The sequence below is a fragment of the Fringilla coelebs genome (assembly GCF_963513975.1).
Source record: "Fringilla coelebs genome assembly, chromosome: 3".
NCBI lineage: Eukaryota > Metazoa > Chordata > Aves > Passeriformes > Fringillidae > Fringilla > Fringilla coelebs.
Genome location: NC_140030.1, coordinates 72,105,827 through 72,176,671, shown reverse-complemented (window position 1 = coordinate 72,176,671; position 70,845 = coordinate 72,105,827). Strand labels below are relative to the sequence as shown.

General features: G+C 46.8%; 3 protein-coding genes across 3 annotated transcripts; 1 reads left to right on the top strand and 2 right to left on the bottom strand.

Moving 5' to 3' along the window:
• Positions 1–24,181: 24,181 nt before the first annotated feature.
• Positions 24,182–31,373, bottom strand: RHOU (ras homolog family member U; the record flags this gene model as incomplete). Its single annotated transcript, XM_084201961.1, has 3 exons — positions 24,182–27,136; positions 30,208–30,266; positions 31,049–31,373. 3 exons carry the CDS (start codon positions 31,371–31,373, stop codon positions 26,681–26,683), a joined length of 840 nt encoding a protein of 279 aa, XP_084058087.1. The 3' UTR covers positions 24,182–26,680.
• A 22,640-nt stretch (positions 31,374–54,013) lies between these two features.
• Positions 54,014–59,871, bottom strand: EXOC8 (exocyst complex component 8). Its single transcript, XM_084202843.1, has 2 exons — positions 58,240–59,871; positions 54,014–57,556 (listed from the first exon to the last, which is right to left on the bottom strand). Exons 1-2 carry the CDS (start codon positions 59,764–59,766, stop codon positions 56,948–56,950), a joined length of 2,136 nt encoding a protein of 711 aa, XP_084058969.1. The 5' UTR covers positions 59,767–59,871; the 3' UTR covers positions 54,014–56,947.
• A 116-nt stretch (positions 59,872–59,987) lies between these two features.
• On the top strand, positions 59,988–65,384 carry SPRTN (SprT-like N-terminal domain). The gene is made up of 5 exons (XM_084202479.1): positions 59,988–60,340; positions 61,536–61,635; positions 62,429–62,557; positions 63,376–63,643; positions 63,942–65,384. Exons 1-5 carry the CDS (start codon positions 60,072–60,074, stop codon positions 64,658–64,660), a joined length of 1,485 nt encoding a protein of 494 aa, XP_084058605.1. The 5' UTR covers positions 59,988–60,071; the 3' UTR covers positions 64,661–65,384.
• Positions 65,385–70,845: the final 5,461 nt, after the last annotated feature.

Genomic DNA, 70,845 nt, shown 5'->3' with positions numbered 1-70,845 from the left:
GGTAGGACTGTCAGCATGAGTGGCTCAGCCCGGCGTACCCCAGCCCCACACACACAGACACGCTTCTCATTCATTCCTGCAAGGAGAAAGAGCAGTGAGGGGGCTGCCAACAGGCCATGGGATGGCTCCCATCTCTTTGCAGTTCCAGTGACCCCATCCCAGCAAGGTTCCCACATGCTCACTTCACATCTCCACCCCGTGCAAGTCCCTCTCTAATGGCTGTGCCCTGGTGCCTCACTTCCCTGGAGCTGTACGCTGAACTGTGTCAGCATTTGGGTCCAGTGACCCAGGGCTGTAAGGAGGCAGAGGTCTGCCTCTAACAGCTCGTCCCCTGGCATAGCTCTCCTTGTCACAATGTGATGGTGAGAGGGCTCCTTCCCCTGGCACAATCCCCAATAGCTCAGCCCACCTCTGCTTTAAATCACAGCAGAGTAACCATCACACCAGTGGCGGCTGCAGGAAGTAGGACTCCTTAATCCTCCTGGGTTTTGGTTTGCTCATCCATGCAACAGGGACAGTCCCTGCCAGGAGCATCCTCCTGGAGCCCTTCCCCTGGGCAAGCTCACAGGGTGCTGAGGGCCAGCACAGGCTCAGGGTTGGGGGAGCCCATCTGCAGAGATTTAAGTGTCACCGAGGTCTTCTGATGACTAAATGCCTTTCATTGTAACATCAGCATCCAGAGATGCTTTAACCACAGCTGAAGTGGCTTACAACCTGCTGGGCAGAGAAATGGGAAAATATAATGTATAATGGGAAAATGCAGGGTTTGCTGCGGTAGGGCTGTGCTAGCACTGTAATTAAAAATAGTTTGGTACAGCTACATCAGCTATGGAAGTAAATGAAAACCCTTTTATCTCCCTAACCCATGCTCTTCCTAGAGTTAGTGTAGCTACACACACTGTAGCTACAGTGGGGCTGCTGATACAATTTTTCTCCATCAAGAAACAGGTTTGGACTATACTAGGACAATCTGGATTTTATTTGCTTAGAACAGAGCTGCATATTCATTGAGATAGACCAGCCAGTCCTTTTCACCACAGACAAGCTCTAAAACTCCTGGCTCTCACATTGTTAAAGTGAATAACATATACCCTCTCCCTTCTCATGTGCAAGGCCCTGCTGCAAGGAGGAGGATGAGGAAAAAAGGGGTTGTGAACCATTTCCAGCACCAAGCACTCAGTTTGAGGTTAAAGACTTTCCCTTCTACAGTGAGCACACAGTTAGTTTGTTCACCTTTTTACCGTGTCCTGGCAAGTACTTAATGCTCTGTTCTTCAAGCAGTGCCCTTCAGGGAGACATAGAGATCATCCAGCTTTTGTTGCCAGCCTGACCTGCTGCAGCCCTGCCAGCTGTGCCCACCCAGGCTATAGCTCCCTTCCCAGGAGGGCTTGGAGACCCAAACAGTGAGTGCCCCATTGCTCCTCACCTCCTTCTGGGGGAGAGGAGCCAACCCAGGAGCTGCTGCCCCCATGCCCTGGGCCAGGGCGGGCACAGTGCTTAAGGGAAACTCATGTGCCATGCTGGAGGTGCCAAAAGTGGGTCTGTACTCCTGTGGACAGCATCCCCCTGTGCCATCTCCCACCGGTCCACATGCCTTTGCCATCCCCCATCAGTCCCACCCTGCTGTGGTCTCGAGCAGAAGGTGAAGCCCTTTCAGCCACTGTCTCCTTTCTCCCCCCTGGGGTGACCTCAGGGTGGCCTGGTGCTGTGGGGGTGCAGCCCTGCCAGTGCTCAGCCCCGCTCAGAGGCAGGGAGGCAGCCCCCACAGTGGCCCTGCTCCCACAAGGAAGCAGCGTCTAGACACAGATTAGGCAAACAGCTAAAGCACAAGACCAGACACTGAAAAAATCAAAAGGGAAAAAGAGCTCCCCAGCTCTGTCCACCACTGATTCCTGTGAGATTTGGGGCAAGGAACTTCTTTAGGTCTTTGTCTTCCTCACCTGTCTAGTATGGGATAATATTTCCTTTTCTGGCAAGGTTATGGTCAGAGCTCATTAGCATTTGAAAAGTGCTTTGAAATGGAAGATGCATTGGAAAACTGAAGTATTATTACTGTGATTGAGTGAGTGGCTCTCAGTATAGGAAAGCATTTCACTTCTTTTTCCCTGTGGGTGGAATAGCCTGGATAATACTGGGATTCCTTCAGATTTACTAATTATCCAAGCATGTAGTATGTATCAGGTATCTAAAACAGAGCTCGGTTTGGATACTTATTCCATTAAATATTGGATTGCAAATTCATGAAATCCAAGCTACGTTGCTCAAACAAATAAATCACGTGACGCTAGGGCTCTTCCCCTACTGGCACCAGATCTCCTGGCACAGTTGCCTAAGGACGGGCATTTAAAATCTGTTTTCCATGACTCCTCACACAGGATTTTAAAATGTACTTCAGGTTTCCCAGTAAAACCTCTTGCAAGAGTCTCTAGCAAGCAAAGTGCAGGTCCTGAAACATGTACATGTAAAAAAAAAAATCAAATTAATAAGCTTTGTTTGCTCAGGCCATGATTCTGCAGGATATTTTAAAGTATTTGTTTGTAGTCTCATGATTAATCCCAGTGAAGAGTGGAATTCTTTCTGGTCAGAATCAGTCAGATGCTTAAATACTGTGATAAATAGAGCTTCCAATTATTATTTCATCAGCTCCCATGCTCTCGTCCTGTATTTTGAAGACTTCCTGTGTATTGTCTTCCCCTGGGTGCTAAAGTGAATTGAGTCTAGGCTGGAAAAAGACCACCTCTACTATCCATGAAGCACATATTAGTCTATAAAAAATGTGTCACCATTCCAAGAAACCTCCAGTAACTTAAAAAAAAAAAAAAAAGAGAGAGAGAAAAAAAGAAAATAAAATTGTAAGGGACACATTTTCAAAACCTTAGTGTTCTGAGTTCTGGGGTTGGCAGTTCTTAGTTTCATGTCTCTCTCATTAACTTCTGCTGAAATGATCTGTCCACCTATCCAGCTGTGGCATCACCTTCTGAAAATGCTCTCCAAAAGAGAATGGATTTTGCTTTCTTTCAGAAGCAGAGTCCAGTTCCTGTGTAGACAGTCTCGAGGGTGCAAATTGCTGTGACCCCGAGATAGGTGAAAAGTCTCTGTTTCGGCTCGTGCACTTGAAGAATGACTCTGAGTTCTTCAGTTCTCGGCCTCAAAGTTGTTTATTGTGTCTTATCTATAAAAATTCTCCTTCTGCCCAGCCGAGGTCCACTCAGCAGGACAGTTCCAGGCACTCTGCCTGTCCCCAGGGCGGTGTTACCTCTTTATACTAAAAACTACATATTACATGTTTACAATTACTTCCCAATACCTATCACCTATGTTAGACAGTGAGCTTCTACCCTACACCAATCCAAAAGTGCCAACATCACAGCAGAATATGGAGGCAGAGAAGAAGAAGAAAGGCTGGACACACCCAAATCCCTCCATCTTGCCCCTGAAACCCCCATTCTAGAAACCCCAAAAATCTATATTTTTCACCCAGTGATAATTTCATTATTATACTACTTAAACTGCTGTGGCTTGCAGGTCTTCATACAAAGCTGGTAATTTGCTCCATGGGTCATAATCAAACCCACAGGTGTTCTGGGCTGTGTGCCAGGGTCTCTGAGGCCCCTGGCAGGGGTCCTGGCAGTTCTGGACACCCAGAGGGATGTCCTGAGTTCCGACATATGGGACTGGGATTGATACAAAGCTCACTCAAGTGACTCCTGCATGTATGCTAGGCAAATTGTGCATATTTTATGTGAATAAGGGTGTGATGCCAGTATCTACCAGTTCTCACTTGGAGAGAAGAGTCCAGATTAAATAAATATACTAATCCAGACCCAGGAGTTTCTTTTCTTTGACTGAGCCATAGAAAATCAGTCACCAGGCAGTCTTTATGGTATCAGCCTGCTCCACCTCATTTAAGAGAGGCATTGAACATGCGATCATCAGGAGATATTCAGACAGGTTACCTAACTGCAGTTGGCCTCCCTGGCTGGGTGTGTGTCTTTTTGAGCCTTGGGACAAGGTCCCCACCATAACCAACATGGGTGAAGCCCCATGATTTGCAGCCACCAGCCCTCAGCCCCAGTCTGTACAACCCGCGCTTGTGCAGAGCCGCAATGCAGAAGCCAGCAGGAGGATTTGGTGAGGGTTAGTGTGGTGGTCTGCAGGGTCACTACCCCAGATTCCCTTCTCTGAGATGATTGCAAAGGGACCTTCAAAGGCAAGGCCAGAGGTACGGCTGTGCAGCCAAGGGAAGGTGAAAGCCATGGGCACAGTGCCATGGCTACCTGCAGTAGCTGCTGCTCTCATGGGTTAGGTCATGGCTCAGGTGATGGGAGGCTCCTTGCCCTAAAAGCAAGTGGTTGCCCATGGGCATTCACCACAGAACAATGCACAAGATGGCAAGTTCAACTTGGGATGCTCATTCTCAGCCCCTAAGCTTTTGTCTGTCTTCATCTCCTTTTCCCACTAATTCTCTTCTAAGGATTTGCAGGGAGTTAGCACAGCTGTCTGCTGAACTGTATCTAGACTGGGGGCAGGAGAGACACTCTTGGTCTTGTATGAGTAGGAGCAAATGCCATCACTCTCTGCAGCAGAGCAATGAGGTCTACAGGGCAAAAATCAATGTTACCTGCTGTGAACTGTAGCCTGGAAGGTGTCCAGGCTAGCAGTGGCCAGCTCTTGTGTTGGCCCTGCCATGGGAAGGCATCTGCACCATCCCAAATCTGCTTGGAGCAGCTAGCGCAGCACAGGGACACCAGAAGGTTCCCACCTCAAATATCATCGATGAAACCCCTCTTTTTAATTTTTCTTTCTGTTGTCTGATGTTGGATCTGAGCCCCTGTGAAATGTCCTCTCTGCCTAACCCCGCTGCAGTGCTGAGCTGGATGGAAAGTGATGTGAACACCAAAGCAATTTGAATGGCTGCCTGGGACAGCTCCATCCCTGCTTAACCCAGCCTCTCATCTTAGGGACACATGCCTCCCACTTCATCCTCAAAGGCAAAGATAGGCAGTGCCAGTGTAAAACCGTTGCTCTTCCGTTCCTCTGACTCATGGTTTGGGCTGTGCGTGCCAGGGTGTGCTTTCTTCCCTCTCCTTACAAAGCTTACTTCCATTAGCAGTGTCAGGAGCACAAGTCTGTGCAGCCCATGGAAGGCCCAGCTGCTCACTGTTAATGTTTAATGACAGCACTGCAAGCTGGGGATATTCTCAGACTCCATTTCAGCTGGTCAGGCTTCATACAAACTCCTTTCAGCAAACACTGTAAATCTACAGAACAAGTTACTGAGGAATACTGGTCCAGATTTAGGGAACACTTACAGAAAACTTGGTGTGCTTTAGGGCTTTCAAAGGCTTTTCTGCATCCAGACTCATCATTTTTCACATGTGCCAAACTCACTGTCTCTTGCTGTGGAGGCTGTGCAGGAATAAATGTTCATGCGAAGTCCACACCAAAGGGTCGGTGCCGAACAGGACACAGACGCCTTCCCTGTCTGTCCCAGAGAGGCTGCTACTCTGTCAACACAGTCCTGCACAAGGAGTAGTGTCAGATGGTTTCCTAGAGTAAATTAATGCGGCTTCATTATGTTAGGCCAACTGATATCAGCAGAGAATTCACACAGCTAATTTTTAACCTTCTCCAATTTCTCTTTGGCTCATGAAGCCATTTCCTGCCCTGGTCCCTCTGACAGTCCCCTGGTTCTCTTTTGAGCATCTATCCAGTGCTTGAACAAAGTTAGACATGAAGTATGATCTTAAATGCTACTACTTATTTGCTCAGCCAGGAGGGACAGTGGGTCAAAATGGCTCAGCCAGAAATTCGGACCCTTAGACCAAATTCTGCTTTCATTCTTTGTGTTAGTCTAGAGGTATTACAGCTCATGAAGAACATGATGCCTTCACTCTCTACTCCCACCCTAACCAAGGACTGATCCAAGATGCACATATTTTCTGTGGTTATTATTGCAACTCACATCCAAGAAAGACTATTGTAATTGAGAGCCACTGTGTGGAAATTTTGAAGTACATTGGCAAGTACATATACAAATATTCAGCTATAATTGCCTTGCTGTTCAATGAGGACCTTGAAAGACTTTGAAAAGGTCATTGCTTTGACTCCACAAAGAAGGAGAGCTTTAGGAAAGCCTGTGTGCCTCAGGGAATAACTAGGTGGATATGGATGTGCATACTGTGAAGGGGCCAGACCAGTGCCTACCAGGTGCAAAGACAAAATGGAAAAAAGGCTGTCTGAGCCAAAAAGACAAGTTTGAAGCCTTTCCTCCTTTCTACCTTCCCTCCTCAAAACCCTGAAGACTATTAAATGTCTGCTGAGGTCTATTCCATCCCCATCTGGGGATGGGGCTGAACAATGACAATCTAAATATGACAGGAAAATCTCAGGGCAATGAAAAACCCCACCCTGGCAGGCTGTCTGCAACTGCAAGTGCTCCTGGCTCCATGTTGCTCAGAAGGCCAGAACCTTTGTTGTGCTCCTCATCATCACTAACAGGGACAGGATGGTCCTCCCCACATCCCTACCAAGCTACTTTGAGTGATGGCAAAAGAGTTCCTCTCTGTTCCCATCACTGGAAGCATCACTGGAAGCTGCACATGTCCAAAACCATGCTGCACTCTTACAGAATCAAGCTGTGACTGGAGATTGCTTGCTCTGCTGGCCCTGGGACATGCTGGGAGCATGCAAGATAGCCTCATCCTGGCTTTCTATGGAGAGCAGGCAGCAAGCTGCAAAGGTGGATTTCTGTCTTCCTGGAGACCAACGCTGCAAAAGCCTGATGTTCTTTGGACAGAGCTCATAGGATCAAATCTGTACCTAGTGACAATTTTAGGTCACAGCCAGGGAGAGGTGAGAAATCATAGTGGAGAAGGCAGGAACTGGCAGGGGCTGGGCAGTGGGAGGCTGGCACTCTGGGGCAGCTCCTGTGGATGATGGTCTTAAGGCTCATTTTGGCCCCAAATGAAGGTGTTGGTCTCTGCCAAAGATACAGAAGATGTACCCAAATGTGCTGCTACTCCTAGTCTTCTTTTTCCTTCCCTCAATGCTGTCTGAAAGCATCCCTTTTGCAGGAATGACACACTGTTAAAGTAGGAGTGTTGTCAGAGGCCACTGTAAGTAACCATAATAATCTGTAAGGCAATATGCAGCTCTGATGTGCAAATGGGATTTAGGGAAGTCTCGGTAACGGGATAACACAGGCAGTGCTTAAGCTGAGTTTCAAACTGAACATAACGTTTCATTTGACAAATGTCTGGGTTTGAACTTTTTTAAGCCTTCAGGGCTTTAGGAAGAGAATGTCAGTCTCCTGCAGAATAAATCCTTAATATTTTGGGCTTTCATTTAGGGAGAGGAAAAAAGGTCTAAGTAGAGGAGAAGCCAAAAGGAATATCTGATTTCATTGCTTTCATCATATACTACTACATATCATTTATTTTCTATCAGAAGGCAGGGATATATCTTCTCTAAATATTTACCTACTTTCTTTCTAAAAACATGTCTGCATGTCACCATGCTGATTTGTGCAGTAGAAATACCAGCCTTACTTTTGATCTAATACATTTAACACACCCAGACTTTAATAGTAGGTGACTAAAACCAAAATCTAATAGTGTGAGATCAGGATAGCCTGCATCATCTACTGGCAATACATTCCAGCCACTGCTCTGCACCGAGACAGTCACACCAGTGCCACACTGTGCCATGGGCCTTGCAGCGAAACTAGGAACAGGCAGGCTTGGAAGCAGGCATGGAGTTTTGACTGCAGGAAATCCTTCAGCCTTATGGCTCATTAATATCTTCCTGAAATGGAACCACATCTGGCAGCTCTGTCTCTCTTGCCTCCGTGTTCACCCACCAGTCAATTCAGATAAGCAAAGGCTGTGCTGTCTCCATCCCTGGGGGCCTTCAAGTCCCAGCTGGATCAAGCCCTGAGCAACCTGGCCTGACCTCAAAGCTGGCCTGGCTTTGAGCAGTCCACAGGTGACCCTTCCAACCAGAATTATTCTGTGATCCCAGGATCCTGGCCCAGAGATGCCCTTCTTTACTTCTTGAAGGGCTCAATTCAGCTCCACACCAGCAAAAACCACTAGGCTTTGTATTCCAGGCATTTTCTACCTCAGTATCAGAAACTAAAAGGGCAACTATGTCAGAGACATTTTTTTCCTCCCCTCACTTTCCCAGGCAGGAAGTACTGATGTCTCCATCCTAGAATGGAAAATGAGGCACACTCAGGTGTCATAAGATGGCTTTCATTGAGGAAGTAAAAAAAGTTAAAGTTATTGGATCATTGCAAGGCTCAGGATGATCCTGTCTAGTCTGATCAGTACTGTGGGTGGCCCTTGCCCTATCTTATTTGAAATTGATCAGGGATCCTTGTTCAAAAGGATAGTTTCAGATTGTGACCACAAATCCTGGGGCACACCCCACTTGTCTTCATAATTACAGATCACCTTAGCAAACTTCCTGTTGCCATAGGCAAGCAAAGTTTTAAAATATTTCTTTCAATTTTCTGACCCTTTTCTGTTCCTCAAGTAGCACCTATCTTACTGTGCATGATGCTGCACAGGTTGTCTGAGAGCCTCAGTCTTTCAGCATATGTGGCACCACCTGCCAGTGAAGTAGAGGATGAGGGCTTGGAAGCTATAGCCCTCTTCCCAGTGTTGCCATTGCCTGGCTTTGTACAGCAGTCCTTCTCTCTGCTTCCCCCTGTTACAGGTGGAAGCAAGTAGCAACCCCACAGTGACATGAGGATGTGAACATCTCATGCCCTTAGCTGGGAAGTGCAAGAGACAAGCAAAGCACTCTTTTTTGTATACCTCCCTATCTCCTCTGAGAGTACAAATGCAGGATTGCTAAACTGCCTGCCTTTCCTGCATCCCCTGCAGCATACCCTGGCTATGTTCTGTTGGAGTTTTTCTACTTCACCTGGCTCCTTTCTGTAGCAGTCAGAGCTGCACACCTACTCCAAAAGCAGCCCCCCCAAGCCAGGTGCTGCACCTTGCCAACCTGTACTTTTCTGCACTAGGCCCTCTTTCAGAAACTTTGGCAAATCCTTAGCATTTAACTAACTGCCTACATGTATGTTCTGGCCTTTCTGCCTTTGGGCACCCAGAGAGGGGCTGGGCTCTGGAACAGGCTCCCCAGGAAAGTGGTCACAGCACCAAGCCTGGCAGAGCTCAAGAAGCGTTGGACGACGCTCTCAGGCACAGGCTGTGACTCCTGGGGGCTGTTCTCTGCAGGGCTGGAAAATGGACTTGATTCTCCTGTGGGTCCTCTTCAACTCACGTGTTCTGTGATTCTGTGTGAAATAGCCAGTGCAGCTCCAGAGCAGATGCCACACAGACAGGCTGGGGCTGTGCTACTGAAGTGCCCGTGCTGCCAGCGCTGCCCTTTGAGCTCAGCTACCAACACTTCATTTCTGAAGGGAAGATGGAACAAAGACTTCCACAACCATGTAGGTAACCTAGAAGAAACATTTCAGGAGCACTAGGAGCCATGTTTTCAGTTGTTTCCTTGGGATCTAAGAACCTGTTCATTTAGCTCCTTGTTAAATGGGGCTGGAGTTCTCTTGGGAAATTTGCCTGCGGACTCTTCCCAGACTTTGCAGTAGAATTGTCTGAAATGTCTTTGCGCGTGAATGACATCTACACGTGAGCCAGACACCTTGGGCTCAGTTCAAAGAGATAAACAGGCATTTACAGGAAACAATTCATCTTCTCCTGTGGTAGATACCTAAAATAGCCCACAGCAATCACAAAATGATTGCTTCCCTCCACAAACTATAAATTTATTCTGGAAAAGCAGCCCAGCTCTTGACTTGTGTTGGAGGATTTGGTTGCCTGGTGCTTTTTGAGCAGTTCCACCTTAGTTTAGACATTTACACAGGCAGGCAAATATATATATATATATATATATATATATATATATATATATATATATATATATATATATATACATATATATATATATATATATATATATATACACATATATATATATATATATATATATATATGCAGGAGCCTGTAGGAGACAAATGCCCTTCCAGCATGTCTCCTGAACACCAAGGAAAAGATTTGCTGTCCTGTTACCAATGAAGGTCACTACTTTTGGAGTACTGGATTAATTTCTCTCCATTGCACCCCCTTGTTTATATCTTAAATGTCGACATAATTGGTCCATGCTGGAGTAGCTGAAATGCAAGAATTAGCTGAAATGCACAGTTCTACACAACAAACGATTAATGAAATAATAATTTATTTTATTAAAAAGAAAAATTGACTTTATTATAAAGAAAATAAATCATCTGAGTTTCATGGCATCATGGCAACTGCCAGAGCAATGTGTAGGGGTATCATTCCTGTTCTGCAGATAACCACCCCAACCAGGAAAGGTGTGCAAGATGTCACGTTCCAACTGTTACATCACCAGGAAAAAATCTCAATGGCTGATCATTGCCTGAGGGAGATGTCAGTCTTCCCAGCTCCCATGCTAGGAGAAGCTCATAAAGGAATTAACTCTTTCCTAGGTGATGAGCACTGCTAGATTTTCCCAGTATTAGTTCCACCTTGTTTGCCCAAAATGAATCGTTGTTCTCTTACTTTCCATTTTTGTCTTTCACTCAAGTCATAAACAGTGCAACTCTGCAGTGGCAGCTGTCTATCACATCTGCTGTGTGACTGAGGACACTTTTTCTTCCACCTCACTATCATATTTCTGCTGGACACTGGTTGTTCACCACACCACCATTCCCATAGAAGATGACAACTGTTGCTTGCTGAGCACAACCCAGGCAGCCTCCCTGTTTCCTGGAGAGCGAGCAGCCCATTGTCCAGCATGAAGAAATACTCCCTGCACATCAACAAAATGACTCATCTTGCCGTGATACCCAAGGCAGCAGGAAATACCTAAGGCTTTCCCTGAAATACATTCTGGGAATGCAATGATAAAATAGGTTTTTACCCACCCAGAAATCATACTCCCTGCCTCGTTACTGCTGATGTTAAGGGGCCAGTGCTGTGGGAATAAATTCCCTCTGCAGCCCCATGCCTGGGGAGGGCAGACCCTTCCCAGTGACAAATTCCCCCCTTGTCCAGAGGAGATGAAAGTGATAATGTCTTTCCCCAAGTTTCTACAGACTCCAGTCAATGTCCAGTTCCATAAAAATACCATTCCTATGTCAAAAAACCAATGGATATTTCCTTTTCCTCCTTGATGTTTTGTCATAGGGATGCTCTTCTCAGTCCTCAGCAGGTGGCATGCAGGCTGCTCTTCCCACTGGACTGCTGTGGTTTGTGCCTGGACACTGGAGTCCAAACAGTCCCTGCTATTAATACAGGCTCTATCCTGTTAAATGTTCACCCTAATGCCCCAGGCCAGGCTCACACTGAGCAGGAGGAGCATCCTGTATGACAGGAGTGCCTTGAATCTCCTCTCTCCCACCTGCATTTGTCCTTGATTGTTTTGCATCCCTCTTGCTCTCTCAGTCAGGTAGGACACAAATTTCTAAGTGCCGTCCTTCATTTTACTACTTTTTTTCCTGATGCAGTACTTTGCTGCTACATCTCTTGGTCTCTCCAGACCCTCCAAGCTACCTCATGGGCAATATAGTCTACCTCCCCATTCACATACACTACTGAGTTTCTTTTTAAGTTTTATTAGACTGTGGTATATAGCCAGAAACCCATCAGTTCCCAGTTACCAAGTTTAACACTGGCATGTTTTTTGCTCTTGTTTACACTGAGAGGCCTAGAAAACATGTGCTTACTTCCTCTAGAGGTCTTCCTCTCTTTTGTCCTCTTAATCACATCCCTTCCTCTGCACAAGTTCTTGAAGAAACCTCCCCTATATCACCTTGATTTTCCTTTTTGTGCATTCACATACTAATTCTCTTCTCAGCACTCTCATGCCTGCCTTCTCCCAAGTACTCAGCTGCTATCTCCTTCCAAGCTGCAGTCGCTGAGCAGAGTTTGGAGAGGCAGATTTCCTTTCCATGGGAACATGGACCAGAGCTCACACTTTGTTTTTTCTTCCCTTCCCTTCCCTTCCCTTCCCTTCCCTTCCCTTCCCTTCCCTTCCCTTCCCTTCCCTTCCCTTCCCTTCCCTTCCCTTCCCTTCCCTTCCCTTCCCTTCCCTTCCCTTCCCTTCCCTTCCCTTCCCTTCCCTTCCCTTCCCTTCCCTTCCCTTCCCTTCCCTTCCCTTCCCTTCCCTTCCCTTCCCTTCCCTTCCCTTCCCTTCCCTTCCCTTCCCTTCCCTTCCCTTCCCTTCCCTTCCCTTCCCTTCCCTTCCCTTCCCTTCCCTTCCCTTCTCTCAAATGCTATCATTTTATTCTCTTTGATGCTGTGTGCTCCAAACAAGTGGCTTCCTTTCCTCCAGAGGCACCACGGCCCTGCCCCAGCACAAAGTACACACTGTGCTGCCCCTGAATGTCTCAATTCAAGAAGCTTTGAGCTCCCATTGTTTGCAGTTCACAGAGTTCACCTGCATTTTGTTCTGCTCATCTGTTAAAGAAAACCAAGTGGAGATGCGGGAGAAGGAGAAGTAGGGCTGTAAAAGCAGCGACCGCGGTGCCAGTTGTGGGCCAATCAATCAGTCTCAAACAGCTCACTGGAGGATAACTGCCCAACTTCCCCAAATTTATTTTCTTTAATAACAGGATCCTCCTGTGACCCTGCAGTTATTGCTGGCACAAAGCGAGGCCTGCTTGAGCCTGGTATCTGCTCCCGTGCTCCCTGCTGTGTGCGGAGCAATGGAACCATCATCCCCTTGTTTTCTGCCGACAGCAGCTTTAAATCACTGACAGCCACCTCTGTCTGCGGGGTCTGGGAGAGGCTTTCCTGCACAGGTCACTCACTTGTGACTCTGTGTGCTCACCCCTGTGTGCTCAGGCTGGGTGAAATTAAGCTCACAATGCCTGGGGATGGATGTCTGCCTGATGTTTGCATGCTCAGCTCTCTGAGCACTGAGCAGGTGATGGAGGGGATGGGTGGTCACAGACACTCAGCTGCAAAGAAAGAATTGCTGTAACATCTCCGAGCTCGTGGCTTGGCCAAGTGGCACTGCTAGCCAGGAAACTGGTGTGCCTGCTTTGAGATTACAAAGGGAAATGGAAACTTTGGGATTACAGGCCAGGTCTGCATCGTGGGCAGAGTTTCAGGGCACGATATCCTATACAGTGCATTTATTGGAGCCTGTGATGCTTCTTTGGGGGTGTTCAAAATCCTTGTGAGAAACATGGAAGAATGTTTTTTGGAACTCTGAGAGAGGAATCCTGCTCAGCCCTCCTGGTTCAACTATAGGGCAGGTTTCTAGAAGGTAAATGAAAGTTCTTTAAAGGGTAAATGAAGGTTTCTTAGAGCTGACATAAACCCACATTGGCCTTTGTGTTTAAAACTAAAAACTTATCAAATGAAACCAGCCTTTTTCAAAGAAAAGCTGTATTTTTTTTTAATCTCAAGGACTAGTTACAAGAGGAAATTTCTTCACTGTGCTTGTACTGGAGAGCAGATTCTTGGAAAGGAAAACCCACTCCAAAACTGTAGGAATGGCCCCACAAGGCAAAGTTTCAATCCAAACCCTTGCACGGTCCAAGAGAGGACGTGCATTCCCAGGAGGAAAGGACAGGGTGAACCCTTGCCCTGCCAAGGTTAGGCAGGAGCAGGAGTGAGGAGGCAGAGAGGAAAAGCTGGAGTATAGGGAAGGAAGATCCTTGGGGGTGCTGGGTAAGCCTGTAGAGAGGGAGCACCTGTGGTCTACAGGAATTTCAGGTATTTCCAGGCGAGGCAATGCCCTCCTTTTCTCCTGGCCTGGGTGGGCAGGGTGTGTGCAGCACACCCTGGGGATTCCTGGACCACTTAGTGCTGCAGGGACTGGGTGTAGCTGGGGCAGCACCCAGAGCAGGGAGCTTAGAACAGGTAAGTGTCCTCTGTGCAGCTGTAAGCCAGGGATCCAGGCAATTTTGGGCTTGGCACACGCTGCTGATAGCCTGTCCTGAACAGGATGGAGCAGGATGGGGGTCTTTTGCAGGACACATGAACAAGCAGGGCTGCAGGAATCTCACTCACCCAGAGGGACTGCTGCTGTTCACCCAGCACTCCGTGAGCAGGGACCTACAGGTCCGTCCATGGGGTTGTCCTATCAGCCTGTCACATATGGAACAGTTCATGGACTTCAAGCTAAAAGTTGGCACAGGCTGTGGACAAATGTGGTTTTTTTCCAGCCATTATCATGTTTGTGTTTGGATGCAAGCCAAAATGCATAAACCTTCCTGAGGACATTAATTGTCCTCTGATTGCCTGTCCCTTGTTATGGGGGCTGTGGGGCTCAGTCCCCTAATCTTACACAAAAATTACTTGGCATGAATTCTGCAAGTCAGAATGGCAAAAGTATAATTAATTCCCTGTGTGAGGTGAAAAATAGCCAATGTTCCACAGCACCGGCTTGAATATCAACAAGTCATGGAAACAATATGCAAAAGAAGCAGACAAAATTTACACACATGCACAAGATACACAGATTTTTTAATGGGGCAGCAGCGCTTTATATGGATAAAAATGTCAAGACACACCTGAAGAGCTCTTCATTCCTGGTATGCATTCAGCTGAAGGAGTGGAACAGCTTTTAAAGACAGCCTCCTTTTCTCATCAATACAAGGAATTTGTTGAAAATGCATGCTCATGTCATTTTTTTTCCTAGACACTATAATTTTGCAGGCAGGTCCCTCACAGAAAGTGGTAATGAGTTTTCTCTAACCAGGGATAGGGATTTAAAAATAAAACACTTCTGAAGCCCAAGCCCACTCCTTTCACTGCCTGAGGCTTTCTCTCCCTATAGTAAATGCTGTGCTTATGTGCTGTTTTTCCTTCCCACCTCATGTTTGCTCCCACCTTGCTGAGCCCTTGGACCATTACAATATTATTTGCACAATCTGCACCTGACTTTAATAGAGTTAGAGAATGACATCCTAACAGAGGTTTTCATTGCTCTTTGATGCCCCAAAACACATAGTGGCCATCACAGGCTGCCTGGCCTGGAGACTTGCTGGATAATGGAAATACCTGGAAGCCTGTTAAAACAGTCCCCAAGGGTTAATCTTGACCCTCTGACCACTGGTTGCTCTGCAGGGCTGATAACTTGATTTGAAGAGGATCCAAAGGAAAACCTGAGCTGCTGGCACGCTGGGGAAGCCACGCTGCACAGCTTCTCAAAAGGTGTTGAAAGGCACCTCCCAAGTCTCCATTCGTTGTTTTGCTACAGGTGAGTTGCAAAGCAAAGAAGAAAAGCAAGTTATGCTCAGGTAGCGTCAAATACAACTTATTAGCTGGGGCCTGGTGAATATCCGGGACAGATGTTGCAGGTATGTGTATCACCTCTCTGTAACCCTCTTGACACTTCCTGTTACATTCTGAGACAGTGAGGAAATTAAATATTACCACTGATGTCGCAAAAGTTAGCATGCAAAAACAGTAAACTGAAATATCTTCCCCCCTCCACTGTACTTAGAATAATGACTGCATATTGCAGGTGTAGGGTATATGCTGGCAAAAGTGAATTCTTGGGTGCAACCACCCCACTATATATCACAGTGACAGTTTTGATGTTCACAGTGTCATTTTCTGTGTCGCAGACCAACAATTTAAAATGAAAAGATTTTAAAAAGAGGCTGTATATACTCACTAACCATTTTTCTTTACCTGCATATAGCCTTATTAGTGGGAATAACAGCAGGAGAAATCCATCTTCTTCTTTCACCCATTTCTACTTTACACTTCACTCCCTCCAGAACTTCCTCATGACCACAGGGACTACTTCACATCTCTCCCTGTTGAACAATTCTTAGCAAAAGGCCATGATAGCTCCTTGTGTATGTAAAACATAGCAGAAATATTAAACCAAAGATCAAAGGCAATTCTGTTCCTCAGATATTTTCCCTGACCCTTTAAACTGGCTGGGTGCAGAATGAATAATAAGGACCAGACTCTGCCATCAATTACACCAAGCTAAATCCAGAGCAGGCTGTTGTAAATCAAGTTATTTTAGAGTTACACAATGTGTAACCGGGAGCAGATTTGGGACCTGAGTCTGCAGGCCAAAGCACCAGACTGCAAAGGGCAAATCCCACCTCTGTCCCTCTTCATTTCACCTCAACTCTCTTTCTCTTCACATAAGCAGCCCCATCTGCCTGCTTAGAAAAACACACAAAGCTAAGGCCTTTCTAAGCTATCCAGAAAGAGCTTAGAAATCCCACCTCTAAGCACTGCCAAATGGATCACAGATAAATCAGGTCTTTATTTGTGTCAAAATGCAGCCCAAAAGGACCAAACAACATCTAATTTTTATTAGCAGCTACAAAAAAGTGGAGGCATGAATTGCCTGGGTGCAAAGCTTGCTGGAGAAGTAAAACCAAAAGACTTCAAGTGTTGAGTAAAAAGTGTCTGGAAGCATATTTATTCAATAAATTCTGTTTCTTCTTTTTCTCTTCACATTACATGATGCTTCTCCCCCTCACACAAGCCTAAAGCTTTAATCCTGCTAAATATTTGCAAACTGGCACCACATCGGATGAAGACAATAGAGGGGGAAAAGCAAAGCGATGCAGGTCATGATATATGTCCTATTACAGAGATAGCATTTCACAAGATTAAAGAGGATTTTCTAGGCAATGGAGACAAATCCAGCACCAGCTTTATTGAGCAAACGTCGCAGATGCTTCACCCGTTAACATGTGGCAGTGCAAACAAAGGAGATTATCTCCTTTTCCAAATGAGCACCATCAATGCTACCATTCCATTTATTACACGTTTTCCCTCTCAAGTGTTCACTTTTGAGAGGCCACGTGTTTCAGCTGTGGAGACCCGCGGGAGGCAATGAAACAGTCTTTGAAACAGAAGCTCCAGCCTGGTTGCAGCATCCAGGGAAATTATCAATCTGGAATATTGCTCTTGGGAATAAAACCACCGTCCAGAATAGGACAGGAGAAACGGGGAGGAAAAGAGCAATGCCAAGCCCTTCCACTAAGGGATTTTATGGACAATATGTCCTGAGGACCTCCACTCTGGTCAACCCAGGGAGACAAAGCTGTTTGTAAACACCAGAATGTGCTATATTTCTGTCACCTGTATTCCTAATCATCAGAAACAGAAGTGCCTGGGTGAGAAATACAGTGTTAGAGGAAAATGAATAGGAACCTGTGCAGCAACTGCTGCTCTCCAGCGGAAACATGCCTCTGACACCGATAGGTTACAGAGCAAATGGGGGCTTGTGTTAAACCAGGAGCCTAGGATCTAGTGCTTCCTAGCCTCAAACACCTTTTTATCCTGTTCGTTACAGAAATGACAATTCAGGACTGTGAAGAGCCCCAGCAGTCCCAGGGCACTGCTTGGTTGCAGCCCTGACCCTGCCCAGTGCCACTTCCATTTCTTCCACCACTCTCTCCTCTGTGGTGCTCTGCATCCAAAGCACAGGTCAATATTTCAAGCCTCATAAATGTTGAGACCGCAGCTGTACAGAAAAGTGACACAAAGGACCCATAAGAAAGCTGCTGGGACAAGTGGGTTCACTTTGAACTGTGGCAGATCAATGAGGACCTGGGGCTGCTTCCTGGTCAGCCAGTCCTGGCTCACGCCACAAAACTTTACTGGCAAATGCAGCCTTCAGTCAGAACCACCTGGTTTCAATTAGGATGGATTTGTGGCACTTTAAAGGGGTTTAGTGACTGCTGTAGCTGACCCTTCAGATGAAGAACTCCAAAAATCTGGCCTGGATCCCTAACAATAATGGCGCTTATCAAGGCATCCTTCCATCATCAGGCTTTCCAACTGCCTCCTGTCTGCTATTTCTCATCAGGATTTTGATGGTTTTGCTCCCAAAAGCATTGAATGTAACAGTTGCTTCTCTGGATTCAGAAAGGTAAAATGCTTGATCACATCTCTAGGCTGCTGTCTGCATCCTGACAGTAAGCTCCCAGTGCAAAAAGGGGAAGTTTCACCTCTTTAAAAATCAGGTTAGAATCCAACTTGCTGCTTTTGCATTTTCCTGCTAAAGGCGGCAGCTATAATAATATCATTCTCCATTGTTTCCTGGCCTAGAGCAACAGTATATCAAGTGTCCCCACTGCCTGAAGTCAAGCAACAGCAGTTGTGTATTGCTGAAAATCTGGGATCACAATCTCCCACAAAATTAGGAATATTTTGAAATTTCTAGGCCAAATCTGCTCTCTGGGTTGCCAGCATAATTGTCGTATTTGCACAAGTGCCAAATTTATGATGGGAACATTTTCAATGTAATTTTTACAAAATGTAATGCGTATTCATTCTAACTGGGCAAATGACATGTCCTGCACAAAATATTTGTCCAATGAGTGGAATTAATTTTAAGTTATACTTTGAAGAAGGACATGAAGACCTTTCTCAAAGAAATTCAGCAGGAGAACATTATTTTTTACTGCTGCTCAGCCTCCCACCTCAGGAACCACAAAAAATTGTGGCCTCTTAAAGGCAAAATGCAACTGGAGATTAATGCAATCAGACTTGGAATGATGATAAAGGGACTTGGTTTCCACAGGGTCAGTGATCACTGAAATGATGGAACAATCCCTGGTGAGCTACCCACCAAAGTGGCAATGACTTTTGTCACACTTGCAAGTTTTAGCCGAGGGTACTGGAGCCTCAAAGTACTGTGGTACAGTAGGAAATTTTCACTCTGTTCTCCTGATGGAGGGGATGATGCAGAAAGCAGTCATTTGACTTTCATATTTGTCAAGATAAAATTAAAATTTTGGATCAGAAGCATCCCTGGGCAGTTTCTCCTTGCTGGTATCACTCTCACAACACTCTCACACCGAGGGTAGATACTACAATGAAGAGTAACATAATGGACCACATGGACAATATGGTCTGCTGGGAAAGTGCCAGTCTGTCTTCTCTGAAGGGAAATGCTTCTGGAAAGCTGCTGCTGTTCTATGGGGTAAAGACATTTTTGGGGATAAGGGAGGTCTTAGGGACAGGATGGCTGGATTTCCAGAAAATTTTGGATAAGGATCAGCAGCAAAACTTGTCAAAACACCACCAGTAAAATATTGGGCAGTACCAGGAAGAGTGCTGAAGAATAAAACGAGATTACAGACTTTGCCTGCAGCTCTGCTCTCTGCCCTTCAGGAGCAGGATGGTGGGCTAGGGTAGACCCAAAGGGACAGCAGACAAAATCACTGAGAGGATGGAGAAACCCTTCTATGAGGGGATGTTATATAAAAGCTGTGACTCTTCAGCTGAGGAGGAAAAAAGCAAACACAATGGTGGTTTACAAAACAGAGAAGGCAGTCAGTCGAGTCACTGTGACATTTTCCTGGTCATCTGGCCACCTGCTTACCTGTAAACTGCTCTTCACCACCTTCTACAATGCTGGAGCTAGAGATGATGTGATGGAATGAATGGGGGCTCTGTTTAAAACAAATAAAAGTGAATGTGTTTTTCCGTAATACTTCTTTACACCCAGAGGTGTGGGAGCTCTGGGCCTGGCTGTCCCGGGCAACCACACCAGCAGCAACAGCCTCATCTGCGAGGGAGATGGCAAATCCAAGAGTAACAGCTCCATACGGATACTGAAAGGATGAGGGAGGGATGTACCCACAACTACCCAGTTCACTTGCAGGCTTGAGTCAGATGCTAGAAAATTGATTGATTTAAACTTTGGAGCCCCAGGTTTGGCATCACTTTGCATTTTCTGCTTAAATCCCTGCATATCTTCTCAGGTGTCTGCAGCCCGGGTTTTGGCCTCCTTCTGGGTTACCCAGCCCAGATAAACATACATGCTGTTAAAGCTGTTTCCAGGAACGCCTTCCTCTCCCTGCAATCTCTTATCTCCCAGAGGAGATTGTCAGAGGGTACTTCAAAGCCCTTTGAAAATGGCCAGGGCTCTGCCTGCAGCCCAGCAGATACAGGCGCCCTCACCCCGAGAAGTCAACAGCTGCCCCTGCATTCAGAGCAGCCTTATCACCACCAGGACAGCCAGCAGCAGGAGAGACTTTACCCCTCACTATCACCACCCAATCTTCTTCAGTCTTTGCTCTGCAACACGCTGCCAGTCATCTCCCCAGATTCACCCGGGTGGGTTGTGGAAGATTACGCGAAAACGAGCAGAAAATAAAAAGAGTGGTTTTTCTCAGCCCTGAGGAACAGGGAAGCCTGAAGCCTGCTGAGCTTGTAATTAAAATGTGGAAAGGCCATGACAGAGCTCAAAAGATGGAAGAATGGGACACAGGCAGCAGAAAAATGCTGAGCGCTAGGCTTTGGGCAACATGACGTTTTGAATTAAAAATAAGAAAATTGCCTAGGGGAATGCAGGGGAGGGGCGGCTGTGGAAGGAGAGCGTGATGGAGCAGGGACTATAGTCCAAGCACTGCCCTCAGATAAATCTTGTTCAGCATTCCTCTAGTGTAAGAGTATGAAGTGTAGCGAGGCAGAGGAAAATGGTACAGCCGTTTTATGGCACTATTATCCCTGCTGAACCACGGAGGACCAAGTGCCTGCCAGGACAAATAGCAGGACACCATGCATGCAGTTCTCACTCCATCAGCAACTTGGAAATGCCAAATATATAAAGTCACATTTTCGCTTTGAACTTGCTTTTTGCTACTGTTAACAAGCATCTCAGGGGCTGGCATCAGTGGAACAGGCTGCCCAGGGAAGTAGCGGAGTCACCATTGATGGAGTGATGTAAAAGATGTGCAGATGTGGCACTTAGGGACATGGTTTAGTGATAGATGTGGCAGTGCTGGGTTAATGGTTAAACTCGATCTTAAAGGTCTTTTCCAGTCTAAGTGATTCTGTGACCAGGCACACAGGCCGGGTGGCCACAGAGAGCCCAGGGCACACACATGGCCAGGGATGCTCCATCATGATAGGAAAAGTAGCAGCTGTCTGGACAAGGATCATGCTTTATCCCATCTATATTAACCCAAATTGGCTACTGCTGCTAAAATTACCCTCCCAGAGAGAAGGGCTTTAGAAAATTGGAGTTAACTGAATGAAGTTGTGGATCAGGAGCGAGAAACATCAGATAGGTATGTGGGAGATTCATCCCAGGGGGCCACAGAGACCAGCAAAAGTCTGAGCAGCGGGAGAAGATCAGTATTCCTCCCTCCCAGTGAAGCCAGGGGGAAAGTGCCACAGAGAGGCAATGTCGTTGTAAGTGTACCTGCAATGCCAGAAGCTCAACAGGGATCCCTGCCTGAGTCTTTTTCAGGCTGCATAAAGTTTTACAGGTCTGCCACTCTGCTGACCTGGGTGAAATGATTCCTCCTTTGCCTCCAAATAATATCAGGATCCAACCAAAATGCACAGACCTAGGGAACAAGGGATACCTGGGACACTCTCCAGCACTAGAGTCTGGATCAGTGTCTAATGCAGGTCTCCTTCAGCCAGGAGAGCTCCTCAGATTGGAACAGTCCCTTGCAGATCAGCAGGGCTGCTCCTCACGCTTCCTCCTCTAGACACATTTCCCTTGCTGCTCCAAGCTGAGGTTTTATGCCTTTTTTCATCCACTTCACTGATCTATTCATCCTGTTAAAACTGTGGAGAAATAAATCAGCAGTGCTGAAGAATACTCTGCCTCAGATGGGAAAATTCATTGGATTACACAACTGCTTATTCCCCAGGTTATACACAGAGGACTGCACTAACTGGGTAATGAACAAGCCTCAACCATTATATTTTCCTGCTGGCTGCCAGCAATGTGGGAAGCTAAGGCTTCAGAAAGTCTCATTGGATCTTGGGGCCCTGCTGCTGGCCTGAAACCCATCCTGCTCTTTCAAAAACATTAAATAGACTGGGACAGTCAGACTGATTGATGCCAGAGGTCCACCTCATCCCACATCCTGTCTCTAGTCAGCACAGATGCTTAAGGAGAGAATGTAAGCACCAAGCAAACGCTGAGTGATTTTTCCCTATTGTGTACAGTGATTTTTCCTCCCAGCTTCCAGCTATCCACAGCTTTGAGACTTCCCAAAGAAAAGGCTGTATTTTAACACCTAACAGCCCTCCTTGGGGCTGTTCATTTCCTCATGCATTACTCTAATTGCACTTTTAATCTGCTTACGACTAAAGTAGGTAAAAGTAGTGTCTATCACTCCCCCTTGCCCTGGAGTCCCTTTGCCAGCTCTCCTGAGGTTTATAATGTCTCACTCTTTCCTGAGCAGTTGTTTTTCCTCTCTCCTCACCTTGCAGCATGCCAGGGCAACACTAAAGGCAGAAGTTGAGATCTCTTCTGTACAAACCCCTGAGCACATAAATTACTAGAGCTCAGAAAGGTTGCTCAGTTGTAGGGGCACTCACATGCTTCAGCAAGGTTCAGTGTTGAAGCATGATACATATGACAACTTTAGGTCAGCTCCATGAGGTCATACAAAAACCCTGTCTCCTGTAGCAGTGCCCCTCTCTCTGTGGTCAGTAGCTGGTGTCTAGAAAGAAAATGAAAAGCAAAGTAAGAGTGTGGTGAAGTGTCCTTACAGACGCCTTGTAAGGACAAACTGTCACATTTGTCAATGTCTCAGCTCTAGTCAACCTTCAATCCTACCCTAGAAGTATCTCCAACTCACTAAACACAGTGGGGGGGGGGGGGGGGAATTGTATAAGTGCCTTTTTTTCTCCATTAACAAAAAAAAAAACCAAACCAAATTTGTATTTTCCCTAGCAGTTTAATTTAATATGAAGGTTTCCCTTGGGAACTCCCATCCATCACAAATCATCAGCCATTTCAGCATTTCTGGGAAATCTTAAGTACAGTGGGCTTACTTCAGTAAGCCTCATTATCAGCCTCAGCTGCCAGCCCATCCAGGATCTGAAGCAGGGCAGCTGAGGGAGCCTTTTGATCACAGCAGCACACCCAGGCACAAAGTTACCCTGGGGTAAAGGATGACCTGAACTGCCGTAGCCTTGTCCAGATACTGGGATGCACAAGACAGCAGCCTGCCTCAGCAGAAATTCAGTGCCCCACAGGTAGCAGAGGGATCTTTGTGCCAGGATTTGGCAAGAGCAGGTTCTGGACTCTAAGCTAGCAAAGTCAGCACACAAAGGTGGGGTGGGTGCCTTGGTCTCCAGCCAGCAGACCCCGACTCCGCTCCCTGCAGCACAGGAACCCCAAAGGCACCAAAAAGGGCACTGGTGACTCAACACCAGTATCCCCAGAAAGGAGCCTGCTGGCAGGCTGGGCTCTCAGGCAGGGCCACTGTGCTGCAGGCATGACCAGGTGAACCAGCCTCCCAGCAGTGCCCAGCCTGGCACTTAACAAAGAGGAGAAGAAGCCAAGGCTTTGTTCCAGTGAGGAATCAACACCTCCAGTGAGAAAGAGGATCTGTGCATTGATCTCTACTTTGTGCAGGTTGTGTGCATTCCCATGGTTGAAGGTGCCTTGGCCTTATAACCCAAGGGACAGGTGGCACGGGAGGGCAACCTGGTATGCCACCCCCAGCATGCCTGCTCCTCTCTGCTCCCAGAAAAACAAACACAACGGGGACAGCTTACAAACCTTGGCTGGTCCAGAGCAAAGCTCCCTCTCCGGAGCAGTTTTGGAGCAGGACACTGGATCTGTGGGAATGCCTGGAGGTCTGGATGCTGCTCCCCACTCAGCTAACAATGGCACTGAAGGGTGGAAGGCTTCTGTGCCACAGCCATCCAGCTCCTGGGCACAAACAATCTCAAACCTCACTCGCTTTGGCCCTGGCATGAGGGACAGGACCCAGAAAGCAGTGGCAAGATCTGTGGTGTCAAAATGGAGAAGGCTCTGCTTTTCCAAAAATGCCCTCTGGCTCCCCCAGCACACATATGGCACAACATGCAGCAGGCAGAACACCCCAGTTATGCTGTGCTCCCTGCCACTCACCCCACTTTCGGGGCCAGGCACAATGAGCTTGTCCACGCCTCACAGGGCCACGGCAAGTTGCTGTGTTGGCAGGAAGACAAAAAGCTGGCCATTGTACCCTTCCCACCCAGCCCCCTGGGGATAGGACAGCGCAGAAAAAGGCCGTATTTTCTGGGCAGAGGCCTTTTGCTGGGGCACTGGGAGCACAGACCCAGCATTTTGCTGGGTATTAGTGCAGTGCATGGCCAAGGGACTGCCCTCCAGCCTCCTCGAGCAGGCAGCAGAGGCACACACATACACAGGTCAGAATTTATTTCCAAATAACTCATTTATATCATTCTCACATGAAATATTTCTTTTGGAATATAGCCTACACTTAGAAAACAGAAGAGAGTTTTTTTTATAAGGCACATCAGATTATAGACTACATAGAGGCATCTCCCCCTCATTTATGCTTGTAAAATACTGGTAATTTTAAAAGTAAGATTTCTAAAACCTAGACCCTGTGTAGCCCCACGTAGAGCAGTATCCATAGAGTTATTAGACCTCAGTTTACACACACCTAGTAAAGGGCTATAACAAGTTGTATATAAATCACATCTTCAGAAACAGTCACAGCTGGCTACATTCAAAAGTAATGCTACTCTAGACTATGAAACAGGCTGCTTGTAAAGTATAACCTACTGCTTCCATTCAGCGTGACACCAAGCAGTATGATCTTGCAGAGGAAATTTTGTTATTTTTGTAAATGGAAGCTGCTCAGATTCAAGCCTGTCTCCTCCTCAATCCCACATTTTTGAGCGACCGAGACTGTTTTTTACAGGGAAGCAAAACACCCAGGAGAAATCTAGCTGTGTTTTTCTCCAAGATGTTGGCATGACTGCATATCTGAAATCCCATCAAAGCATTTGAGTAAGAAATATAAAGGCTCAGATGTTAACTTCAGGACTACTAAATATTAAACCATTACCAACCAGATGCAACCAAGTCAAATGCATCCAGTTTCTGTGCTATGGAAACTGTTTTTCCAGGCTCTTCCAGTGCAGAAGCCAACATATTTTTATTGAATTAGGCCCTAGGTAAAGATTTCCATCCCATTTTCAAGTTTTCAGTGATGGAACATTACCCATTCTGTACTCATTCTTCTGTAGAGAAGGAAAAAATACTGTCTGTGGAGAGTATGCCAATAGCCCAGAATCCATTTACATAGTGTCATTTTCCTTAATGAGCCAGGAGGTAAACTGTGGTCAGCTTTATCAACTCAACCCCACATTGATTCATTTCTGATGAAAAAAGGTTCTGGCCTTCTGTCACTACAGTTTAGTTTAAGAATAAGGAAAAGTCACTTCAAGGCTAGGGCCAAAGGGAAAAAAAAAAGTATAATTTGATCTTGAACTATCTAGGGGAAGGAAAAAAGTAATTGTGGCCATAAAAAAGGCAGACAGCACAAACTAAATGTCCTCTGCAGAACAGGTTTAAATACTGATCCTTGCAGAGAGTCCCATTATTATTTGGGTCTCTTGAACTCACTAGAACTGCAATTAGGCTTAGAGTTCAGTAGGAACTAGATTCAGTCAGAGAACAGGTCACACTCAGCTCCATGTTGATCCCTCAGCTACATTTTAGGCACATTACAATTAATCTGTTGGACTGATCTGGGAAAAAAAAGAAAGAATTATCAGTTACATTTTGGGGATGGCCTCAGACAATTTCACAACTATGAGCTTGGACAAGATTCAACCACAAGTGACTGTTGCCTTTAGAAGGGAAACATTAACTTGGTTGGAAATAGCAACGTGAAAAGGACACAGCAGCCTCAGTTTCTAGAGTCCAGCTTGTTATAAATCTCAATCTGCCTGATTTGTTATTTGTTTAGCAGCCTTAAAAGGTAAATTGGGGCATCCTGGAATTCTTGGCTGTAGACTTAAAACCAGATGTGGTTTATATGGTGCTGCACAGGTATTTGTTACATCGCTTAAAAAAAAAAAAAGTTAAAACCCCAACACAACAGTATTTACATTCCTTTGAGCTGAAATAGATGAACTGTCGTCATGTCTGCAAAGACACAGAGGAAATTGCCACTGCTCGAGGTAGCGAGTTAAAAGCTTGGTCATGTTTTTGGGCTTCCACTCGGCTTCCTGGGAAAGGCAGGGGAAGGAGGACAGAAAGGACTTTCTGAAAGTCAGGAGGTAACAAATGAGATGTCAGCTCCATAAGGGATTAGGTTCCCTCACCACACGCTGAAGGTATACCCATGACCTTTTTAACCATGTCATTTGCGTATAGATTACACCTCTTGCATACCCTTTTAGAAGTGATCCCTAAGAGCACTGGCTTGGGAAGACACAAAGAGAGCAGGAGTGGGGTTTTAAAGCTACAAATGTCAGTTAGGAGGCACAGTGTTATTTTTCCCTTTGATCGTCCATGTACAGAGCTCTACATTTCCACCGTTGCTTGTGCGTTCCTCCTGCAAAGCCCTGGCAGTGAAGGCCTCTGTTGTGCTCTGCCCCATCACATACACCTTACAACAGAAGAAGTTGAATCCTTTGGACAAATCCTTCTATGCTCACAGACACATGGTGCTTTTTTTTTTCCTTAACGAGAAGGTCTGGTCACAAAACTGGGTGCCAGATCTGATATATAGCAATTATTTAACTAAGAATCCTTCTGCAATCCTCAAAAGGGCAACTGAGTCATCCAGTAGCAACATATACACATACATACAGATCTACACTACACACTCAAGACGACACAAATTGAGATTTCAGCTAATATAGCCTCTATTGATTTCCTCAGAGCAGCACTCAGGTCCTTGCAGCCCCTATACAAAACAGCAGTATTTTTTCCACCAGGATTTGGAGAGGTTTTTCATCTTGTCTGGAGTCCTACATTTGGATTTCTTTGGTTGCTGCTGGGTATCCGAGTACTGAATGCCAGCCACGATGGCCGCATCAAAGACCTCCTTGAGGTTTTTCTGAGTCAAAGCGGAGCACTCGATGTAGGACGCGGCTTTTATTTCCTCAGCACACAGCTTTGCAGCCTCCTCCGAGACTGGCTTTTCTTTGCACTTGTCCAGCTCGATGAGGACTTTGACATCCTCCCGGAGGTCTGACTGTGTCCCAACCAGGATAATGGGTGCCTTGGGGCAGTGGCAGCGAATCTCGGGAACCCACTTCTCACTCACGTTCTGGAAGGACGAAGGGCTCACCACGCTGAAGCACAGCAGGAAGATGTCCGTGTTGGTGTAGCACAGAGGCCTGAGCTTGTCGAATTCATCCTGCACAGAACAAAACTGCGTTAGCACTCCACAGAAAGAGCAGCTCTAGCCTTCCCCGAGCCTTGGTGAAGCTGAGGACTACCTGCCACTGCAATCCTGACAGGCACCCCAAAATGAGCACCCAGACTACTCAGCAAGGTGTGACCCAAGCAGAAGCCACCTGTACCCAGCCTGAGGTCTCATGGCTGCCAGCCAGCGGGCACCCTGCCACCATCAGGCACACAGGACAAAGGTGGTGGCTTCCCCGCGTACCTGACATTTTCCAACTAATGCTGCAGGTTACTTCAAGTGCCTAAATATTTCCTCTGCTCTTTGTACACAGGCCCTCTGCCCTACTTCAGCAAAGAAGCAAAGCTGCGGGAAGCGGTTCCTGCACAGAAAGCCACAAACAGAAGAGGGAGAGAGCACTTTCTCCAGACCCACCTCTTCCAGGGTGAGTCAGTGAGCAGCTCTGAGGAGGAGCACCATGTACCTCAAAGCTGTTCTGCTGACAGACCTGGGCAAGGGCAAAGAAGATACGAAGCAGCATGTGTACCTTTCTGGGTACCTTTCCTGGAGTCGGCTTTTAAACTGGTAACTACTTAGCAACATCCTCCAGGATATGGGAATAATTTCCCTGCCATTGTGCCCAGGGATTTAAATCTGATGGGAGCAATAATGACTTACAATGTGCAGGCTTAACATGCCAATGGCATAGAGTAAGAGCTTTACCCTACCCTCCCACCCATGCCACATCAAACAAACTGCACACGGGCCTCCCAGCACTACCCTTCTGTTTTGTTTTTTTTTTTCTTTTAGTGCAAACTCCAGCAAAGCAAGGCCCTTTTTCAGCTTCAGGACTCAGCCACAAGAAAGTCAAACACCTCATGGTAACAAAGGTGTGCTGATCCTCGTGGAAGAATGCAGCTAGAAGCAAGGGTTACTCCAGGCAGGCAGGCAGGCTGCTTTTATGCTGACAGCAGGATAAAACCAGGGTAGCAGCCTGAACAGGTAGGATTTGCCTCAGCAGCAGTGACATTTAATTAAAACGGACCATGTTCTCAAATGCTTGGAATTGAAAAGGCACAGAAACATAAAGCTGAATATATCTCTCAGTTTACTGATGAATTGTGAGTTGCATGTTAATTTTTGAGACGTGAAATTTTGCTTTAAAGCCTCTGGAGGCCCAGGATATGCAGTTTAAAGCCCCCTGGAAGCATCAGAAATCTTGTTCTGCTCAAATGAATTTTTAGCAGCAGTATCTCTGAGACAATTATAAAACACCAGTCAAAAAAGTAAGATTCATTAGCTCTCTCGATTCTCAGATTGAGCCTCAGAGGAAACCAAGCTCTCGCCACCCAGCTCAAGAAAAGCCCCGCATTTACTGAGAGAGGCTGCTCTGAACAACAGGGCTGTTTGCAGAAAGGCACCTTGCCATGTAGTTCCCTCTTCTTGCTACATGTGAAACCTCAAAAGGGCTCAATTCAATGGGTTTGGAAGCAAACCCTAGATCTGAAGGGTTTTTACTAAGATGAAACAGTTCCCTTTATATCCTAAGTACACTTCTGCCGTTTCAATGGTAGGTACATGGCCTGCAGGGATTCTACACCTCTTCAGGCTTGTGATGCTGAAACAGAATTTCCCTGCTGCCTGGAGTGCTTTTTTTTAGCTCCAGATTTCAGCAGCCATCTCCCAGCAACAGTTCTATCAAAGTATCCGGCCAGGAATCTTTTACTCAGGACAATTTCTGTCAGTTTAGATAACCCCTTCATTTTAAAGGCAGTAACTTTACCCATCCCAGCTGCACTTGGGCCACCAGAGCAAACACCTTAACTATTAAGGGCAGGGAAGGCGGAAGGCAAGGGGTGACAGGACCTGTTCATCCCTCCTGCAGCTTGCAGCTGCATTTCCACAGGCACTGCATGTCCACAGGCTGTCACCCGATGACAATTTCACCTGCCATGCTCTGCATATGAACATGCACAGGCACGACTGTTCAGTACCACTCCATCTCTTCAATAGGATGCAAAATCATGGGACAGTTCTGCTGTTTGACTCCATATCACCAACTGCAGAAGGCTGTTTGTCAGATTTTAGCTCCGCTTTGTTGTGCACACTGCTCTCTACTACTGCATAGCCCTTAAAACCCCATTCCTAAGTAGGGCACCCAGTTACTACTCATCTAAATAGGTTTGTATGTTAAAACCACTGAGATTTTTCAATGTGGTTTTGGTGAAGGCATAGACCTAGATCCACAAAGCTGCACAGGACCCTAACTCTCACTGCCTTCAAATGCTGCGAGGTAGCAAAATATTTTTGGCTGCTTTTGGTTATCCAGCCGCGACCCCTGGCCAGCAGTGTTGCACACTGCTCAGGATGGTACAAGCCTGGGTCTTCCAGAAAATCTGAGGCAGTAAGACGTGGGCTTTTTTTATGTATCAGGCCAAGTAGGAGATGAGAGGCATCAGCCACCCTCATCTCTTCAGGTTGCAGATTACAGCAAACCTCAGCTTTGCGGCAGCAGCACTTTATAAATGGGTGGGAATGGCGAACATAAAGCCTCCACGGACAACACCCAATAGTACTTTTTTCTCCCTCCAGCTTCTGTCCCTTCAAAAAACACAGTCTCTATCTCTGGACACCTACTGTCCCTTCAAAAACACAGTCTCTATCTCTGGACACCTACAGCTGGGGTTGCTTTGCATGCATATATGCCAAACACACTAATTCTTAAACCCGCAGTTATTTAGCAAAAATAAAGACAGTGACAACGGCTCAAAGAGAAAACCAGGTGGCCGTTGAATCCCCAATATGTTCAGCCTTTCCAGTCAGGCTAAACAGAGCTGCAGCTTGAGCCAGCAGAGCAGCAGCCTGCGCCCAGCCCCTATATGGAGAAACAGTACGTCCCCCACCCTTCAACAGACAGGCAGAGCAGTGAGTTAAGCAGCAGTGAAAATGATAGCAGATAATAACATGATCAAACACTGGGAATACTTTCAAATCCATGAAGTCATTTGCAGGACTACTTTGCGCAACAGCAACAACTTCTCCCCTCCCGCTGTCACTTAAATCAAGTAAGTGGCTCCACTGACCTGACCAGCTGTGTCACAGAGCTGAAGTCTCACTGGCTTCCCATCGACAGACACAACAGCTTTTGGAGAGAAAGGAGGGAGGAGGGAAAACGATGGTGAATTCAACTTTTCATATTTTCCGTTAAAGAAAAAAATTTAAAAAGGAAGATTTACCATCCGTCAGCTCTAATAGCCTTTTCTTCAATTATTTTAGATTTAACAACTTAGCAGAGTTGGAAGGGAGTCCGTCGCTAACACAAGGGCGCACACAAGCAAGCCCTTCAGAGCTTTCCGAGTCATTTTACTACAGGAGATGAGTTAGGCAGTGACGGCACAAGTCCTCAGCAGGCAGCGCGGAGAGCGAGCCCGGCAGTCTGGGATATTCTCCTGCTAGAGGGGTTTAGCTTTATTTCCTCGTACACATTCAGCACGCCCGGGACACGAAAAGCTCCCGCTGAACCGCAGAGAAACCCCGGGACTTCCCCCTTTGTAAGGGCGAGACAACGCGAGGATTTAAACCTGTCCTTTAGGTGCTTCCCATGTCCCCGAGAGCGCTAAGCTCTCCAAGGGAGGGCTCCCAATTAAAGCCCGGCTCTGGCCGCGCGGCCGGGCATGACACCCGCTGCCAGCCTGGCTCCGTTACACCGGAGACCGGCCGGTGCTGCTGGCTGCGATGGCAGCCTGACAAGCTCGGTCCTGCTCCGTAGAGTCCTGCTCCCCATAAATCTATAATGATATCACCGAACCCGGACATCGCGCCCCCTCCGTGCAGCGCAGCCACGGCCCCGGGAGCAGCACGCTCCCCAGGACGGCAGAATCCCCTCCCGCCGCCCCGGTTCCTGCAGCCGCCCCGGTCTCTTACCGGAGAAGTTGTCGAAGGCGGTGGGGATGTACTCGGTGGGGTACCCGTTCGTGGTGTAGCTCACCACCAGGCTCGTCTTCCCCACCGCGCCGTCCCCCACCAGAACGCACTTGATGCTGCGCCGCGGCTCGGACCCCACTCCGGCCCCGGCTCCGGCCACGGCCCCGGACCCCGCCGCCCGGCAACGGCCGCCGAGCGCGGCTCCCAGCGCCGCCGCCGCCCGCCCGCTGCGCACCCTGCGCGGGGGCACCGGCGGCACTTCGCAGCCGCCCGGCGGCACCGGCTTGCTGATGTATCCCGCCTCGCCCTCCTGCTGCGGCGGCATCCGCGCGGCCACGCAGAGCCCCGCGGCCCGGGGGGCGGCGCGCTGCCCGGGGCCGCCGACCGGGGGGCGGCGGGGCGCGGCGGCGGCGGGCGAGCGGTGCGGGGCCCCGGCGGGCCGGCAGGAGCGGCGCGACCGCCGCGAAGCCAGCCCCGGCGGCGCTGGCGGTTCCCGGGCGCGGGCGGTGGCGGCGGCTCCCGGCGGCTCTGCTACCGCCGCGCCCCGCGCGCCAGAGTCCCGGCCGCCGGCCCCGCGCCGCCGCGTGACATCGCCGGCGCGGGGAGGAGCCGGCGCCGCGCGGCCCGGCCGGCACGGCACGGCACGGCCGCCAGGCGGCGCCGCAGCGCCCCGCCCCGCACTCACGGACGGCCGCGGGCGGCAGAGGGGGCGGGCCCCGCCGCGCGGGCGCGCCTCTCATTGGCCCGCTCGTCTCGCCGTGCAGCGCCATTGGCTGGGTTCGACGGAGGGGGCGGTGCCGCCCGGCCCGTCGGGGCTCGCGGCCGGCCCTGCCCCCGGAGCCGCCGTGAGGGCCCGTCCCGCCCTGCCGGGCAGCGCTCGGCTCGCTGAGGGGAGCGCGTCGCGCTTAGCCGGGCGGGAGAGCCCTGGAGTTTCGATGGGTGCTCTCGGCGTATTTGCCGTGGAAGCCGCTGAATGCAGGAAGCCACCTGCACGCTCCCGGAGGGGTAAACTGGGCCTTGTGCCATAGGAAAGGGGGCACCTCATCTTCAGCGCGTTTTCTATAATTTAGTCAGGGAGAGTTTTGCAGTAACCACTGAAAATGAAAGGCTGAAGAATAGCCTGCCTCTGTCCTCAATTGGAAACGTTATTAACGCATTTCTTACAGGAACCTTAAAAGCACCATAAAAATACAAACCACACCACCTGGAGAGTTTGGGGTGCCTCATTTGACGGGCAGCAAGTGCATATATCTTACCAAAATCGGTATTGAGAAGCCTATGGCAGGGATGCGATTTCAGTTTACCATTTTTAGCACCACAGAGTTGCCAGTGAGTCCTGAAGTGCTGCTTCCCCATTTCCCTCAGTGAAGTGGAAACCCATGTGAGGCAGCATGTGCCTGTCATCCCGTCTGTATTTCCCATGTCACTGGAGCTGACATCTTCCTGCTCCTTTAAACCCTGGAGTGGTGTGGTCTAGCCACCAAAGGCCCTGCAAAGGCTCACGTCTCACGGAAAAAAGCTCCCTGTACAGCTGATCTTTTCCTAAGTGCCCTGGCCTCTTCCATGGGAAGGGTCACTGTGGCTCTCCATAGGGCCATCGCTCCTTTGCACATAGACATGTTGGACATGCCGAAGCAGGGCCAAAGCCAAGGTCCTGCCTGGCTGAAAGCAGCTGCAAAACCCCCACATTGGATACACTGGGTGTGCAATTGAAGGTATAGGAGAAAACCATGTCCCTGGATCCCCATGCGAGCTCAGCAGCACCCACTCCCTGCAGGGAGCATAGCCAGGCAGGGATGGAGCACAGCAACCAGCAGAGCATAGAGGCTCAGTGTGATTCTCATGCTCAAGACCCACAGGGGCCATCCCAGTCCTGAAGAATTACCTTCTCTTAAATGAACAAAGATGGTGCTGTCACATATGGCATTAGCCCCAGAGGGAACCATCACAGGGCACCCAGGTACAACCAAATCCAGCTTCCCATTGGGTGCTTTCATACATTTATCCCTCTGTGATGAAGCCTGTGAGAGATCAGCCAGACAGCTGAGCTCTGCCAAGGTAGAAGGACTGGAGCAGGAGCCTGCAAGCACTCAGGCTTATACTAAAATAACTGAAATGGCTTAATTCATACCTTTGATTATTTCGGTACAAGTCCTCGTGGGGAAGCCAAAGTTAGAACAAAAGCATTCTATTTTAATTTGGTGTAATTATAGCTTGTCTACCTAGAAAAGCTGAATTGCTTTAGTAATACTACTGCAGCTAATTCCCTAGAGTATGCATGCAGTTGTGCCGGGATAATGTCAATTTGGCTTATTCTCGTGGGAAAAGGGAAAAACATTATGTGTGCATTGCAGGCTCTCTTTGCAAACAGCTGCAGCTGGTTGAAAGGTTACAGCCATGGCAGCTTGTTGCCGCACTTGTTCTTGGGTTTGCTGCCTCTGTAACAGAGCCACACAGCAAGCGTGCTCCACGGCCACCTGGCTTGCAAAATCACAGCGTTTAATTCAGTATTAGGTGCCTTCAGCCCTGCAGGTGTTCCCCTGAAAGGCCTGAGATTACTGGGTGGCTGCTGTGCTGTAATGGTGAGGGAGCTCAGAGCTATCTGTGCTGTGGTAACATCTTGAATGCTGTTGAATGCTGTTCCAACAGTATAAGCTCAGTATTAGAGTGATGCAGGTGACAAATCACATCCCTGATCAAAGTCAGGTACCAACCCCAGTAACCAAAATTGCCATGGGTTCTCCTTTTCCTTAAAGTAAGACAAAAGGAAAATTGATTAATTGCAAAAAAAGAGGCTTCTGTCCCTTCTTCTGAATTGAAAACAAGTAGCTTTTCAGTGATAACTCTGAAGGCAGTCAGGATCTGCTTAAAACAAGGAATATCTTTAGTCATTTCAGGTGAACTGCATGGAGTATGGAGACTGGATACTGTTATTTGTGGTACGTTTCCTCCCTACTGCTCTGTGCAGGGGGCAGAGCCACATTTGCAGCCCAGTGTCTCATTTTTATTCTGCATGGTTCCCAGTGTATGCCTAGCTGTGTGCCTGCACAAGACAAGGCATTGCTGGTGAGAGGCATGCACATTCAGAAGAGGTACAGCTTTTCAGGACCTAGTTCCCTCAGAGTTCATTCTTCAGGCTCTGAGCAGCACCCAAGAAAGCTGTCTCCCGCACACATGAGCTTTGTTGATCGAAAGGCCCATTGTGCCTGAGAAGCAGAGCTGTCAAGAGGAGTCTCCATCTCCAAACCAAGATTTTTGTTACCCTTCTGCCAGAGCCCAGCAGCTGGTAGTTTGCCATCTCCTGAAATCCAGAGGAACTTTCCACCTCGGGGAACAAGAAATTGGAGAAAAGTCAATAGACCAGACTAGCTTCATACCACATTTATGCAAGGAAAGAAATGAAAGGAGTACTGTAATTATATTTTAACTACCTTTTACTCTCAGCAGCATACCATAAATCAGGTACCTTGTTAGTACTGTGGAACAGCATATGATGCTGGAAGTCAGCACGCAGTAAGCGTGCTGACAGCAAAGACTGTAAGCTGGTTGGCTTTGGCCATCTTGGGCAGTGTGTCCTGACATGATGAAGTCATGACAGCAGACGAATTTATGTCCATTTTGTCCAGTTTTGGCAAAGAGAGGGTGAGCAGATGTACTGTAATCTCTGACACCACACCAGGATGTGGCCCAACCAAGAGCACAAGGATGTGCAAGCCATGTCACTCCTTACTAGCGATGGCAAATGGCAAATTCGTGTCCTGGATCAATGCCCTGACGAGAACTCATTAAGACAAAAGATGCATAACCACAAGGAAAACTCCTGTGGGTGGGAGATGAGAGGGCGGGCCATATGCACTGGGTGACAGCCCATTTGAACAGCACTGAAAGATGATGTGAGAAATCTCCTCATGCAATGCTGCAAGCAGAAAACGCCACTTGTACATTTTTAAACACCTTCAGCACATAAGTACAGCTGATGCATTGAGCTAAGTAGGCTGCAGTGGGATAGCTATAAGAGTCTGCATTGTTTCTGTGCTCAGGGAGGGAGGCGTGAGTGGATTCAGAGCTGCATGGTTGCCCTATACTGTAATGTACCCTGCTCAGTACAGTAGCCTTTTGTGTAAGAAGATGAGCTAACCGGTTGTTTTGCAGGGAGGGGGGAGCCCGTTTGCACCACAGCAGCAAGTCAGCAGCTCCCGGGCAGCCCTGGTGGTAGTGGGCTGAGGGGGCAGTGATGGAGGGATGCTGTAACAGATAGCCCCTGTTTCCGAGCTTTTGGCCTCAATCCTATCACGGGCACACATCTTACAGGTTGAACCCAATTGTTTTCAGAGCTCTAAGCTGGGGGATAAACAGGCTTAACTCCACATAGGTCAACAGGATGGCAGTTGTCTGTCTCAGGGCTGAATCTGGCGCATTATCAGCTAGTTCACAGAAAAGCTTTTGCTCTATCCTATGTGCTTGTGTTAGTCAAATGTTATTCTTCAAGAAAAATGACAGAGAGAGGAAATTTTTTTATCAGGACGTGAAGTAGGTCATTGTTACACCATGGCTTATCATTTTTCCTATGATACAAAAAATATGAACGGGATGCTGGCCTTGGAGAATGAAAGCTTTCATTTTTTTTTTTTTCTTTTCTTGCAGAAACTTGAAAAGCTTGATAGGGAAAGAGGTGAGGGAGTGAGGCAGCGTGCTCTGAACATGACGTGCTGCTTGCTCAGGGGAAGGTTATGGCCTGCTCTGCAGGCCTGTCACCAAGATATTGATCTTTGTCAAGAAGAGCAACCCCAAGATCTGGAAAAATATCCATCTGTGATGACTCCATTCATTTTTCAAAGAGTTGGATCCCAGTGACTCAACTGAGCTGATCATTGGCAGGCGAATTGGTGAGAAAAGAAAGGGGAAGAATAGGAAGGGAGGGAGAGAGCAAGGAAAGGACAGCAACTCAGGAAAGAAAAGGCAGCTTTTATAAAGGACTGCTCTGACCTGCTCTGACTCTGGAGAACTGCCTTTGAGGCTGTTCTATGAGAACTGTGAGAGGAAAGGGCTAGAGAAATACAAAATACTGCTACTTTTACATTTGATTTGTAGTTTTACAAAAATATGTATTTGCCCGAGCTTTTTTAGTAAGATTTTCATGCCCTATGTATGGATTTCAGGGTAGTTTTCACTACCTGGGGAATGGTATCAGTAAATAGCACACATTATTTACCCAATAAACTCTCACCACCTTGCCAGCTAAGTTCTGATTGAATTTAGGACAGGGTACCAAAAACTCACAGACAAAACCCGTTGTTGAGATAAACCTGGAAAAAACTCTCACAAAACCAAAACAAAGCACAATTGCTTCAAGGCTCCTAAATTCCTAGTTAATTCAGAAAACAAATTAACCCTAGCCTCCTATCTGCAGTCCCTCTGCAGGAGAACCACAGTGGGAGGTGAGCCCTTTATCTCACTTTCAAAATCCTTTTCAGCTGATCTGGGGTCACAGTTGCTGAACAACACTGCATGTCCTGATTTTGAGTGACAGTCACCAATTTGCCAGCTTGTTGTATAAGCCCCTCACTGCCTTAAGGCTGCCCCACACCCCTCTGGGTGCACCAGAACTGGGAGGTCTTCCCAGGGCTCTCCCTGCTGGCTCAAGCAGTGGACCCAGCAGGTCACCTGGGCACTGCTGGTGACACACTGGATAAGACCTAGGTGGTGGCAGATAAGTGTCTTGGTGAGAAAAATAACAAAGATACCAGCTTTGCCAAACATCTGACTGATGGAACCTGCCCTTCTGCACACTGGGGTTTATAACTATTCTTCTGTTTCTGCCACAGAAGACCCTTTTTAAGAGATGGGGAGGGAGGAAGTCCAAGAGCTAAGCTGGAGAAGAAAACATGCTTGGGTAATGTGCTGCACACTGGTGGGAGTGCTGGAGGAGAGAGCTGAGCAGAGAAAAGACAGCTCAGTTTGAACACATCTCTGAGGAGCCAGAGCAGAGCTGCCTGCACTGGAAACGGGCGTGGTATCTGCAGCACAGGTAGTCTTTGCCAGACTGCCTGTCAGCCAGCAGGTGAATCCCCTTACTAGTTTTCCTTAGCTGGCACAATCCCACTAATTCCCCAGGTGGACTCCCAATACAGCTGTCAAAATCCTAGTCTGCCATGCTTCTGTTCTTTAAGGGTTCTTTCCAGCAGCTGGGAAAACTTTCCTTTCTCCTATGCATTCCCTTCCCTGTTAGAGCAGATTAGTAACACCTCTCACTGGGCCATACACATCCTTGTATGAGGGCTCAAACCAGCTTCCTAATGGGCTAATGGGACCCTTCACTTTTGTTAACAATGCTGGGACATGAGGAGAGGAGAGAGATCTGTCTGCTCTACAGGGATGTTCCCATGCCTGCTTCTGCACCCTCCCACCCCCGAAAGTTTGGCCCTGCCAATACTTCTGTGCTGATCTGCCTTTGCAGACAGTTTGTCCCATGAATTTTTAGTTGGTTACTCTGAAACTCTGAAAAACAACAACTGGTCTTAGTGTTATCTCTTTTGGAGCCAGCCACTTCCTCTTGGTATCAAACTTGGAAGAACCCCATAGCCACTGCTGAAAAGCCTTTTCCCTTTCCACATTTAAAGATCTTTTCCAAAAGCGGTTGCTAGGATGTCCTTGGTGGGGATTGGAAGGCTTGGAACAAGCCAGTGCAAGTGTTAGTTTTATTAAAAGTGGGCAGGATGTTCTCCCCTGATAGCTGCCGGACTTTGAGGGCAGGACAGCATCCAAAGCTCCAGGGCAGCTTGGCAGAGGAGGAAAGTCATGGCTTTTTCTGTGCTGCATGGTAACACAAAGGCAGGATACCAAAGAACAGGATTCACTTGGTGTGGAGCAAGCCCTGCCATCCAAAGCAGCATTGTCCTGGCTCAGATGTATGTGGAGGCTCCCAGGTTCTCTGGTTTACCTGAGCCAGCTATGTCCATCCCACACCCCTGCTGCTGGCAGACACAGCTGGGGAGGAGCAAGCACTTCTCAATGCACCATGCTCCATCCCACAGTCTGTTTGTGAGAGAACTGTGAGCAGGTTTGGTATTCTGGAAAGCAGTTATTATTATACAGGCATTATATTTCTCTTTTCAGGGACAGAATTAAAACTTCCAATATTAAGTCTTCAGGACAGCACTTTTCAACCATAATAGGTATACATATTCAGACATAGAAGCCAGGCACAGGATAAGGTTTTCTTTCCCTTTCAAGCATCCCGTCTCTTCCTGGGACTCCCTCACTAGCATATAGGGCTGGGCCCAAGAAATTGCTAGTCTAGTCCATTGGAGCTGGATTTTGAAACAAAGAGTTGCCAAAACAGTACTAGCAGCATGGCTCTACAAGGCAAACTCTTCCAGAATGGTTTACTTTCATGAAGTAGTGTTTTCACCAGGCTGGTTTAAAACAGTTTTCTGAACAGAATGAAATTCCAAGGACTCCTTTGCTGGATAACCTTGACAGATTAGTGTCTTTTCTTAGCTGGGGAGGGAGCAGACAGAATTCATGTGACAAAACCCAAAACTCTACAGGAAGACTTCTATGGAGCACAAACTGAGCCTCAGTGTTTGAGAAGGTATTTGTAGATGTCCTAAGTCCTCAGACTAAAGATGTGAACGAGGACATTACTGGTAGCTAATGTGGTCCTGGCTTCAAACCTGTTTCTTCTGCTGCTTTGCAGGTATCCATATCTTTGACAGAGAGAGTTAGAGCAAGAAGGATGAAAATGCTGGACCAGTCCCAGCTCTGGTAGTTGAGGAGAAGCAATCTAGGGACTTTGAGAACCAGCCTCTGTTAGCTGTAAATGCAAACCACTGAAAAGCACCAGAACTTTCCCACTGAAGTAAAGGCATCGGGACCAGGAGATTAATGGATTGCCAGCTGTGTCGGCATGATAAGCCAAGCAAGAACCCAGACTCTTTCAGTCGAAAATAGATTGAGACCTCAGCAGGGACACATGGCAAATCAGCCAGAAGCCACACATGGAAAACTGAGCAAGGCAGCATGGGCAAACATTCCTTATCTTCGCTTTGCGTCAATAGAAATGGCATTGTAAAAGAGGCAGCAAAGTATTGGCTGGAGAGGAGGAGGGAAAAGTCCACAAACTTTCTTGGCCGTAGATGTAGGTTTTAAAATGCTACTGTTTCCCTCAGAAACTTGTCATTGAAAACAAGCATCCAGCAAAAACCACCCAGCAAGTTCTTCCAGACGGCTTCTTTGCTTGTTTTGGTGGATTTAGCCAAGCTGTGCTGGCAGGAATCTGCCTGCCACTGCTGTTGTGTTCCAAAACCAGTCGGGAAAGTACGACCTCTTAAACCAGTCTGAAAGACAGCTGTGATAATTACACCATCTACTATGATTTGACACAAAATAGGACTCAGGGGAGAGGCAGACCTCAAAAGTCTGGGCTTTCTAAAAGGTGATGTTGTTTGCAGCCATGTCTCTGTTTCCCACAGCTCCTGCTTTTACAGCAGCCTAGCCCAATTACCTTCGTTGGCCTTTTCTTTGCTTTCTGGTTTTATTGTTTTTGTTAAGGCTAATTAGTAGAAGACTGGATGAGTCCCAGACTTCTTGTGTGGATTTTTTTTTTTTTTGGTGATGGTGGTGGTACTTTTCATTTTGCTGAGTTTTCCTTTTGCTTTTAAGCAATTGTATGTAAGAAAATACCTACCAGAGGCAATACTGAGAAATAAAAAGATTCAGCAAGGAGAATAACAATTAAGGTAAAGCCATGAGTAGGTTTTGCCTCCTCCTCCCTCAGTTTTGCAGCCCCACCCTGAGTGGGTAATGGGCCCTGACTGCAACTCTGCTGTCAGTGCCCTGGAGCAGGGAAAGGCGCAAATATTACCTGCACACAGGTGTGCAGGTGTCAGTGGGAGGTGAGCTGGGAGAAAAAGCAGGCTGGGATAAACACAGCTGAAGCCTCACAACCTGGATCCATATGGCCCCTGGATCCATCCCCTGCCCTGCAGAGCCTCGTGCTGTCCGCTAGCCAGAGCAAAGCTCGTCGCTGGGTTATGGGCAGGGCCAGGCTCACTGCACCTGGGTGTCTTAGGGCAGGGCACACCAGTGGGGAGCTGTAAATCCCCACTCCTAGTGCACAGCGCTCTACAGGGACTTTAGCTGAGTGCCTAGGAGCTGGCTCTGGAAACATGAAGGTGCTCTGTCAAAAGGTCCAGTTGTTCAGGTATCAAACTAATGATATCACTCATAAAAATAATCTCAAAATAGGACTGTTGGTAAAACAGTGTATTTTTGTATAATGCCATAATTAATGAAAACAGATTCTCTGTATTTGCAGTCCTTGACACCATAGTGATGGACATGATTCAAGAACAGATACAGGTGACCCAGTAGCTGAGTGACTGAGCATCTCCCTCTTAACACACACATGGGGAAAATGAATGGAAAAATTAGAATGGGGAAAATGGAAAATCTGTGGTGCTGAACTGCTTTCTGTTTTTCTCAGGAGAGGAACTTCAGGCAATATGTCTGTAAAGCACTGAGCAGCTTCCACTCTTCCTGACCCCACCAATTTCCTCTGCACAAACTCCATATGGATTTGACGTGTGGCCTCTGAGAGGCCCTGAGGCCTCCTATGTCTCACTAAGTCAAAACGTACGGGGTAGAGAAGCCATGTCCCTGCCTAAGCTTCTGCAAGTCCCTCAGGGTCAAGTGAAGTGCAAGCCTGATCCTGTTCTCTGAACCAGGCTTGCCTGGTGCACGCTTTAGTCTGCCCAGCCTCACCAGGCTGGATTTCATCTCAGCTGCAGAGCTCAAAAGGAGGTGGCCCCTGTATTGCCCTATGGGGTCCTGGGCAGCTCAGCATCCCCACCAGACCAGAGGCACATCTCCATGGCTGGCTCACCCTCACCAGCTTCAAGCCCTGGGGCTGGGGCAGGAGCTTAAGAAACAAGAGGGCTGTGGGACTTGAAGGCTTCTCTGGAGTCATGTACCCCTTTTAGTGTTTCTGTGAGTCTCCTTCTGCCCTCAGACCCAGGGGCTTAACAGTGCTTCCCTGCTCCGCAGGGATGCCAGGGTGAGTCAATCCATTAAAAGCTGCACACTGCTGAGACACAAAGTCTACAGCCACATACGATAATAAAGCAGAGCAGGAAGTCTTTTCCACTCACATTAGATAGTAAAACAGAGCAGGGAGTCTTACCACTCCCAAGACCCACTGGCATTCCCAGCGATGCCCAGGGAGACAAGCTCCTGTCCCCCAGAGTGGGAGAGCCGTGCCCAAACCACCTGCTGAGAACCACCATGGCTCCTGAAACATGCCTGGGCGTTGGCTGCGGGAGTATTTACTTGGTCTGGGACAAACTCCTACAAGGACAGTGCCAACCATTTAACTGTATGGGCAACTGCCTGGGCCTGTGCCCTGCCTCCTCTTTATTAATTTATTAGTACCTTGCTGCTAGCCTACACTTGTACAGACAGAGAGCTTGCCATGAACAAGGACGATAAAGTGCCTGTGAGGGGAAAGTTCAAAGCATTGTATTTGTTTTGTAAGAAAAAGGTGCATTCTCCTCTGCAGTTCAGTCTCTTTGGTCACTGCAGAGCTGGGTTTGGTCGATGCAGGTAGTGTGATTTTTTTTATGCAGTGCCTGCCGGAGGGAGCCTCGGTGGCCACGCATCACTGCCACCCCAGCAGATGCTGCTGCTGCTGTTATTAACAGTACTGCAGCCAGGTTTAAGACAGGGATGTAATGCTCTGAGTGGCCAGCTTACCAAAGAGAACAAAGAAATTATTATAGAGCCAGGGAAAAAATAAGGGGGAAAAAAAGCTAAAAGCAAACAAAGAGCCATTGACAAGAGACACAAATTAGCTGGGTCTCGAGTGTCCTTCCCCATCTGATAAAACAAAAATGTCCAGAGCAACAATTAACAAAAAAATATATGAGGGGTAGAATATCTCTGTTTAGCTCCAGGTACTGACTACCATACAGGGCTCTATTTTTTTTGTTGTTCCCATGCTTTGGCTTGTCTTGGGTCTTGGTTAATGTAGAGCTCATTGTGTGTGTGTATGTCTGTGTGGGGCGCAGTCCCCATGGGTTTAAAAACTGCCTTTTGCAAAGAAAGGGAAGCCCTCCTGAAGGGCAAAAAGGGAGCAAAGTAGGCTCAGAGGATACAGGAGTGTGCTTTGGCTGCTTCTAGGGAAATACTGCTAGAGGTAGAAATTAGCCCTGGAAAAGCACTCAAAACTCAAAACTAGAGGCAAATCCATCAAGTGTTTAGGGTTGGGAAGACAGCGCTGAATAACAGCAGTGCAACAGAAAAGGAAAGCCATGGAGAATGCTGCTCCTGGGCTGCTCTGGGGTACATTGGTTGTTGTTGGCTCACTGGCCAGTAAGTGTGGGCTGTCCCTGCAGTAGGGCCTTATGAACAATGGGGAGCTGAACACTCTTCACTTTTGCCACAGCAAAGGGAAAGGAAATAATCCATTCTCCACAGTATGTGAAGCAAGTAATGAGCTCAAACTGCAGCATGGAAAGCTCAATACAGATGGCAGAACATACTTTCCAGAGGTGTGGGCAATTGCATATTGCAATCGCCTCCAGGGACTGAGGCATCTCCAGCAAGGTGAAACACCCAGGGCTGTCAGGAATGGTTAGGGACAGCTCATTTTGTTTCTAGGTAGCTGGGATGCAATGGTGTTTCCCGACAATCACTCTTCCAACCATACCTTTGTAAAACAAAGCAAAGATTGCCAGGTGTTATGGTTCCATGGTGATTTTCACTGACAACAGAAAGAAAACCAGACAAAGCCTAGGGTAGATTTCAGTGCTCTTGCTCCCTCACTGTAATATTTGTTTGTGTATGTGGAAGTAGATGCGCACCTGTTGCATTCACTTTTTCTCTGTTCACTTCACTGATCAGCTCCTTTTTTCCTCTGGATTGCCTGTGTGTCCCTGAAGGGCAGCCTGAAAACCACAGGAGCAGATACCCTTATGGGAGCCCTTTTGGGTCCCTTCCTTGTGTGTGCCCAGCTGACCAGTGCCAGGCACTGCCCCAGGGGATCACTTGTCCCTGTGGGTGAGGCACACATGGATGTTGGGTTCTGAGCAAAGCCCTGCCTGTCTTGTGCTGCCACCACTGCCTGCGAGAAGACATAATCAAGACCTGTCAGATGTCCAGCTGGGTGCTGTTAAGTGCTGCCTGTCCTGGGTTTTAGATTACTCTCCAGCAGAGAAAGGTCACAGAAACAAGAAATGACACTTGTTTCTTACAGTCTTGTGTTTGAAAGAAGAAGTTGTTCTTAGCTATGTTATATCGTTTACCTGTATCACAGCATCTCTCTATAGTCTCACTGGAAAAATCTCCATTCGGTTTGCAGTGGTTCTTGTTTCCTTCCCTGCTGGATTGACAGGCTCAGCAGGTACCCTCAAAATTGGTGTAAATTCCTTTGACTTTGCACAGCAGCTAGTGGCACCATGGATTATTCAGTCAACATTAACCCAACAACCTTATTGCTGCAGGAGAAGGAGAAAGCACCCATCTTTGTTAGTAAATAATTAAAAATTCCTTTGTCAGTAAACTGAAGAAGTATGAATTGAAGATGAAGAAATAAAACCATTTTTTTCCCCAAAGCAGTGGGAACTGGATTCTGCAAAGCCCTAAGCAGTTTGCTTCCCTGTTAACCGAAACGTAAATGTTCTTGTGTTCAAGGCCTCTCTCCCCTGACTGGAGCTCTTCTGCATGGCTTGTCCTTCACAAGCTAAGTGACAATAATAAATTGTCCTATTTAAGCATGGGACCTATTTCACCTCCTCACCACACTCATTAAAAAATGGCAATGCTAAATACACTTAAAGATCAAAGACCTGGTATGCAAAACAGGTCCTGTGCAGCAAACTGATGGGCTCCTTAGAGTTTTGTCACTATGGTGCTATTGCCTTGACAAGTTAAAATATCCCTTGTCAGCCTCTGTGGGAGCCTAGACACAGAAGGAACGATCAAAAAATTACTGAATATTGTCTTTGACTACAGGCACTGAGTGGTTAATTTTTTTTAAGCTTTAATCATCATTGACTTCAGGTTTGGCTATTAACCCCACCAACTGATCATTAACTCTGCTGACTGAATGACTGATTTCCAGAGGATCAGTCCAAAGAAGGATTGGTTTTTACGTTTTTTTCCCCCCCGAAGGACTTTAATATCTCCTACTAGCAGACAGACAACCTATTGAATCTCCTGTAAGACTCGGGCTGAGCAGGGAGGTATTGCAGGTTATCTGCATAGAAACACACTGCTCAGAGCTGATAAACTCGCTGACACTCTATCCTGCTTTCCAATTTAACTCAAGCCTTGCTAAGCAGCAGGAGTAACCTGACTGAATTGTTGAGGGTCACAGCTTGAGGTCCTTAATCAACATTCCCAGCTTAATCAACAGGACTTTGGCAAGCCTAAAATGCAAATCAGGATATTTCTGGTATTTACCCTGGTGCTTGTCCTTTTCCTTCCAGAAAAGGACTGGTGCTTGTCCTTTTCCATCCAGAACAGCTGTTTAAGGATAAATATAATGTTGATGCAGAAATGATCAAATGTGAATTGGACTTCTTTTTTTTAGCCCTTTTGTCTTTAAAATGCCTACAGTTTAAATTTTCTAAAGGCAATTTTGCTGTTTAGAGAATGATCTGCTAATAAATGAAAGGAACATTTTTTTTCATTGATAAACTAATCTGACTCACAGTCCATATCCTAAGCCACAAGACCATCCTGCCTTCCTGAGTTGAGATCCTTAAGACCTAAGAAGCTGACTCTGACTCGGCAGAGAAGGGCTGGGATTGCACTGTGTTTGCTATGTCTTCCAAACATGACACAGACAGAAATAAATTAGGAAAAAGCCTCTTGTACACTGGCCCTGATTTCTCTCTGGGAATCACTGAGGTCTTGATTGCCCCCTGTGATATGAGAATGAATTAAGCTCAGATTTATAAATAGCAGCCTCACCACTCCTGTGCTGACAGGCACAAATGTCAGGAAATATGTAGTTAGTTACACCAGCACTGCGTCTTTTAACTTTAATTTAAGTACCTCTCTCATACCAGGGGAAGCAGAATAACACATCTGGAACTAAAAGATTCCTGCTAGACTTTTCACACTAACTATTTCCAGCTTTCTTCCAGATAGGAGTTTTCAGCAAAATGTTGTCTGATTGAAAAATTCTGTTTCCCTAAAACTATTGTTTTTCTTATGAGACTTGCAAAAGAAAACATACCCAATACATCTCTCAAACAAAAGTAGTAAGGAAAAAATTATGAATATCAAAGCATCCCTTTTTCCATTGTTGACGTTTAGAATAATGGTTTTTTAATTCAAATGTCTTCTACAATTTAAATAATTTTACTTTCAAGTAATAATAATAAAAAAATCTCGAAAGCACTGAAATTTAATATTACCATTGATTCCAACTGCATTTTCATTGTTTGCCTGAAAATATTTTCCACAACTTTGTTTTCTATCCCATTTTGTGACTTGACTTTTTCCATTTCAAACACCTTCTCTCGGCTGAAAATGGTAACCAGATATTTTATGCCTGAATCAAAAATAGGATGAAATCTCAGCTAAGACAGCCCACATGTGCCTCTGGAATATGTTCACAGAGGAGCAGCACACCTGTGCTATGGCTTTGGATATAATAGCAAGGCTTTGCTGTAAGTCAGCCAGGTGAGGAGTGCTACACACCAGACTGATCATGCTACCACCCTCCTGTATGGAGCTGCTAGCATGAGGTTCAGCAGGACCACAAAGTGGACAGGACTAGACAAAAACTGGGGGAGAATTATTTTTCTGCATACATTTATTGAATTTTTCCATTGCAGAAGTGCAATCATGTTGATTCACAGTTGGCAGGATGAATGTCCCAGTGTGACAGAAGCAACAGGTTTTCCAGTGTTCATTTCCAGTGCTAAAATCCCTCTGAAAAATCTGTTCCTGTGCATAGAGAAGGACTGTTCCTGGTGGAGCAAAGCTCACAGTGAAGTACCAGCTGTAGTATTGGAGCCAAGAAGTTGCAGAGGCAGCTGCTGCCTGCCTTTCCCATGTTGCCTGCCTGCCTCCACCCTGCAGAGCGCCGGGACCAGGAGTGCATCAGTAGTGCCGGCTGCATCCACACACGTATAAAGCTGCCTCCTCAGGCTCAGGCTGTGGCAAGATCATATTAGAAGTATTTATCCAGCTTCAAGGAAAGAAATAGCACCTCTGTCAATATACTTCATAGCAGAACCTCTGGCAAAAACCCCAGTATATAACTATAGCCACCACCAGTCACAGCTGTCACTGTGCCTGAGGGCAGAAGCCACAGTAAAGCCTAGACCCTGGAGCAGCAGCTCTGTGCCGGCTGCGCTTGCTGCGCCTTGGGCTGGGATGCTGAGCTGCTGGGGCCGGGCTGCGGGCTCTGGGGCTGCCGGCTCATGAAGCTGTGCAGATCTGGGGCTGCTTTACAGCTTGCGTGCTGCGCTGGATGATGGACTGTGGGCACGGGTGTAGGCGCTGCAGGGCTGCTGGGATGTGGGGATGAAATTCGAGCATTTGGGAATTTGGGGCTTGGTGCTAGGCTGCGGGTCTGCTGGGCTGCGCTGGGCTGCGCTGGGCTGGGCTGGGCTCGGCTCACGGCGATGGCGGCATGCGGCAGCGGCGGGCTCCCTCTGCTGGCCCTGCTGCCTTGGCGCCCTGGAGCGGCCGCTTCCCTGCACGCCCGTGCTCTGCTTTGGCCGTGAGTTCGCAGAGATACCACAATATCTTGGTGGGGTTTTTTTCCCTTTGTGTCTAGAACTGGCAACAGGAGCCTGCATGCCCCGTGTGCGGTGTCCTGTGGCGCCGTCAGGTTGCTGATTTGTTCCCTTAGCCACAGCTGTGAGATCACAGCTTTGCCCTCTGAGGCCAGTTTTCCACTGGCTGGAGTCATTGACAGGACACCAAACCTTGGCATCACCCTTGTTTACAGCTTGCTGTGGCCGTGTGTGTCACGGAGCTGTGAGAAGGAATGGCACCCGATGCCCTCAGTATCCCTCTTGTCTAAACTGCACAGCAATCCTACTAAGCACCACAACAAAAGTCTGCTTATAGGTACTTAATGAATCTAACTCTCCTTCTCCCAGGGACAACTGGGACGCATACACAAGCACTGCATGGCGGGGGTATTTTTATTTTCTTTGGATACTTTTGCTTCCTACTCTAAAAAACCTCCAATAGGTTCACTACTCATCAAATGTAGGCAGTGCCAGCCCCTTGGACCCAGCAGGCAGTACAGCAAGTTTCCCAGAGCTGTCCTGTGCCACCTATGCAGAGTTAGCAGCACTGCTACACCTCAGGGAGTGAGAGCTGGCACAGTGTTTCTCACTCACGTGCTCCATGGACCACTTCTGGTGCTTTCTCTCCAGGCACGCAAAACCTTGATGCTTGAACTGCTCATGGATAGCCGGAGGAAAACACGCTGGGTTTTACCCAATTTTCAATTTGCAGACCCCAGTATTTTCCAACAGAGGTGCAGACCATCTGTCACAAATTTAAGGCAACTGGCAACAGGGTTGATTTTCTTAGCTCCCTGTCCCCAGCAGATAACCCTCAGGGCCTGCAGACAGTGGGCTGGAAACTGTTGGCATTGATAGATGAGCTTCCTCCCCTTCCATACAGCTTAGAAAATTGCTTGCCTGTCTCTTATTTAAACAAATGAAATATTCCAACCTCAGGCAATGCTAGAGCTAATAATGGAAAGAGGGACCAGTTTAGGATTTGAGTCTCTTACCTCCTGATTCTTTCTATCCCTCCCCCCTCTGTTCAAGCACCCCTTTCTTAGATTTTAATTAAATAAGAAAATTTAATAACAAACTCAGAATGTTAACGAGGATATCTGGGCGAGGGACAGAAAAATCATTTGAAAGGTATTGGTGTTTCAAGCTGTAACCTTGATGTAGGATTTGAGCTGGCAAGGTGAGGATTTACAGTCTTGTCTACACCAGCAGCACAGAAAAAATCACTTTCTGCCTTTCCTATTCCTGACAGCCAAGCCTCAGCCAACCGATATTCTCTGCATCAGCAGCCAGGGATGGGAGTCTGTCACAGAAAGAAGCAAACACATACAGCTGCAGCACCAGCATGAATACAGATACACAGAGCAGGAGCACATTTTGTGCTGCAAACCCCTGGAGGCAAGCTTGGCTTGCAGCTTGCATACCTGCGTGTCAGGATACCTGTGTGTGCTGCAGTATGGGCGTGTTCAAACCCTTGCACTGCAAAACACTGGAGCTATTTTAGGGATGGGGAAGCATCTGGCTAAAAAAAAGCCTTGTGTGTTTGGGCCTGGCTCATTTAAAACCCTTGTTTCTTTGAGAATATTGGAAGTAATGAAAGTGCCTGCAGTAAAATACCTGATAAGCCTCTCTTCCTCTATAGAGAGGGTTAGTGTATGTCATTTTCCAATTAGCTCTTGCTCTGAGCAATTATGTTGATCAAATAATTGAATAAGTGACAGGAATGTGAATTCTGGAGACAGTTAATTTCATTCATCTGCCAGTTTATAACCTGACTTGCATGAACACATAAACCAGGCTAATGTGTTATTTATAACTTTGAAAATGCAATTATAGTAGTCAAACATGAAGAATTGTGTGTGCAGAGAGGAAGGTTTCTGCTAGTAAATTATTATAATAGCATGATGAGGGAATTTGTTCTTTAGCCAGCAGGTAGGACAGGAAGGATGTGAGACTTGTGTTAGAGGGAGTGAACAAGGCTGGTGTCAGCACTAGCAGGTGGGGCAATGGCCCTGGCCTGAATGTGGGGCAGAGGGACAGCTAAGCCTTACCCTCCTGTTTTGTGAGACATTGTGTGTGTTGTGTCCTGCCCCAGGGTCTGTCAATGAGGGCTAAATATGTCCCACATACTCTTCTCTCCAAGTGATGCTGAGCATCATTTTGATGGAGAACCAGGACTGGGATCCTTTGCATTAAGGTGAGTGCAAGAGATACAAACCAGGTCTTTTCTGCTTGGGGTTGGTCTTGGGTGAGCATCACGGTGCTCTGGAAAAAGCTCCAGTTGAGTGTGCTCAACTACAAATTGCTTGGAACAACCCTTGAAGTCAAAACCAGGTCCTTGACTTCCTTCATAAGTATCAATCCTTCTGGCAAGTTTTCTTCAGGAAAAAAAATTAAAATGCTCATCAGGAATGCAAACCATTTGATATTTCTTCTTAAAGCTATCTTTAGATTGTCTTAACTGATCGTACCTTTCATCTGAACCCCCTGTAGCAACCTGGCCTACCACACTAATTAGCAGAGATGCACAGTAATAAAAGTAGTGTGCAGGCATGAGCCCCTGCCTCACAGGGAGTATTACCTGGTTGAGTGCTACACTGGCTGCAAGGAGGAAATCTGTGCAATTAATTGCTTCCTGATTAAAGGCATTTGCAGTCTGGCCCTTAAATCTTCAAGGCCTAAAAACACATGCTGAGTTAAATATGGAATTTGCTCACAGTACTCAAAAAACACTGCCCCAGACAGCAGGATTCAGTGTGGTAATTTTGGTTGGAAATAAACACTTTCCAGTCTAAGCATTTTTTACCCCAAGCTGAGTACTTTGAAAGTGCCCCAGTCCAAACTAAAGGGCCATAGAAGGACTTGTGGGGATTTAAAACAGCTTCTAAACCAGCTTAGTTGAACTCTTACCATTTTCCTGTGAGGACGTGCTCTTACAGGAATTAATTGCACAGGGCATGAGGCAGCAGAGGCAGAAACCCCACAGGACATCTCAGGCTGAAAGGCTATTTAAATGGTAATAAACTTCAGTGGATGACAAAAACTAGTGACTGATTAGAGGCACCCCAGGAGAGGGGTTATCTGGTGTGAAGCTGCGGGGTGGTGGCACCGGGGCCTTCTGTTCCCTGCACACATCTCTTGTCCCCAAGCAAACAGGATGGGGTTAATCCTGCCGGCAGGGAGGAGGCCTATTTCAGGACAGCACAGCAGGAGGAAAAAGCTCACCACGGGAGGTTCTGGAGTTGGGCAAAATGAGGGAGGGTGGTGTGTGCCAGGAGGCTGGGGCAATGCCAGCCAGCGCTGGTGGCAGGCTCAGGTGGAGACACATCTCAGAACCGCAGGTGATCCGGCCTCCATGTGCACCCTTCCTTAAGTGTCATCGTTTTCCCGAAGGCGTTTCCTCCCCCCACGTGCTGTCACCTATTACAGCCGGTCGGATGAAGTGACTTTGTTTTAGCGTGTTATTAGCACTGTTTTTGCTGCCTCCTGGAAAGTTGCAGCACTGATGACTTATGGAGACTACTGCTGCCACCTAAGAAGGGGCAGGCTTTGTTTGGGACCACCATTTGTCACACTAGAGCTGAGATGTCCCAGAAACACACATTTTGTTTACTTATGTGGTGCCGTCCCTCTCGGGCTGCTCTTCCATCCCTTCTTTGCCAATTGTTTTTGCAAATTTCAAAAGAAATTTACTCATCCTCCACTCCTAAAAAGAACTTTAGGATCTAATTGCCTCTGACTATGGGACTGGGCTTCCCAAATTCAGGGGGACATCTTCAGTGTGTATTTCAGCACCTTGCTGGGTGGAAATTAGAGAGACAAAGAATACAGATCTTTGCAAGCCTCCCAACCCCCCTCCTCCCCATCAACTTTGTCAACAGCAAGAGCAGGCAGGCAGTTTAGGACAGATGTACAGACTGTAACTCAACATTCAGTTTGACATCCTTCCTCCACAAAGCGAGTCTGGCACCTCTGCTGGAGGGGTTATATTGTGGAGTGGGAAAACAAACAGTCCTGCTAATTGTTAGTGAGGGAAAATAAAGCAGAGCAGAAGCTGCTTATCAGAGATCTGCATTTTGAGAGAAAAATTCACTGAATCCTGAGGAAGGAAGGATTCTCTGCAGAGCTTCAAGTACCCTTCTGACAATCCCATCCTGCAGGAGCTGAGACTGGAAGCTGGGCTCCTTCCTATAGTGAATACTGGGTCTGGAAAATTAACATAACAGGAATCCCCAGACTGCAGCAGTGCTGTAAAGCTACAATTAAAACAAAACAAAGCAAAACACATTAGTGTGACTGGCACAAATTGTTGTCTGTGAATTGTGATTTTTAGTAACAGTAGGAATGACTCAAAGCACAGAGAACTCAAAGTCCAGAACTCTGGAAGAGTCTGAGGCAAAGTTTCCCCTCATCCCAGTCAGTTTGGAGAATGTCTAAAGTTCAGGTCTTAATTTTGCCAAAGTTTGTAGGGTTTAGATTCACATGTCTTGTATCACAATGGATTTGACTAAGTCTCTCTTACCTTCATGATACTCTTGATTTTGTTAGGATCAGTTTCTGGGAGGACAGAGGAAGAACTGTGTGTCTTGGTGGAATTAGATGAAGAGCTCTATGCTTTTAATTTATTATTTTTTTAATAATTTGAAAACATCATCAACCCGAGCATCTCCAAGGTCTTGCCAAGCAGCAGTGAAGTTAACAGTACCCACTCTTCTTCCTGGTCCACCTCCCTGCGCATTGAATTCACTAATCACAAGCCAAGATATTATTAGCCCACCCGAACAAGATTCCCAACAGCTGGAGTGCCACATTGTATTTTGGGCAATCTAAGGCGATGCCTCAGGGTCCAGCTCCTGCCTTGACACGAAGAGATCAGTCTCAGCTTTTGTACCAGCTTTGCTCTTGCAGTGGCTGGTGAGAACAGGTGGAATGCAGTTGTCTGCTTGCAGGGGGTGCCCACATCCCCGCATCACCGAGGGGAGGCTCCCCAGTGCACGGCTCCCGCGGGACCCCCGCCGGTGGCCCTGCACCACCGCACCTCACTTCAAGAAATCCGGGGAGCAGCTCCTCTCCATCCTCCCACAGTATCTCCCTTGGGTGGGAAGTGGGATGCTCTGCCCATCGAAAGGAATGTGGCTACTGCATGGGGAGGGAGAGAGAAGAAATACCACAGGGTCTCCCTCAGATGGGTGACCTAAAATTACCTTAAAACTGCCCTGATCAGCCACGTAAAGCCCCAGGAAGGGCACTACTGCTCAGTGGACAGCACAGGCCATGTCCCTTGCTAGTACTTTATCTCAGTGTCAAACTGAGCACATCTGTAGCAGATAATCTAGTTCAGTTTGTAACCCTGAAATTGAGAACTGTATTACAGAGCATGCTGAGGCTGCTGAAGCTGTATAAGCAAAGTTTCCTAAATACACAAGAGGTAACTGCTCTGTGTCCAAGGTGGCTCAAGCAAATTCTAATCTATTACTCCAGTCAACATCCCTTGAAGAGGTAAATGACATAAATCTATTTTCCCCAGTTTGAGGTGTTTCTCTCTCTACTATCCTCCAACTTTGTAGGGATTGAAGGCATATCACAACTCCTGAACCTGTGAGGAGAAAGATGTCTATGATCACAGAGCTGCTTGGCAGATAAGCCCCATGCCAGATTTGATTTTCATCAGAGAAAATACACTGAAGAGTCTGTACAACTACTAACAATTTTAAGTAAAAGGCAACCCAGTTCAATTTAAACAGTTGGCAGCAAAGGGAATACAGCAAAGAGTGTGTAAGTTAAAACTACAGGTAGTGGGGACCTTCTCTGTTACTGTGCTGGAGTGCAAATCTGCTCTTTGAGCATGGAGTTATGTGACAATGATCACAAAAGGGTCCCAGGATGAGGGAAGAGACAAGAAAGTTGACTCCATGTTTCAGAAGGCTTGATTTATTATTTTATGATATATATTATATTAAAAGCTATACTAAAAGAATAGAAGAAAGGATTTCATCAGAAGGCTTGCTAAGAATAGAAAAGGAACGAATAACAAGGCTCAGACTGAAACAGTCCAAGACAGCTGGACTGTGACTGGCCATTAATTGGAAACAACCAGATGAGACCAATCACAGATCCACATGTTGCATTCCACAGCAGCAGATAATCATTGTTTACATTTTGTTCCTGAGGCCTCTCAGCTTCTCAGGAGGAAAAATCCTAAGGAAAGGATTTTTCATAAAATGTCGGTGGCAGAGTTACACAGGAATTTCAGTCCAATATTGAAGTAAAATGACCAGAGGTCACACAAACTTGACTTTGAAAAGTCACTAATCTGAACATTTTACATGAGACATAAAACTGCAGCTGGGACAAGCAACTTTTTACATCTCTGCAGGGGCTTGAAGTGTAGCAGTGTTTTTCAGGCAGACCACAAGTCACATGTTGGTACTTACCTTAAAGAAAAGCAGAAAGGTGAGATACTGTAGAGGACACCTGCCAGCAGTACAGAAACACCTCAGGAAAACTGGAAAACCTAAAAAACTAACGGTACAAGAATTAGAAAATGTAGAACACAGCTGCTACCAAGGAATGAAAAAGACCTGAACATAACATCTGGATCATTTTCTGCAGCATCTTCTTTCCTCGGCATGCTACCCAAAACCTTCCAAGCCACACTGCAGGCAGGGCAGCACAGCTTCCATGCCTGTGCCTGCTCGCAGCCTGCTGAGCGCACAAAGCTCCACCTAGTGAGGGGACAGGCTGTACTACACATTCAGCACCAAGGTAAGTGGGGATGGACTCCAGACACAAAAGCGTCTGGAAGATAACAAGCCCTTTAGCATTGCGCTGCCTCGGTGTTGATAGTCCATCACACGTACACACACACACAAAGCCCCATCAGACCAGAGTACAGCCTCTCCATGTCCAGAAACATTTTCTTCCAGCCTCACCTCGCTGAAGTGACTTTGTAAGAATGTAACCGAAGTGACACCACTTGGCTTTCATCAGCTGGCTGCTGCTCACCTCTCCCTCACAGAGCACTGACCTGAAGCTCTCTGACTTCACTGAACTCCAGCTTCAAACACACTTTTTCAGATAATCAAAACAAACACACCACTAGTGCTGTAGGTCCAAAAGTTTTAATACATGCGCCTCACTGTTCTGAAAAGTTATTGTATTAAATTCTAATACATAAATTTACCTGAATTTTAAAAAATCATTTTACACAATTTTGCCACAGCACCTAAAGGAAACCAGATTTTATATGCAGTTATCTCAAAAAAACCAGTATTAATGCCTTCTCAAATTAGCAGAACTGTAATAGTAGCTCATTCAGTAGTTACTGCAAATCCCAACTTGAACAACACTATTGCCACAAGCGTACAGCTCAGGAAAAGGAAAGTGCCATTCCAAAATTGAAATTTTTTAAACTAGGATCAGCATACACTGATTTTTCTCTGTTAACCAAGTTAACATAAAAGGGTGTTTAGTTTAATTCCACACCATTTTCTTTATGTTAGTTTTTCTTTTATGATGTCTTAATTGGGGTTACAAGCTACAAAATATCAATGCCACTTATAGCAGTTTATACAATCCACACCTGCTTGAATTGTGACAGACACAGGAGCATGATGTTTGATGACTCAAATGAAAAGATTCCCTGATGCATTAAAACCAACATCAATGTAAGCCCACTGCTCCACAGATGGCAGCAGAGACAAAATCAGCAGGCTCAGTGTGCCATAAATTGATGAAGGGCTCAGGGACAGAGGCATAACAGAGCACGTGGCAAAATTACATTCTACATTTCATCCTCAGCTAAGGGTAAGCTGTGCTACACCATCTTACTAAAGAAGCATGAACAGGGCTCTCCTCCTTTTCAGCCTCATGTTAATGCTTGGTAATTGGGAAACTACAATTCAGATTCTTGCATTAAATCCCCAAGCATCACAATAATCAGTCTAGTTCCAGATCTAACCCTTCTCCTGCAAACACACACACACACAAAATAAGGCTCATCTGTATTTATTCTGCTTTCTTCTGCTGTTAAATAAAAAGAAATATAGCCAAGAAAAAAAAAAAAAGCCATCTCTTCTTCCTTTCCCCCAAAATACCCATCACCACAGAGAGCTCTCATTTATAATTCACTTGAACATATTTCTCACATTAGGTTTCCCACTTCAAACAGATGACAGAGATTGTATTACTTTGCTATACTTCACCAGGTTCTGATATCAAAAAAAGTTCCCTACTGAAATAACACCAGTAGACACTCACTCTCTCTTTGACAGAACATGTTACACAAGTTCTAACTCACTGTCCCTGTCCCTTAAAATAACAGTAGAGCTGTTTCACTGGTTTTCAATCAATGCAAGCTGGGAGCAACAAGTTACCCTTTAAAAACATTTTGTATATTTTTTGGGAGTTTGTATATTTATTTTGGGAATTGCTAGCAAAAGGCCCAAACACTGAAAAGCAAGTGAGCAGAGACAATAGGATGCTTTGCAAAATCTGACAGTTCAAAAGGCATCCAAAGAGCAAGAGAACAAAACCCAGCCACTCAAGTGGAAACTGCATTGAACTAGCACTATGAAAACAGGGAGAAATTAAGAACCTTCAGTATAACAGTTATGCAGAATGTTTTACTAGTGACACCTTTTGTTTGTTCAGGCAGTCACAAGGCATTCACAACCATGATACAAACTGTAAGAGCTTTAATTTGAAAGCACTACAGGGATAGGATATTTAGTTATTCCAGTTAAGGATGCTTTTTGAGGGACTGATCACAAGGTCCCTTAGCTGTAACATGATTTTCTCACAACTAAGAAAGTCTGCACAGAAACAGAAGAAGTTTGTACAGCTTAGAAGTTGAAGCTGACAGCTTCCCAAAGCCAGCCTTGACACAAGACTTGGCTTACTTTATTTTCACAGACACACACTGCATGAGACAGCAGCCAACACCATTCAATCCAAACATAAGAGCATTTATATAGTTTCCCCATCAACATTAAAATTGCCAACCAAATCCTTGTGATTTATGCAAAAAAGATAGTTCTTGCTTATTGCTGAATTACAGGAAAGGATGCTAGTCCTTGCAGGAGACAGTGTATATTTCAAAGTTCACATCTCTTACAGAAAGCCTCAGTCTCTTCACCAGGTGTTGGTTCTGTACAGAAAAACTAGCATTCAATTTCTTCCAAACGAAACAGTCCCTTCAGTCCCTCTTCCTGCCCTGCATGTCTCAAGAGCATTTATGCCTCTTCACTATGCTTCCAACCAGGAGACAACAGCCTGTAATGCATTTGTGACAGCACCTCAAGCAACAGTGCACACTTCACTAAATGGATGTGACCCCAATTAGATCCATGAGAAAACATGGAAGAGGAACACAAAGAGGAAGGGAAGCAATTTATTCTCACTTCTCTTGAAGCGAACAAATGGTTCTGACAGCAGGTTTGTTTTCAGACAGTTATAACTTGGGCTGACAGGCCAGCTTATTTAACAGAAAAAGCCCCTTCACCCAAACACTAGAACCTATACTTAAAACATTTTTATTTCAATCTGCCTCTGAAATAAATGAAGATAATCTCAGCGTTAAAGAAAAGTCTGCATTGCTACCACAAAAATCCCATTGTACAAATCCATGCCATTTATCTGCAGTGCTGAGTCACATCTGGATGGATGGATATGCCTTCCTGAATACCACACCCTGGGAATGCTTCAGCACTTCCCCTCCTACCAGAACACTGCCTTAAAAAAGAACTGCTACAGTGACATGATGAGAATTGATCTTTTCCTGCCATCTGCTGTACATGTATATAAGACTTTCACAAACAATTGGCCAAAATTTGTGTATTACAGTTATTTCCCAAGTCACAAATACTACCCAAGCCCTTCATACAGGATATGCTGTCCAAGGACACATGACCTCCACCTTCTCACTTCCCTGCAGCCCATCCACCAAGTAAAGCATTGCATGCTTGCAGGGATTGATTCAAAGTCTTCAGCTTCTGGAATGCAGCAGACAAGAGTTCTGCATCTTTCAGGGACTCAAAAAAACCCCTGTTTAGTTCATCTGCTCAATGTACAGCATGTTCAGTAAGTGCCGCCACCTTGGTTCCTGGGAACAGTTAGGTTCACTTCACACGACAGAGGTGGTACTTTCCGGATTTACACGCATCAGTCTTGAGGCATTTCTCAGATCCTGTAGCTGCTTGGCTGGTTTTCCAACTCCTTCCTCAAACCTTTTTTCCACAACAGGAAGGACAGTTTCATACAGGAAAGAGGCGTTCTGCCTAATGAACGCTTTTTTCTCAGGGTCCTGTTCACAGCGTAAACTGTAGTCAACATGCTGGACAGCCACCAGGATGATTTCCACGAGGCTCTCCAGGAGAACCATATGCAGCTCTGGAAAGTAAAGCTTTAATGCTTCCTCCAAGAAGGCCATAGTCTGCTTAGTGAAAGCTACTACAGTGTAACTGAGGTTGACCCAGCAGTCATCACCCGTGTATTGGTCAAAATTGCCCACCCCACAGCTCCTCATCTCCTCTCTGAGCTTCCCCAGCGCCTCCGGAGTCATCAGGTTCATCTTTCTCCACATCTCCTCAGAGTTGCGGTGCTTGGTGGCCTCGATGATGATATCCTTGTAGCTCTGCAAAGCACCTTTGATATCCTTTACCAGGAGGGCGTGAATGATGAAGGTGAGATCCAGTCCAATCTCGCTCAGCTGCTTGCAGTGCTCTTTAGCCACCTAGGATAACAAAGAAAAGCAATGTTATGTTATTACTGTGTTGTTATTACTGTGCAGGCTCCCTTTACATTTCACACATTTACCAAATTTATCTCAGAAAACTGAGAAGGGTTACTCATACTTATTTCTTGTGCTTTAAGAATCTCATTAATGAGAAATTAGTAACTGAAATATACATCCTGGCTGTCAAAAATACTCTGGACAATTACACTATATAGCCCACACACGTAAGCTTTTATGGCCCCCTTCCAATTAGCAACTGAAAGAAAGCATAACCTGAGAAAGTTAGTCTTGCAAAAAAAGTAAGAAAATGTAGCTAAGGACAGCCTTGGAAAATAAAGAGAAAGTTTTGAAGTACTTATAATTCAGGTGTAGCTTATGTAAATTTTAGGACCTCCTACTAGTTAAAGGCAAATTAAGAATCAACACATTTTGCATTCCTGATAAAGGCAGGGTTTTCTTTGACACGTATAAGCTTAAGGCTTTCCTCTGTTAAACTAAAAAAAAACCAAACAAACCTCAAATGACTATTAATCTTTCAACGCAGAAAACCTCTCACAAGAAACGCAGAAAAGCCCACACAAGAGTCAACAACAAACGAGAGTTAGAAAAGACACTTTAAAGCTTTGAAGCCTTTGTTTCAGCTGCTGTGCTCCACCACCCCCCTCTTCGGACTCTCTTACCTTGACACACTCTGCCGCAGTTGACAAACTCTCTTTGCTATCAAATACTTGCTTACTGAAGGCATCTACAAACATCCTCATGGACGAGCGCGCCCAGACAACAAAGGCCGAGTAGCAGCCGTTGTTGCCGGCGAAGTCCGTCTCAAACTCCCTGGCCGTCTCCAGGAGGCTGGTGAAGAAGACATGGCAGAGCTTGTGGATGTAGAGCAGCGTGGCGCCCTCGATGCGCAGCTGCCGGATGGCCGTCTGCACGGCGGCTGCCCGGTTCTTCAGGAACAGCTCGCAGGCCTTGGTGGACTGGCCCAGGCGGATGAGCTGGGACACGGCTCGGCGGGTGGCCCGCGGCCCTCCTCGCAGCGAGCGGTCGGGGGACAGCTCGAACACCAGCACATCCGTCAGCTGCCGGACGCGCTCGTCCACCTTGGCCCGCAGCTCTTTCACGGGCTGGCTCACGGGCTTGTCCGCCAGGTACTCGTTCAGTTTATCCAAGAGGTCCACCGCCCCCTCGAAGTCCCGCTGAGCAATGCAGACGTCCAGGTCCTCGGGCAGCTCCTGGATCCACTCAAGTGAGAGGTCAACGACCTCCTCCTCAGCGGAGGGCTCATCCTCCTCCTCCTCGTCCTCATCCTCGTCGAAGGGGTTGGTGGATTCGGGGGGCGTCGGGGCGGGCCGGGGCAGGGCCTCCTGCTCCAGGCGCCGCTTCTCGCTGAGGGCGCGGTTGCGCTTGGTCTCCTCCAGCACCTCCAGCCACTCCTTCTTGATCTTGGCGTTCTCCGCCTGGAAGATGCGGCTCTCGGGGAACATGAGCAGCTTGAACATGTCCTTCATAGGCGGGTTGTCCTTGACGTTGACCACGGCCAGCCCGTCGAGGGGGTACAGGGCGTCGTAGCGGTAGGCGCCGCGGCGGTTGGGCAGGGCGGTGGCCACGAGCAGGCAGTCGTTCATGAGGAAGGCGTGCACCCGCTGGATCTGCGCCATGTGGTCGGCGTCGTACTCCACCAGGTCGCCGTTGTAGACCAGGTACTTGCCAGGGCTCTCGGGCAGGAGGTCGCGGCAGCCCTCCACCTTCTCCAGGAGGGTGGTGAGAGTGCGCTGCCGCCCCTCCTCGTTGGCCGCCGCGTCCTTGGCCGACAGCGGCAGGAAGGGGTCGGCGGCGGCGGCGGCGCGGCGGGCGCCCAGCGCGGGGTCGTCGCGGTCGGCCTGGAGGAGCAGGGCCTGGGTGACGGCCTCCATGATGCCCTTCTGCTCGGTGAGGATGTGGCTGAGCTGGTACATCTCGCTCTCCAGGTAGCTGATCTCCCGCGCCGTCTCGATGAACTGCCGGTAGTTTTGGTAGACATTGCGCTTCAGGCTCTGCGCCGTCTCCTCGCTCAGCGCCTGGATGCGCTGCCGGTGCTCCTGCAAGTCCCGGTCCCCGTCCGACTGCTGCGACAGCTGCTTCACGTACTCCCCGGCCGCGAAGCCGCCCGACTCCAGCTGCCGCCGCAGCCGGCTCCCGCCGCCGCCCTCGCCCAGCGACAGCGCCATGTCCGCGCCGCAGCCGCCGCCGCCCGGTACCCGCCCTGCCGCTACCGGGGACACGACACCGCGCCTGCGTCCCGCGGCTCGGCGGCAGGAGCGGCTGTCCGGGGCGACGCGATGGGGCGGGGGCGAAGGGAAGGGGAGGGAGGGAAGGGAAGGAAAGGAAAGGAAGGGGTGGAGGGGACGCCGGCGGCGCGCGCACTCGGAAGGACGCGGCGGTAGCAGCCGCCGGTCGGTGCTGCGCGTGCGCCGCGGGTCGGTGCTACGGTTTCCGGTCGCGGCTGTGCCGGCCGACGGCGGCCGCGCTCGGGATGGAGGACGAGGATTTCTTGTTGGCGCTCAGGCTGCAGAGGGAATGGGAAGAGCAGGACGAGGCAGCGGCGGCGGCAGCAGCAGCAGCAAAGCGCCCTGATGTCTCTCCGTTCCGCTCGTCCCTCCGCCCGATGTCGGTGGTGGACGAGGCGTGGGAGCTGCTGGACCCCAGCCCCGACGTTCATGGCCTGTTCGTGCACTTCAACCAGACGCTCTTCTGGGGCAAACTGGAGGCTGTCACGGTGTCCTGGAGCCCCCGCATGACCAGGTGCGGCACCGGGGGGTGGGGGCCGAGCTCCCGGGGCTGCCCTGTCCCGGGGGCGGTCGCACGGCCGGGCGGGCGGCGGGCAGGCCCATCCTTGTGTTTCGGGAGCTGCCCGCTGTGCCTCCGCCCGCCCCGGCGGCGTGCGCGGGGTCGGGGCGGCGGGAAGGGCCGGCACCCATGGAGCCGCAGCGTGTGGCTGCCGGTGTCGGGGAGGAGCTGTCACTTGTCACTGTGCTGCTCCTCGCTGTGCCCCGCTAGCGCCGTGCTGGTGCCATGGCTTCTCTTCCCGGGCACTTGGATGTTCCGCATCTCTGGCAGAGCCTGTACGGCGGGACGGGAATTGGTCGCTGTCGTTGCCTCCCTTACCTTGCATCTGTCGTCCCTAGCAGCCATGAGTGGCTTTCCGCGGGGTGCCGGCAAGCCGGAGGGATATTAAAATGGAAGAAATTACTTGGTGTGTGTGGAAACCTCACGTACTCGTGTTGCTGCTTTGGTTCTCGGTCTTTATGATCGTTTTACTGCACGGCAGATAGGCAAATACAAACCAATAATAGTATACTCGAAAAATGTAGAATGGGCTAGGAAGGGGAATATAGAAGAAATCTGAGTTTAAAGAAACCCAGGAATCTTTGAAGTGCAGTCTGCAGTTCTGCAGCAGCTGCAGTTGCTGGTGGCTGCTGCCGCCGCCTCTTATCCTCTGCTGGCTGTGGTATTCTTTAGGCATTTGGAAATAGTTGGATATTGCACTGATAGAGGACTAACTCAGTAGGACTAACACAGACAAGAAAAGTGGTGTTTGCTGGGTTAGTCCACAGAAGTGGAATTATATGCAGATTCGGTATGAGCCAAAAGTTGAAGGGTGGGGAGTGAAATTGAAACAACCAGCAATTAAGTCAGCGTTTGCTGCTGTGACTCTGCAGCCTCCGTGCAGTGTATCTTAGTCCATCACAAGTTCTGAAGGAAACATTCTTCTGCCTTCAGAACAGGTTTTTCTTCTCTAAGGAACTTGTGGATTTGTTTTTTCTTTGCTTAATGATACTGAGTTTTTCAAATAACTACTCAAAGTGATTTTATTTCATGTTCTGAGTGACCTAGCATGTGTTTACAGGGGATGGCATTTTAACTTAAACTCTCAGTTTTCTTCATGTGCTACAGAAACAAATAGATTTTCATATTTTCTTTCTTCTTTTCCTTTCAGCTCTGCTGGTATCTGTTCATATCACGAAAGAAGTGGGCTGTGTTCCATTCGTCTCAGTGAGCCGCTTCTAAAGTTACGGCCAAGGAAGGATCTTGTGGAGGTATTTGAACATGGCTTTTGAACCTGCACGTAAAGCATATTGTGTCCTCCCCCCAACTTCATACAAACATTTTAGATTTCATAGTGGGATTCTTTTATGTGGTAACTTATAGGTCATGAAATAGTGGTGGCTTTATTGTTAGGTTCATGTGGCTTGTGTTGCAGTACCATGGTAATCTTTAGTTTTGTGTTTCAAAGTGGGCAACTCCAAGTAGAAGTCTAAAGTCACTTGTTTATTTTATTGACTTTATATAGAGGAAAAACAACCCAAGTTTTTTAACTCCTAAATTATCCTTTAATATTCAAAGCAAACGTGGACTGCAGTTTCTAAAGATCCAACAGCAGAAAATAAGGATATAGGATATGACTTAACATGACCTTTTGTTGCTTCCTTGGGCCTCTGCCAGAGCTGCTGCTTTGAGCTGGCTGAACATTCAGATTTGCCTAACAGCAGAAATGCTGTAGAGTTTCAGCTTGCTCAAAAGTGGCTCTTTTTTGGGGTTGTATAGGGGATGATGTCTTTAAAGATGTGGTTTAAGTTTGAAGATTATTTCTTCTTTTTGGAATGCTGCTTATTGGAGTGATATTATGCAGCATGTTTTAGTGATGTGGGAGTAGGGGTAATTTGGTTTGATAGATCAATTATGTTTTTATGACCCAGGCTGAGTATGTGAATAATCAAAGATCAGATCAGTAACCACAAGCAATGTAGAAGAGTAAAATACTTGCAGCTTAATCGTGAAACTGAAAATGCAATGCTTTTCAGTGAATATCTAATGGTTGCATCATTGCAGACGCTGTTGCACGAAATGATCCATGCCCTGCTCTTTGTTACTCATAACTACAAAGATCGTGAGTCTCATGGACCAGAGTTCTGCAAGCACATGCGTCGCATTAATCTCTTGACTGGAGCCAATGTCACAGTAAGAATAATCCTCTTCACCTGATTTAACAGAGCTTTCTTCCTGGTTTGCTGTTTCAGTTGACTGGTGCAGAATAAGTAATGTTCTTATTAGACACTCCACAGTTGGTACCAATACAAATTTGCATCCAAGTGTGTGCTAGTTCCATAGTTATTTGTTGGGGGTGGTGGTGAGAAAGGTTGAGGAAGATGTGGTGAGCTGTTAGTCATGTAATTTTCAGGTATGTTCTCTGTAAGAATTTTTCTTTAAGCTTTTTGTGGTAAACTAGAAAGAGCTTAAATGATAGCAGGGACAGAAGTGCTCCATGTGAAGAGCAGTCAAGATTTACATCAATAGAGGGTAATGATATTTATGTCAATATTTTAAAATAATGTGTCTAATAAGATCAATTAAGGTAATAGCTGAAAGGAGAATACAACACTGGTATTGTTTGCAATGCATTCTAAACAGTTCACATTCTAGGTGAAATTGTAGATAGATTTCCAAAGTGATTTTATTACAGTTCCAACAAGATAACCAGGAGGTATTCCTACACATCCTATCTTTTTTTTAAAGTTTTGTTTTAATGGTAGCTAAATGTTGATCAAATTTTACTCAGGCCCAGCTCTTTTAACTGTTAATATAAAAATTATATTTTCCACTACAGCAGTAGTGGAAAGAATTGAATGGAAATAGATTATTAAAAAAATATTATAGAGCTAGTGATATAAAATTTGTAATTTCCTGAATGACTGGTTTTTTGTGGGTTTTTTTTGTTTGTTTGTTTGTTTGTTTTGGGTTTTGTGGGTTTTTTAATTTTTTTTTTTTTTTGAACGTAGATCTATCACAATTTTCATGATGAGATTAATTTGTACCGCCAGCACTGGTGGCGATGCAATGGCCCCTGCCAGAACAGAGCACCTTACTTTGGATATGTGAAGCGCTCGATGAACAGAGCACCCTCTGCACATGACTTCTGGTGGGATGAACATCAAAAGACCTGTGGGGGCACGTTCACAAAAGTGAAGGAGCCAGACAAATTCTCAGAGAAGTCCAAGCAGAAAACTCAGACAGCAAAACCTCCACATTTCAAGTCAACTAACAAAGGTATTTTATAATTTTTTTTTCTTTTCTGAATTGATTTTTATCAAAGACATTTTCTTGAACGAATATGGACCAGACACTACATAAGCTTGGTTTAGATGTTACTGTTACATAGCCAAAGAACAGGGCCTGTTTGTTTGTGCATTCTTAGGCTGCTCCTCAGCTGAATTGTCTGCAAAAAGTTTAGTTTGATGTATTATTTTCAAGCAGCAGATTTTTTTTGGGTGAAGCACCTCCAATAGTAAGCCCATGATTTTTTTAATGAAAAAATTATTAACTTATTTTTAATCTGATTTTGCAGGCAAGACAGAAATGCATGGTAATTGCAAAGACCTGACTCCTTTTAGTGGAACAGGATATCGGCTTGGAGGAGGAGACGGTGTGCTTTCAGAGAAAAACACAAACGCCAGCAGCTCCACTGCAAACAGTGAAGCACACGGCTCACTGCATCATTCCGCCATAAGGACGACACCAATCCCTAAAAAGGAGATAAAACTGGAAAAATTACCCCGTGGCAGCATCTTTCCGCTTCATGCCGGTGGTGCCAGTGAGAAGAGCAACTTTGCTTTAAAGCGTGAGTTTCCAAAGCTCTCTGCTGCTGAGACAGAAGATGACGAGAACGCCTGTGCGTTGTCTGCCGGGATGGCTCGTGTTGCTGAGGGAACATCAAGCCAAGGCTCACCAGTTGGCAAGAGGGCTCTGCCATCTTCTAACTCGTCACCAAAACGGATTTGTTTGGAGCAGACCCCAAGAGCTCAGGGTGCCTCTGGGAAAAAAAGCTGTGTTCATACACTGCAGCAATGGCCAAAAAAGGAAGACAAAACCGCCTTTGAAAAGTATTTCAACAAAAAGGGTGGTACTGATGTCACTACAACTGCAAAACCCAGAGTTGAATTTACACAGTCCTCTGCAAGTCCTAGCAATCCTGTGAGGCAGGAGAGAAGAGTCAGTTGTCCTGCCTGTGGGAATGATGTTTTGGAGTCTGAAATAAATGAACATCTTGATTCTTGTCTTTTGTAGAACAGCAGAAATTTTCTTAAAAAGATAAACCAGGGCTGGAAACATTGTTTGAAATTTTTGCTCAGGGTTTGCTTAGCTGTGGTTAAACTCCATGTGCCTGTTCTGAAATGGAATTTAAAATGAGGCTGACCTCCATATCCTCACAGTAGTAAGTAAAAATTATGTGGAATGCTGCTAGGAGTATGGTAAAGGCTGTTCCTGGGCATTTCATAAAAGCTTTCATGATTTCCCAGTTAAACTTCCTTCAAGTGCTATACAGGACAAATTAGGATTAAAGTGACATTAGCTGCCAGTCTTTATTTTGATCCTTCTGGAAGCCAGCCAGGTTCATGGTTTGCAGGCCAGTCAGTTGAGTACTAAAGCCATTGTGCCATGAGAAATTGAGTGCCAGGCACGTGTGTTTTCTATGTGAGCTGCCTGAAACGTTCTCTTGGTGCACTAAGGTATTTAATGGGTTAAGCATTAAACAGTATGACTCCTTACAATCAGTAAAACTGATTGAATGTTTGCTTAAACATAAAAATTGTTTTATATAAATAACTGTTAAACAAAATAGTTTTATATCTTGTTAATGTGAATTTTAAATGGCTGTACATGTTTACAGTGTTACTGCTGCTCCCTTAACTCATTTTAAATGCTTCATATTTTGAAAAATATTGACACTATAGAAGTTTAATGTAAATTACTTTGTTCTTGCATACTCTGAATAAATTGTTACTGAAGTTTAAATTTCCACTAAGCCTGGCCATTTTGTGTCACTTAGCAGTGGGTGCACCTGTATATAACAGTCTTGTTCATTAGAGCCTTTCTGTATTAACACATTTTCTTCTTAAATTTCACTGTGAAAACAGATGCTGGTGAGTACAGATTGCATCAACTGCTGCTTTCTCCATCCTCTTTTTAAAGCAGTTTCACTATTGTTACACTTCTATGAAAAATTTTACAAATACTGATAGTAAAACTTGCTTTGCCATGTTAATTTTCTATACTTCCTTTGAAAAGCTGCAGCCATCTATCAGTGATACTTGACATTTTTAAGGAGAGGACTACCAAGAAATATTTGTATTATCTTATGTTTTTAAGATGAGGGTGAGAGTTGCACCACAAAGCATCTCTCACATCATGAAGTATTTTTGAGAGGTATTTCCATTAAAATTGCTCTCTGCAGTTTCCTCATTTGACTTTCCTACTGTGACAGATGTGAGTAAAGGAGAAGGATTGTGGGTGTTGTTAAATGTGGGGATTTTTCCTAATGTCTTCTTTTACTTCTGAATTGTTCATTTGAATGACAAACAGAAAACAAACGAAGAATTTAGTGAATAGTGTAGTCTGTTGAGAGAGGGAAGAGCTTAAGCTGTAGGCAAGTCTGTCCCTCATATACACGTCCTAAAATAGATCATTGTCCAAACAATTGAGCAATTCTGGATTAGCTATGGAAAAAGAGCACCTCTGTCATGTGTTTTTACAAGGAAGTATTCTAAGACTAGCATCTCTTTTATGCAGAGAGGAAGGCTTTGCAGTTACTGTTTATTGCAGGCTGTTATTAATGGGTCACAGCCACCTTCATTTTGGGTATGCTACTACAAATGCTGTTTCTGTAAAATGTTGTGCTCGAATACAGTGTCCTGCCCACAAGGATAACAATGACTACCAGTATGTTTTTTAAATATGCTGCTCAGTTTGGGTCAAAGATGAGAAATTCCATCCTCTCTTTCAGTTGTCTTTGTCCTTGAGTGAGTTTAGATATTGCCTGGAACAACACATGCTGTCAGTGAGCCTTGAACAAACCCATTTCACTGAAATGCAGCATAAGTTGCCTGAATGGAAACTTGAGAAACAAGTTAATAGACTTGATTTCTGAGGCAAAGCAGTTATGAAGGAGGGTCAAGTGTGTGTGTGTGTGCATTTTGTCAATAGAAGGTTCTGCAAACTAAAGGAAAAAGCCATCTCATTTTGTGGTGACCTGCTGGGATTGCTCTGGATAAGTCAGAGAGGAGTTCCAGAGGTTCATACTATCTCAGTGGGGGTTACTTGGCCCTTTCACTGTTATCATAAGAGACTGCTCTTCACTTGCCTTGAAAGTGGTTATCAGGCAAGAAGTCCTGAAGGTCGCATATTAGCAAGTATTTTTTACTTTATGGAAATGTTATCTAGGAAGTTTTCATAACACTTGAGTTCTGATGAAGCAGTGGGAAAAAATTTTCTCAGAGCTCCTAAAATGTATTAGTATCTTGCAAGAAGATATGCAATATAAATAGCCTGGTTTAGAACATATTTTAACAGCAATAGTGTGCGTTCATGTCTCCTTTAGTCCAGCCTCTATTTCTCACCTGGCATATTTGGGTGGCATGGGAGAAGTGTATTCTCGCAGTCCTAATGCCTGTGCATAAGCTGAGGAGGAGGCTATTTACATCTGGGGGGAAGCAGGCCCTCAGGCAGGGCAGGGCCTGCTGCTCAGAGTGTGGAACCAGGAACTGGTTACCTGAGCCCCCTTTCTAGGAACATTTCCCAAGAGAACAACCAGAGAAATATTGCTCATTTGGAACAGGCTCTGCTACCTGCCTCTGGGCCAATGCAGTCAATAAAGGTCACCAGGTAATAATCTAGTGCAAAATTAAAGGCTAGAGAGGGCTTAGACGTAACTGGACAAGAAGTGAATAATTCCTGAGGTGCAAAGCAGCTATTCAGACTTCAAACTTCCCTTGGTGCAGCAGGAGGACACTAAATGGCTTATGAGGGTTTTCTTCCTCGTGTGTTCTTCTGGAGCCCCTCAGTTCTCCTGCATTTTCCATACACACAGCATCTCTTCAAGTAAAGCAAGATACACTTCACTGTGTAGCAAGAAGGAATCAACAACAAGTTTCTGAGGAAAAAGACTGATGGACATCTCTTCTAAGTAGGTGGAGCAATCCATGGTGACAGTGGGATGATGAGGACTGATCTGGCTGGAGACTGTTAAGAAGCGGCCACCACAGCAGTTTGCCTCAGCACTGCTGGGTCTGGTCATCCTAGAACACCATGTCTGTGCCTTTTGTTGAATCTTGTCACCTTAAGTTGAAAGGCCACTAAAAGGTTGGACCAGGTGACCTTGTGAGGTTACACCTGGCCCCTGTGAGCATGTTTGTTGCTGCCTGACGTGGTGAAGGCAGCAGCACAACCGCTGGTCCCCAGCAGCTGCTCCCAACAGAGAGCCAGTATTCATCAGTTATACACTCCAAACTGAAATACCCAAGGTCCTACTTGCATCCAGATTACTACAGCTGTCTTGAAGCCTTGGGATTTAATAAACTATTTCTAAAAATATGAATGTGAATACTCTGCATAAAAATTACCCTTGAAGTGTGGTTTGTGGGCTCGCAGGCCATGAAAGAGACCCACATTTCACTGTATGTGAAAATACGTGTGCGTGATTTCATAGACTCGTGTATGGAAAAAAAATGTCGAGAGCCCAGGAGCTTTGTGCGGAGCTTTGGGATCCTTCACCAGGCCGTTAGGTGGCACTCCTTGCACGTAAGAAATTCTAAGTTCGTCCTCTCCAACCTGCACTGGGAGAGAACAGAGAGCGGAGGATTGCCGGCTCGTGTTTCGCCTACCCTGCGCTCCAGGCTGAACGTGGACCAGCAGCAACCCTGACTGGACCACAAACAAGCTAGAGGAGGAGGAATAGTGGTTGTGGTGGGGGAAATATCTGCGACTGGCTGGGAAACGAAAAGTAAATTCACTGCTAACTAGATTCCGTGAGCGATTCTTTAACTTTGCTGCAGGAAGGACTGGGAAGATGAGGGAGTAGCTCATTTTTCCACTTCGGGGTTCAGGAGTAAGCCCAAAGGCATCCTTTTGTGGGTTACAGGTACTGCACTGTTTGCATCCATTGCAGTGACAAAGCTAAGTTTCTGTCACCGTTTGGCATCAACACAGCTCTGCAAGAGATGCAGGACAGAGTTCTAGGAAGTCAGAGGTGTTTATAAAACACAGAACTCCTGTTCTAAGCCAGGGAGCCAGAGGGGTGTAACAGGCCCAGGGAAGGGCAGCGTACTACAGGTGTGAAAGCTTAAATGGGATGTGGCCATGGCCTTAATTCCTGTTTCCTTTTAGCTTCTGCCAGGCCAGGCTGCTTTAAGACTAGATTAAATTTCTAAGCAGGTGCAGCAGCTTGGCCTCAATAGCTCAGCCCGTCTCTGTTCCATCCATCACCTTTCATTTACATAATTTCACCTCCTTTTTTGCCTTAGTATGTCTTGGATGTGACATTTCCTAAACTGTGTAACAAATTTTTGAAGGGGCAAAACCCAGCAAGTCAAGTATTTGGCTTCACCATTGCTTAATTTAAAAGCAGAGATTGCTTTATTTTTCTTTAACTGATGTCAATCTCTGGATCATAGTTTTTGTGTTTACTGCAAGTACCTTCTCTGCAGAGAGCTGTCATTAGTGGCATAAAAAGTCTGGGGCAAGATGTGGGCTCAAGGTCAGTGGAGGCCTGCTACAGGATATGAGCTATAGGAATATGGTTTAGTTGAAGGTTTTAATTCTTCTTGTGGCTTCAGTAAGCAATTTACAATGGCAGGAATGGCCAAAGGGCCTCTCTGCTCTTACCCCGCTTTCTCACCACTGCTTTGCTGCCCTGCCTTTGTCTTCCCACTGCCACTGGTCTCTTCCCTGGAGCATCCCAGTAATGATCTGCTTCCTTCCCCAAAGGATCCCCTCGGTGGCTGTGCTGCCACTGATCCATAAGCAGTTTTTGATTTGCTGGGAAGGTGTGTTTGGAGGCAGGCACAAAGCTGAAGTGCAAGTGACTCACTTGGAAGGTGCCCTCCTGCAGATGCCAGCGCAGCCTCTGCAGAGTGGGACAGGGCCTGGCTGCAGCACCAACAGCAAGAAAAGCTCCCTGGTGTGTCACAGGACCACAGGGCTGGGCACAGGCTGCTCCGGGTACTGCGGCTCTGGAAGGACATGGCACAGATCTGGGTTCTTCTGGCAGATGGCAAACAGAAACATATCCAAAGGGAAAAGTCATCCTGAGGATAAGCCAAAACCCCAGGAGCTTCAGAGAGGAGGGCACCTGTACCAGGTGCCAGGAGTATGGATAGCTGTGAGTAAGGGACTCTTAAATCTGCTCTGTTCCCCAGGCTATGCTGCTAAGAATCCTTTGGGTCGTTCCTTTGATTTACATTTAGCAGTACCTACATGCAAAATTTAATTTAAAAAAGAGAAAAAATTTCTTTCAGCAAGGGTGGCTGAACATAGGATCAGGTTTTCTGCAGAGGTTTTGGAGTGTCCATCCTTGAAGATACTCAAATCTCAACTGGATGTGGTCTTTGGCAGCCAGATTGGTGTGACCTTGTTAAAGGGCAGGAGAGCTGGACCAGACCACCTTCAGGAGCCCCTTCCCACATAAACAGCTCTGGGATTCCACCTAACAACCCCAGGAGTACTTCAGGTCAAATTGAAATTACAGCTGAAGGCAGTTAAGGTCCATCTGCTTGCCCTTGGCCCGGTATATCCCAGAGGTGCTCACACCATCTCTGACCATCACCTGATTTCCAGCTGGGCATTTGCTCCCCTCCCTGCAAGGTTTGGCGTGGGCAGCTCTCATCACTGCCACCATGCAGGCCGTGGGCATGGGGGATAAGTCTCCTGTCACATGCATCAGAGACTGGGGGACTTCAGGCAGGAGCTGGGCAGGTGCCATGACACAGGGACAGGTACAAGGAAGCTCTGCCCTGCCAAGCCTAATTGCTGAATCCTCTCCAAGTCACGCTCTGGGGGGGAGGATTATCAGCCCTGCAGACAGCACGAACAAAAACTCAGACTTAATTAACTTTGAATGTACCTAGAAGAGATTTAGAATACCAGAAAAGCATCCCATGAGAGGAAATAGGAGGTATTTCTTGCACTGCAAAACCCTAAGCCTATCCAAGCTCTCAGGCAGCATTTCCCAGGCAATATGGCAGAGTTAAGACAACTCTGCCAAGAGGTCTCACTGCTGATATTTGGGCTTAGGCTATGAAATGCAACGTTGCTGAAGCGGACACACATCCCAAGCGGTAAGCAATGCCATGACTTTGGAGCTGTTTGCAAGGTGTTACAGACACAAGCATTAAAGACAAACATCCCCTGAAGGAATGGGGAGCCTTCAGTTTGAAGGAAAACACTGACAAGTTGTTGCCTTAATGCCACCTTCCTTT

Excerpts from the sequence above, each read along its gene's own strand:
- SPRTN (XM_084202479.1), top strand. The coding sequence starts at position 60,072 with ATGGAGGACGAGGATTTCTTGTTGGCGCTCAGGCTGCAGAGGGAATGG. Across the intron at positions 60,341-61,535 it reads TGGAGCCCCCGCATGACCAG|CTCTGCTGGTATCTGTTCAT; the intron begins GTGCGGCACCGG and ends TTTTCCTTTCAG. Across the intron at positions 62,558-63,375 it reads TGACTGGAGCCAATGTCACA|ATCTATCACAATTTTCATGA; the intron begins GTAAGAATAATC and ends TTTTGAACGTAG.
- EXOC8 (XM_084202843.1), bottom strand. The coding sequence starts at position 59,766 with ATGGCGCTGTCGCTGGGCGAGGGCGGCGGCGGGAGCCGGCTGCGGCGG. Across the intron at positions 57,557-58,239 it reads CTGCGGCAGAGTGTGTCAAG|GTGGCTAAAGAGCACTGCAA; the intron begins GTAAGAGAGTCC and ends TTGTTATCCTAG.